The sequence below is a fragment of the Rattus norvegicus genome, chromosome 6 (assembly GCF_036323735.1).
Source record: "Rattus norvegicus strain BN/NHsdMcwi chromosome 6, GRCr8, whole genome shotgun sequence".
Classification (NCBI taxonomy): domain Eukaryota; kingdom Metazoa; phylum Chordata; class Mammalia; order Rodentia; family Muridae; genus Rattus; species Rattus norvegicus.
Genome location: NC_086024.1, coordinates 47590109 through 47661704, shown reverse-complemented (window position 1 = coordinate 47661704; position 71596 = coordinate 47590109). Strand labels below are relative to the sequence as shown.

At 47.0% G+C, this 71596-nt stretch overlaps 1 long non-coding RNA gene and 1 pseudogene across 3 annotated transcripts; both read right to left on the bottom strand.

Annotated features, from left to right (window-relative positions):
* Positions 1–1678: 1678 nt before the first annotated feature.
* On the bottom strand, positions 1679–2019 carry Ndufa5-ps2 (NADH:ubiquinone oxidoreductase subunit A5, pseudogene 2; annotated as a pseudogene).
* A 13510-nt stretch (positions 2020–15529) lies between these two features.
* On the bottom strand, positions 15530–27461 carry LOC103692605 (uncharacterized). Of its 3 annotated transcripts, none has more exons than XR_005505827.2 (3): positions 27246–27461; positions 20096–20163; positions 19445–19642 (listed from the first exon to the last, which is right to left on the bottom strand). It is a non-coding gene; the product is annotated as an uncharacterized LOC103692605 (long non-coding RNA). The 3 variants fall into 3 exon arrangements; XR_005505826.2 differs by having other exon boundaries at positions 27120–27250; XR_001838348.3 differs by lacking the exon at positions 27246–27461 and having other exon boundaries at positions 15530–19642; positions 20096–26320.
* Positions 27462–71596: the final 44135 nt, after the last annotated feature.

Below are 71596 nucleotides of genomic sequence, written 5' to 3'. Positions count from 1 at the left end.
CTCCTGGTTGCTGGGATTAAAGGCATGTGCCACCATGCCCAGCAAGTCAGAACTTCTGTCTGACCCCTTAAGCATTCCCTTTGTTGTCTCTCCATGTCCCTTTCCTCTGGGTTTCATTGCCCTGTCCAGCTTTACTACACCACTCTGTCAAAAGGCATTCTTGTTTTGTGAACTTAAGGTTGAAGCTGTGGTGTGGAGACCTCTCCCATCCTCCTCCTCTATTATCTCGTTGGCTTTGTACATAACACTTCAGGGTGGTTTAGGGATTCCATATTCAAAATAACTTGGGATTAAATTGCATTTGCTGTGGGGATTATCTGGAAAGAGCACCAACTTTACAAAGTCACTATTTCAATCCCCAAATGACATCTCTTCCTCCACTCCTGAAACCTTAACCTTCTTGCCCCATCATTTTTATGAAACTATGAGCCCACATTGCCTTTTAGGTCTTCTGCTGGTTTCTACCATTCGTGATGGTAGTTTCAGGATAAAGACGGATTTTTTTTAAAGCAAAGAAACTAGGGCTAGTGCCTGTGAAAGAAGGATAGGAAGGAGTGTAGATAGGCAGGTCTTCCTGGTGGAGATAACAGAAAGTCACATGCCAAACACTGAAGGGTTTCCTTTGGCCTGAGTGGCTCGGGTGTGGACATTTGATAGCAGATGATGCAATCAGATGCCTGGGAAGAGGTCACATTGGGACTCGAGAAATACACAGTCAAGATCATCATGATGGCCAAGGAGACTTCCTCTCCCCATACTTCTGTTTAACCACAGTGGCTTCCAGTAGAATTCCTCATAAAATTCTCTTGCTTCAAGTGGCTAGATATGGAGGCGGCAGCTATGTCTCCCAGCAGGACTGGTGCCTCAGGAAGGAAGAGAGAAAGAAAGGAGCAAGTGCTTTTGTTTTATCCATGAAAATACACTTTGGGATCTTATGGAACAGAGTGTGGTTTAAAAGCCAGGAATATAAACCACATTGGGATAGACAAAGATTTTCTAGACTCCATAAGACAGAAGAAAATGGTAAGAAAACAACAGAGTCAGGAGAGAATCAAGTGGAGAACATCAAGGACCTCCATGGAAAGGGTCCCAGCAACCAGAAGACTAGGCCTGTAGCTCCCAGGCAGATGAACCCTAAAACAGCCTAAAGAAACTGCCAACCTGAAGCTGTGAGGCTCCCAAAATGGGGCTAGCCTTTAATCATTCCAAATTCCCAAAGACCCAGAAATATTAAAGAAGACAGAACAGCATATAATCCATGGCCCAAAGATATGGAAGGAAGGTAAAAGAGAGATACCCAGAGACAGCCTGACCAAAGAACATCCATCCATCAACCACAGCAAGGCAGACAACCTTCCAAACACCACCTGGAAGAGCTGATGCCCATCAGAGCACAGAGCTACAGCAGTGGATACAGCCAGTGTTGCCCTTCCCGCAGATACTACAAGGAGGGTCCCCGCCCACATCCCTGCTTTAGTGTCCAATATCCACCAGAATTAAAGCATTAACTGTAATTAAGACCATAGCCATTTTCAGTAGGCATAGTAATTCTCCACCCCAAAATGCATCTATGTCCAGTTCCTAGCCCCCATGGGTGTCACCTTTATTTCTCAGCATCACAGAACATTTAATTACACATTTAATTCACATCAACCACCAGACATTGTGACCATCTTGTCTATTTCCTCTGGTCAGCAGGAGGCTCTTCCACCAATGACTCCCATGGTTTCCACTGCAACATTTTTGTTGCCAGACTTAGCTCGCGTTTAGCCTGAAGAATCCCCTCTTCTACATCACCACCCTGAAGCAAGTCTTCTAATTTTTTAACATTTGGTTCCACTTTGACCATATCCACCTCTCACTGGTGATCTGTTCCATGTGTTTTCTATAGGCTACACGTCTAGGGAAATGCTTCAGAAGATGAAGAATCTTTGTATACAATATTATTAGCCTCTCGTGTGGATTGTCACACACGGCCAGTCACACCAGGCTAGTCGCCTTCTTCAGCAAACTCACCATAATAGTACCCAGAGCCTCTAGTTCCAATGTCACCGTCTATGGAACTTGGCAGGTGTGACTAAGTATCTTGACACAAGGCAATTATTCTGGGTTATCAGTAGAGACCCTAAATGCTCTCTCAGGTGACCATTTGAAAGAAGGATGCAGGGCAGGGGGTGGGAGGAGATTTTGGTGGATGAGGCCAAAGGGAAATAATGTGGCTGTGGAGCTATCCAACCATAAGTCAAGGAATGACAGCTGCCACCAGAAGGTGGAGGAGTCTGGGAAGGAGTCTCGCCAAGAGCCTCCTGAAAACATGCAGCTCTTGATACCCTGACTTCAGGTAACTGGCATTTGCTACAACTTTTTGATGTTTAGAACTGAGGCAGAGTAACCAACCAATTGAGGATTTTAGCTACCAAGGTAGATGATTTAAGACAGCATTAGGAACTTCAATCTTCCTCTTCTCTCCTTTCTTCTTCTTCTTCTTCTTCTTCTTCTTCTTCTTCTTCTTCTTCTTCTTCTTCTTCTTCTTCCTCTTCCTCTTCCTCTTCCTCTTCCTCTTCCTCTTCCTCTTCCTCTTCTTCTTCTTCTTCTTCTTCTTCTTCTTCTTCTTCTTCTTCTTCTTCTTCTTCTTCTTCTTCTTCTTCTTCTTCTTCAAGACAGAGTCTCATATAGCCCAGGCTGGTCTCAAACTTTCTAGATAGAGGAAGATGATCACGAACTTCTCATCCTCCTGCCTCCACCGCCCAGTCACTGCAATTATGATCATGTACCATCATGCCCAGTTTTGTGGTGCTTAACATTGGCTCTAGGACAGTGGTTCTAAACCTGTGGGTTGTGACCCCCTTTGGAGTCAAATGACTTTTTCACAGGGGTCACCTAAGGCTGTCAGAAAACACTGATATTTACACTATGATTCACAACAGTAGCAAGATTACAGTTATGAAGTAGCAATGAAACTAATTTTATGGTTGGGGGAGGTCACCACAACATGAGGAAGTGTGTTAAAGGGTCACAGCATGAGGAAGGTTGATGCTCTAGGACTTCCTGTATGTTAGGGAAGTGTTCTACCAACCATGCCAGCCCTTAACAGTTTATCATTAAGTTTATTCTCATGACCAACAACATCCAGTCTCTTCCACCATTGGGCTGAAGTCACTGGCACTGAAACAGACTGCTTCCTTGGGAAGAAAAGGCTGTAATCCTTACAGGGAAGTTAATCAAGCTGGAGTAAAACTCCAGCCCACTGGATGAAAGTCAGGGAAAGATTCCCATCAGTCCTCGGTGCTAGGATACATACACCTCTTTTTACTCATTCTCGCTGTTAATTGTCTGTTCTTTTGGTTTGGGGAGGTCTTTTGTTTTTGTTTTTGTATATGAGTTTGAAACAGAGCCCTAAATGTACAACCCACATCAAGCATGTGAGGCTCCCATCTTGTCATGAGTCAAACACCCTAGGGAGGAACCTTAGTCCTGGCTTGGGTCATTACTTTCCCAAGGATGATAATCAAGCTTGTCTGCTTCCTAGAGTTGGGTAAACTTAATTAAAGGAATGTGCTCCAAAGTAAATCTTCAAGAGACAAAGGGGAGAGAAGCAAATGCCTTGGACATTGCTGGGTCATTTTGAACTATGTAGCCAGACAGCTACTCCCAGGGGACAGAGGCCCTTTGGGCAACACGTCTGTTGTCTGTCTTTGTCAGTCATTTTAAATCTGGCCCTAAAGGACTGTTTACAAGCATCAATACTGACCTTAGGGATCCTGAAGGGTTTGCCTACACTGTGATGTCAAGACCAAGGTTGAAGAGAAAGCGACGGATGGCATCAAGCCCCACAATGGTGAGGCCAGAATGAGTAGAAACAGGAATTCTGCTTCTAGCAAACACTTTTAAAAGAAGGGGGCAGCCAGACTGTCTCCCAAACTTGCATGTAGGCTGCCTAATTAACTGTGGCAGCGCCACTGTTCAGTGACAAAGGAACAGGAATGTGGATGTGGAAATTAAACATTGTGAGTGTGAAAGTTTCAGGCAAACAAAAGATTAATTACTATATGCATTGACTTTTGCATAGAAACAGCTCCCCTGCCTGCTTCTCTGTGATTTCCTACAGAAAGGATAAAGCTAAAAGTATGAGTTTTCCATAATGAAGCATCTTTTTAATGTGAAGAAACATATGCAGTTGGTAACATTTCATACCCACAATGCCCCAGCAGGCAACATGCTGGAAATCACTGAGATGTAGGAACACATATCCAAGTCTAAATTCACATTTGGTTCATTTACACTCTACTTGTTCAACAACATACTCTAAAATACTAACTAGTATTCTTAAAATCAATGTAAATATGCATGCTGTGCATAACATAAGGACATCTCAATGAACATTAGACCATCTGTGACCTCACTGGGCAGTGGCTCTCAACATTCCTAATGCTGTGACCTTTCATGTAGTTCTTCATGTTGTGGTGACCCCCCCCCATCATAAAATTATTTCCATTACTGCTACTTTGCTACTGTTATGAATCCTGATGTAATTGTCTGTCTTTTCTGATAGTCTTAGGCTACCCCTTTGAAGAGGTCAGTCTCTTGAAGCCTTTTGGTCTTTCATATGTACAGGGAAACCCTTAAAAAAGTCTGGAGGTCCAGAGAAGCATGTGACAGGACACAAATCTCAGCCTCCGACAGGCAATCCCATACTGAACAGACAAAATGGCCCCTAAACTAAAGCCTGCCATGGGGTGGGGAATCAACAAATCTGGAGAAAGGGGAAAAGTGAGTAAAGAAGGAAGATACTAAAGGAGAAGAAGTGTTGGGAAAGAAAAGAGGAGAAATAGAAGGGGTAAGGAAAGATAGAGGGAAGAAGAAGGGAGTTGAAGGGAGACAGAGGGAGAGGAAAGAAGAAAGGAAGGGGGAGGGGGAAGAAGGACAGGGAAGGAGGGGAGAAGAAGAAGAGCAGTGTGGAAAGGATGGCATGGAAAGAAACAAAATGGATGGGCTCTCCTTTAGAATTTGAAGATGTCTTACAACCAAGTGGTTAGAGGGTTCATTCACTTGATGAGAAAGAAAGATTGCGTGGTTTCTAAAATTACTTGAATAAATATCGATTTCTATGAGACAAGAAGGCTATATCAACTCAGTAGGTCTTCACCTTGTATCGTTATCTCCATTTAACTGCTTAGCTACTCCGGTCTTTTCAAACAGTGCATTTGAGTCTTAGGATCCTCTCTCCTGGTTAATGATCAAAGCCTCAGCTCTCTACAGCATGTGTGGGTTTCACAGCAGTGTTGGAGAACAGAATTCCCACGTGTCCTGCTCTCGTTACCAGAATAGGTCTGAGAAGAGGCCTGTTTTTCACAATTCTAAGGTAGCCATCCCTGCCCTTTTGGAAACAAGTAGAAATTGTCATTTCAATGGCATTGTACGTAGGGCAACACCAGCAAAGAACCCAGATCTAGTACAGATGCTATGCTGGACACCCTCATCCGACTGCAGAGGACTACTGTTAGCACTTCCCAGGGATAGAACAAGCAGAGCCCAGAGACAGAGGAGGAAACACACACACTGCAGAGAACAAGACCCTGGACACTGGCGAAGTGCTGGAAAGAGGACATTCTAAGGACAAGAGTGGGTCAACTACTAGAAACGATAAGAAAGACCAAGAGTTTCTATGTACAGAGAATCTCTTATAAGCAGTACCTGCCAATACAAAGCCAATGGCCAGTGAGCTGAGGCAGGAAATAGAAGGCAAGACAGAGCAGGAAGAGAGGATTCTGGGAAATAATGAGAGAGTTAAAGGAAACGCAGGGAGAGATGAAGACAGAGATTCACGGGAGACGCTGAGGGAGATCCTGAGGAAGATGCTGAGGGAAGAGTGGGCCAGGACTGAAGGAGAGATAACTCACCAAGTGGTAGACATAGAATAGTTTGAATGGGTTAAATAAAGTCTAGTTAGGGAATGAGCCAGAGCTTATGGTCTAGGCATTTAATAATAAATAGTCTTAGAGTTGTCATTCTAGGAGCTAGGGCTAGGAAAGGAAAGCTTAGAATTTATTTTATTTTACACTTCTAACCATCAAATTAAGGTGAACAAATGTTGATTTGGGGCTTCCTACAAGGAGACACACAGAGACACAGAAACAGAGAGAGAGAGAGAGAGAGAGAGAGAGAGAGAGAGAGAGAGAGAGAGAGAACACTTCAAGGCCTGGCTGAGAAAAAGAGCAGCATGCAGACTAGAAGGGCCTCTGAGGGCACTGGGTGGAGAGGGGAAGATCACAAGGCTGAAGCAGGGAGACTTTATCAGTGCCAGCCTCCTGCATGACACTGAGTGTTTGATTCTGAGAAAGAAATGAGGAAGAGCTAAGAGCAGTGATGTTCAGTGTGGAAGGCAGAAATCAGGAAGCCATCTAGACAATAGAAGAAGGAGGGGAAGAATGGAGAGAAGGAAGGGAAAGAGGGACAGGAGGAGGAAGGGGAGGAGGAGGAGGAGAAGGAAAGGACCTGGGTTCATAGCACTCCAGGGCAAACATTCATTGTAGGTGAAAATTGTAGGTCAGAAAACAAAGTGTGCTCTTTGTGTATGAGGACAGGGCATCTACATGTGTGGGAGTGTGCATGTGCACAAGTGTAGAAGCCAGAGGCTGACCTCAGGTGTCTTTCTCAATCGATTGCTCTCCACCTTATTTTTGAGTCAGAGTCTCTCACTGAACCTGGAGCTCACTGACTTGTTTAGACTGGCTAGCCATCAAGCCCCAGGGATTCCCCCTTGCCTTAGCTTACCAGTATGAGGAGCATAGTCACGTGCCATTTTACCCAGCAACGTCATGCTATGTATCAAATTCAGGTTCATTTTCCCAGACATCAAGGGTGTCTTGCAGTATTATTCCCTAAACCACTCCACTTAGGAACTTGGTGAAGAAGCCACTGCTGCTCAAAAAGACACCACCAGTGGTAGCTGTCTGGCATTGCAGAATAAGACTCCCTAATGGAAGCCAGTGTCACATTTACTTAGAACTAAGGTGGATTCCATTATAATGGGCACAGAGCCAAAAGCCCTCCAAGGAAGAACAATACATAAGCATACCCAGGACAATAATCTTGGCATCCAGCGAAGGCACTGTTCAAATCTACATACCCCAAAATACTTTGTCCAAGGGGAAAATGGTCAAGAGGCTAAAGAATTTGCCCAATAAAAAGTCAAACATCAGCTCTGGGCCTGGGAAGTTTTCAGACACAGAATCTGCTGAGAAGGGAATCCCCTAGACCACAGCAAGGGTATATAGTGATGGCTTTCATTGACCTTCCACAGTCATTTAGTCAGGCGCTGGCATCCAGAAAAAAAAAGGGTGATGTGGACAGTTTGAGGACTGCTGGCCACAGGATCTGAGAGGGCACCAGTGGCTGGAGACCTGAGACATTATGTGATACTACTGGGAGTCCTCAGATAAGTGGAAGTATGTGGGGAATGGTTTGAAGAAAGGTCTGGCTATGTCGGGCTCAGAGTGCCTCCTCTTGGTCCACAGACCCACAGTGGACGTTCCCTCAGCCCCAAATGTATGACTCAAAGAGATTTGGGGATTTGTCATAATGTATGCGCTAAGTCCTTGGGGCAGGTGGCAAGAATGGCCCAAGGGGAAAAGATAAGACCACTAAAATGCTCCCAACACACACACACACACACACACACACACACACACACACACACACAGTGGGATAGGCAACATTGATTGGCAACCTAATAGAATCTAGCATCACCTTGCCTATGAGGGAGTTTCAAGATTGGTTTAGTTGAAATAGACCCTAAATGCAGGCAGCACCTTTCATGGGCTAGGGTATCAGACCGAATATGAAGGAGGGAGTGAGCAGAACATCGGCGCTCATCTCCCTCTGCTTCCTGTCTGAGGACGTCAAGTGATCAGCTGCCTCCTGCTCTTGATGTCACGCCCTCCCCACCATGATGGGCCATATCTCAAAGCAAAACCTAGCCCAAGCTGTTTCTGATGGGTATTTTGTCCCAGAAATGGGACAAATAACTAAAGTATGAATTAAGATAGGGAATCAAAACAGTAGCATATCCCAGAAGAGAGTGTTTGATACCTAGAGGCTCGATGGGCAGCTAGCCTGTTGAAATCTGCCCGTCTCCGGGTTTAGTGAGAGACCTGTCTCACTGTGAGGTTGAACTCACAGTGAGCTGAGCAGGAAATTGATCGTAGAGAGTGGAGGCTGCCAGCTCTTTAGTGCACCTACACATCTGTGCAGAGTCCAGGGAAAGCTGAGGACCCTGAAGCATGTCTTCAACAAAGGCACATGCAATCCATGACTGAGAACCTGGGAAGTCTAAAAGATCCATTGTCTCCTCTACAAATGGTGCCTTGGTGTCTTAGTCAGGGTTTCCAGTGCTGTGATAAAACCCCTTAACTAAAAGCGTCTTGGGTAGGAGAATGTTTCATTGACTTTACAGCAGCTTTTAAATCAAGGAATCAAAAATTAATATTGCTTAAATCCATAAGGCTACTGACACATGTTTGAAAATATGTAATTAGCAATAATCGACACGTACAAAAGAGATGGAGAAGGCAGTTAGACTGTAAGTTCTTTCTTATTTTATTTGTTGGTTTGTTTGTTTTTGTTTTGGGAGACAGGGTTTCTCTGTGTAGCCCTAACTGTCCTGGAACTCTCTCCATAGACCAGGCTGGCTTGATATCCACTTGTTTCTGTTTCCCTAGTGCTAGGCATGTGCCCCCATGCTCAGCTTAGGAACTCAATGAAGAATTCAAGCACAACAAGACTAAAGCAAACACAATTCTAGATGAAGTGATGGCGGTATCTCCTAGAAGAATCTAGAACAAAAGTGCTTATCTTTGTGAACACTGAGGGGGGATATCCGACTGTTTTTATTTGGTACCCTTTCTTTGTTCCTCTTTTGTTTAATGCATATTCTTTTAAAGACATTTCTTAAATCAGCATTAATTTTTCTGTCAGCATAGAGACAGCTGGAGGATGGCATTTATGGGAAGAGTTCTAGAAACGTATTAATAGATGTCAATGACAAAGCGTGGCTCTGGAAATGATGAACATTTAAATCCCGAAATGCCTCGAAGTTTTTCTCAATTTGCAAATCTCTCTCGAAAGTGTTCCTCCAAGTCGGACTTCTCAGATGCACTAAGTTCAAATTATAAAAATCTTACCTGTAATTGGAGCCAGCTGCAACCTTTTTGACAAGGACTAATTGCCGATAATGATTTAAGTGCTGCGAATTCGCATGCCACAATTGTTTTAAATAGGGAACCCTCTTCACGGCTTTCTCCGAAAAGAACTGTTAATCTTTACTGCTGACTTATCAGATCCTTCAGTCAGCTGTTTGCCTTCATTTTTCACGAGCTGATAACGAGTTTATTAGAGTCATAATGTGCAGGTGGGAGAAGAAAGGTCTCATTTGATGGCACTGGAATTTCATCTAACATTTTTACATGGGAAAAGTTGGCACAATCCTTGGGCTGGGATTAGCACATGAAGACAACAGAGGCATGCTTTTTGTGGGTGGTTTTTCTTTTCCTCCCCCCCACCCAAGGGAAATGGAAAGGTAGCATTTGTTTAACACGACTAACTCTGAGTTCTATAGCACCACCAACCCAGAGCCTAGAAGGTCAGCATTTCTGCCTGGTATCTATCAGGACCCCCAGTCTCTGGGCTGACTGGGGCTTCAAAAATGGAGCAGCCCTTCATGGCTTGCCTCCTGGCACCCACCCCACCCCTTCTACCCCTCAATGTCTCCCAGAATATCTGCCTTTGATTCTCTTCCCCTGACTACCCTTACTTCCTTTTATCTACAACATCCAGGGAACACTACACTCCTGTCGCAGACTCTGGTTGCAAAAAATAGTTCGTTTGGCAGCATAGGTGACAAAGTTAGCTGAGTCCTCGACGTTGTGAACCCACCTCTAAGGATTTGATCCAGCAAAAATGAGAGCAGAGCATTATGAAATTTTAGCATAAATTTTAAACTGAGGACATTCTGGGCTGAGCTCAGCCACGGGTTGCCGTAGAATCCCTGGACATCTGGGTTCACCACAGGGACAACATTCAAGGTTGTGATCTGTAGTCATTTGCTTAAGCACTGTCAGCCTCTACATCTGAAAATTGGAATCACAGGACCTGCCTCATCTGTTCAGCAGGGATTTGAAGACCTCCGCTCTAAACCACCTGGCCCAGTGCCCAGCAATTCATAAATACTTGATAAATGCTACATACCAATAACAGTAATAACAATAATGACCATAGTCATTACTCTAAACCATCAAATTCAGGCTAAAGAGGAAGAACATTTTGGGAAAAGGCATAACCTGTGGGAATTAAATGAGAAACAAAACAGAAGCTACTCATGGTCTCTTAGGGGACTATATGCAAAGAGAAGTTTAATTACTGGAGTTCACCACTCGTGATGGTTATCCCAAATGGTAGAATAATGAAGAATGATTTCCTTTCTTTCTTTATAAGGATTTCTAAACAACAAAGGATATTTTGAAAACCAGATTGCTGTTTTAGATTACCCCAATTCATACCAACTCTCAAAACATAAAGTATCACCTACCCAACATTATTAGTCCACCAATAAAGAGCGAACACCAGGAGGGCTGACCCCCTAACACTAAACCCTTTTCTCTATGCTCTTACACTCCCCCATGTCTTTCAGAAAACAAGGGTCAGAATTCAGGACCCCTGAGGCTCACGGGGCAACTATACCTGGGAATCTCCTAGAATAAGACTTGCCTTGGCTCTCACATACATGGCACAGCACCCAGAACATAGGAGCTTGATACATGTTTGTTGAGTAAATGCATATAAGGATATTGGCCATCGATACACCAAAAGATTGTCATCTGCTCCCATGGGAGCTGAACAAGCCACAGCCAGCATCCAGGAAGGCTTCCTAGAGAGGTGACAAGTCAGTCAGGTCTTAAAGAATGAATTTGACACAGACTCTGTCTGAGCCAGACTCAGTATGATTTGGGGAAAGAGGCTGTGTCCTTTTGCGCAAAGTCAAGAGTCTAAATGAGACCCAAGGACTGACAAAGAAGTAAGGGGCACTGGTGTCCATGCTTCTGTTGACTTGTAGGTCAGTGCAAGGGGCCAGGAATGTGGGGTCCGTGGTTTAAGATAAAAGGCTGAAAGCTGTTGATGGCTTAATGGGTTTCCCTTCCCAGGTGACAGTTGCATTTCTGTCACAGGGGCCTCTGCCCCTCAGCTCTAGGGGAACAGGAGGCAATCTGGGCTGGTAAACAGGCAAGTTTCTCCTTCATGGAGCACCTCTAGGCCTCCATAAATCACCTTCCCTGACAGCACACTTCCTCACCCACCCACATCTCACATGTAGCCAGGGAGACTGTAAAAGCTAACCCCACACTTCTTCAACCAAACCCCAGCCTCACCCTACAACCCACACTGATGGGCTCTGGAGAACATTTTTATGATAGATTTTTTTCCTCATTCAATCACATCCTTTCCATCCTCTCTTCTCTACCTCTCTCAGCTTAAGAGAGGCTCAAAGGAAAAAAAAAATACTATCGTTGATTTCCCAAGTCTTGTTTCTTCAGCACCAGTCTTGATCACAGGCACTTAAGACGTGACACTTTGTACCGTGGGAGCCCATTATGTCCCTGGGAGATTCGATGTCTGTTTTGATAGGAGCAATTTATCACCCTGGTGAAATCACACTGCCGTTCTGAAGGCAGGGCTAGGATTTATGAATCCCTGTTCACAGAGAGTGAATTTAATTCCCAGGAGTGGAAATGGTATTAAAAGATTTGGCCTGCCACACCTGTGGCATCTGACAGGGTTTCGGAGTGAGAGGTGCACCCACCTCTGCTCTGCTGTGGTGTAGAATTCATTGCCCTCCTAAGCACAGAAGCAGCTCCAACAGGGCGTGAAATCCAGCCTAGGAGGGTACAAAACACTGGGTTTCCTTAGTAATGAACAACAATAAACTGGTCTTGAAGCACATTCTCCCCTCACTCCACCCTGCCCGTGTGTGTGTGTGTGTGTGTGTGTGTGTGTGTGTGTGTGTACACATGCATGTGTACAGAGGTCAGAGACCCACCTCAGATGTTTCTCAGACACATTCATCTCACTTTGTAACATAGTACCTCCTCCTCTGTATGTGTGCATATGCATGAGCACATGTGTGTGCTCGTGTGTGCTCGTGTGTGTTCGTGTGTGTGTGAATGTGTGTGTATGTTTGTGTGTGTGCGCGCATGCATGAGTGTGTGTGTGTGTGTGTGTGTGTGTGAGAGAGAGAGAGAGAGAGAGAGAGAGAGAGAGAGAGGAGAGGAGAGAGACTTATACATGGTAGCATATACACACAGCCATCATGACCTGCTTTATAATTTTTTAATGTGGGTGCTGGTGACCAAACCCAGACCCTCAGCCTTACACAGCAAACATTTTCCCATGTGACTCCCCCACCCCCAAACTCACATTTCCCACTCCCTTCTTAAATGTGCATGAGTTTTAAAATTATTATTGACTAAATTTTCAAAGAATATCATTTTTTAAAGTGCCGAGCCAAGTTCTGGCTACAAGGAGGTGGGGGGTCCAGTTCTTCCTTGCAGCTCAGGATCCAAGTCTCATGTTTTTAAGCAAGGCGAGACACCATGAACACCAGAGTCCCCTATGGACTCATCGGAACCACTGAGAGTTGGTCTCTCCCCTGAGGGAAATGATATTTGAGGCACAGTCTGAGCCTCAGGAAGCTTTTAAGTCTCCCAGATGATTCTATTGTCATGCTTGGGAATCACTGCTCTATAATATTAGACTCCTTTCTCCCAATCTGGCATTTAAATGAACCAACCCTGACTTCCCTAGTCACACCGCTGGCCTCATTATGTAGGTGGAAAAAGCCTTCCGTTTTCACAGACAAACGTGACCCCCATAACAAATCCCCTTTATTGCCTTAAACTCGTGTGCAAGTCAACCAGTCAAGACTCGCAGTCCTTTTCCATTTATAAAATTACTGTTGTATGAATTTGGGTGAGGGCGTGGGGTCATGTGCCAGGTTCACGACGTAGGAGTCAGAGGCCACCTTTATGGAATTGGGTCCTTCTACTTCCACATGAGTTCCAGGGACAGATCTCTGGTCACCAGCCCTGCATGGCAAGTACTTTACCTGATGGGCCATATTGCCTGTCCTTATGACCAATTCTTTTGCTCCATAATTTTTTTCCACCTCACTGACCATCTTCCTTGTATCACTGTCACCGTCTGTACTTACTTAGTTGAGGCGGACAGTGGGCACTCATTTTCTGCATCCGATTCCACTGCTGGGACATAGACACTGAAAACTAGGGCTGCTCTCCTAATAACCTAACCCCCAAGGAGGTTTCAGTAGGAACCCTTCTTTTCTCTCCAGCCAAACATATCATGTGGAGACAGAAGCCCTGGGCACCCTCAGATATCTCTGTCTCTGTCTCTCTCTGTCTCTCTTTCTTGTCTCTCTGTCTCTCTCTGTCTGTCTCTCTGTCTCTGTCTCTCTCTGTTTCTTTGTATCTCTGTGTCTCCTCTCTCTCTCTCTCTCTCTCTCTCTCTCTCTCTCTCTCTCTCTCTCTCTCCGATTCTCTGGGTTCTAGAACTTTGGTTTAATCTATTGGTATCAGAGAACACAGCCTACCTCAGGATTAGCTATTCTCCAGACCTGAAGCAAAGACTCTCTTACCTCTTCTGTCCACTCCACCTCTCCACACCATCCTCAACGCCGTGGCTGTACAATGCAATAGGTCAAATATCTCATTGAGCTTACCAAGGGCAAGAAGACCCCCTCAATGGGCTGGTTACACGTCTCCTCTATCATGGCATGTCCTGATGTCACCCTTCAGCCCCAGACTGACCCTGACACAAATACAAGTCTCACGGGGAAGGCATAGCAAGTAAGGGATACACAGCTATCCCCCATCACAAACAGATTACTGGCCACAAGTGTCTGGACATGGTAAGACAGGCCTGTAATCCCAGGACCTGGGGTGGGGTAGAGATCAACAGTTCCAGGTTATCTTTGGCTACTTATAAAGTACCAGCCTGCGGTTTATGTGAGATCCGGTTTCAAAAAACAGACGAGCAACAAGACCAAAACCATGGTGCCCATGAGTGGATTGTCAGTATTTGCTACCAGTATTGAGCTGTGGCAAAATGGACTTCTCCCCTCTCCGCTGTGTTCTTATCTACACAGGGCAAAGCAGCATTTGTTCTGCTATCTGGCAGATAGGAGGAGGAGGAAGCGCTTGCAAGGGATCGAGTCTAATTGTCATGGCATAAACAGCAACTTCCCATAAAATCTGTCTCCTTTTGTATCGCTGTCAGATATTCCTGAAGCATCATGAGACTGCCGACAGATCTTCTCGGGTGGTCACCTCTCACGTCCATACACTGTCAGCGAGGAGACTGAGATGGCCACACAGGTTCTGTGGAGAAGAAGGGGTTAAGAACGGTTGACATTTATAAAAAAAAACGTGTCTAGGAAATACAAATGGTTGCTAACAAAAGCCATCTGGTAAGAGTTTGGATGACTCAGCAGGTACCATTTCCATTTCTAGAAAAACAACCCAGGCCACTTCAGTCTCACCTGGGCCTAGCCTGTAACGCAATTGCAATGAGTTATAGCTCAAGACAGATGCTGCCCGGACCAGGGCTTTGCACAGCCCTCTCCAGTCACTGCCTGGAGTCAACGCATAGTCCCAAGCCCACTCCTTAGAGCTCTCGGTTCAGGAGAACCATCTCAGAAAGGACCTGACCTGAGATGCTTTCAACTACAGGAGGCGTTCCAAGGGCAGGCAGGTGCAGCCGTGTGAGGCTGCTCACACATTTCCTGCTGGCTGCTTCCCAGACGGACTTGCCAGCCAGCACCGACATTGGTTAGAGCATTCAGCAAACCTTTGTGCAGCCCTGGCTTCAGCTCTGTATTCCAGAGACTTCTCTTTCAGTCACGCCACTTTCGGATGCTCAGACTGAGCGGATGAACACACATAGCGTTCTTATTTTTCAGTATTCCTCGGTGCCCAGTGGTCGTTGGGTGGATAACCTAAAACTGCATTTTATGTAACGTTGAAGAAGAAGTACTGTAGACCGCAATCCGTGCCTTCAATAGAGCTTACGCCAGTGTAAGACTTGATGGCCGGCCAGTGCCAATCCGGACCTCAGTCTCACTATGTCACACTCTCTGAAAGCAGCTGGTCATTCCAGTGTGGATCCACCAAGGAGTTAGGAACGCTGGAGCCCATGTTAGCCGATGGCTTCCCCTTGATGTAGACTAATAATGTTCTGCTTCCCACTACCTCGGCTCACACTGTCTCTCCCCCTCTCTTTCACGATCTTCCTCTCTTTTCCCCTCTTCCCATCTCGTTAAAAGAAAAAAGAAAACTTTTAGTAACACACCAATTAAGATCAACATTGCTCAACCAAATGACCCAACCGCAAGATTAAATAGCCAGGAGCCCCCACTTTCATATTGACTGGCACCAGGCTCTATTCTAAAGAGATTTACAGATTCGTTTCTTCCTCATACTGAGTCTATACGGCTCTTTTCACACACACACCCCCACCAGACAAAGGAGGGAAAGTAAGGCACAAAAGGAATTAAATCGCATGGCACTGAAGTCCGTGAGGTTTGTGACTCAGGCTCTCCTCCATTCGATGTGGCACGGTGCCAGGCGCATGGAGTGAGTAACCCAGGGTGTTCGTTCTTACGATGCCCAAGGATTGTAATCTGTCATCATCCAGAGCTGCTGGGGCTGTGACAGAGGAAGCGGGGCACTTCCTTTATGGAAACCGCTGGAGTTAATGGCTTTTATGCACCCCCCCCCCCCAGTGAAGCGGCCCCTAGAGTCCAGCATCATCTTATAAAAGTATCAGGATGAAACCTGTTGAGCCCAATATCCTGTGAGTATCAGCTGTGGCATCTGTAGGCCAGTGCCTAAGAAGGAAAGGTTTACCGGCTAAATAAAGTCTGGGTGTGTCTTGCTGCAAACCATTACCAGTGAGAGGGAACCAACCCCAGTGCCTCATTCATAACAAAGCAGACTAACAGTGCATCCCCAGCCATGATCTCCTGTTTGAAATGCACAAGGACGGGTTACCAAGGCAGAAAGTAAGACAGTCCTCTCAAGATTTGTCCGTTTACAGCACTCAGGAAGAAGTCATGAGGTTGATGGGAAAATCTGTCCTACTCTTCAATCCCCAGCAAACAGTTTAACATTTTCACTTGTACTCAAATGCCCAATCGCCACTGCTCCTAACAGGGGCAGCGAGGGTGCACCGCTCAGTTCTAGAAGTCAAAGCAAGGAACAGCAAGCAGGCTGTGGTGCCTGTCTGCTGAGGACCTAGAATTTGGCTTCCTGGCTTCTGAACAAGACAGGCACTCTGACCCGTGAACATGGAGATGTCAGGGGGTGTTCTGGCCTTCACTCGCTCTATCCCACATCACTGGATCTCCCTGGAGGAGCGAACGATCTTTTGTGGTTTGAGACTGAGTGAGTAACGCAGGGGCGTCTAAGAGCAGGCCTTCTCGGAGCTAGGTGTCTGCACCTGCTGTCGGGACAAAGAACCGCGATTCAAAGATTTCTGAGCAGGAAATGTCGAAGAATGATGTATCTTGATGAAGACAACCAAGAGAATGAAAACCGAAGGGCGTGCTCGCAGGGGCTCAGGGCCTACGCATCTCCAACCCGCCCAGCCTGAAGCCCTTCAAAGGCTTTCAGAGGCCTGTGCAGGTGGCAGGCCCTCTTCACTCTGCCTTTCACAGGTAACCCACCACCCACGGGACGCCCAGAAAGAAGGGAGAATGCTGCTGCAGGAAGGCAGTTGTGAGGAGCGGGCACCTCAGATAGAGGCTCAGGTATCTAAACTTTAACCTGGAAGTTCAAACTCCGGCCCAATTCCCTTGCTGGCTCCAGAGACCTGGCTTAGAGATAAGGCATTACGAAAGTTGTCTGCCAGAACCAGAGAGGGCATGAAGGGACTTGAAAATCCTAGGGGCTTAGATGCATTGTGGACACTATCAGGCAGGACTGAAGATGGTTGTCCAGTCAAGGACACCTGTTACCAGACCAGAACGTGTCTGCCAGGCCCTGCAACAGTAGTGTGGCCCACTGTGTGGTTGTACAATTCAGCATGGAGGGCCTCCAATCAGTCCAGAGCGTAGAATGTGGGCTCGGAATTGACAGGACTCTTAGAGCAGGTCACCTGAGTCAACAGCTCTTGGCGCGGTGCTGGCGTCCTGGGTGAGTGGAAGGGTCCACCCAGACAGCCCTTGTCCAGGCTCAGCCCTGGCTCACCCTCCAGGCGTGGAAACTGCTCCTAGGCAGGTGGCTGGGGCTCAGAGAGGGAAGGGAGTAGGGACATGGGGTTAAGGGACCTTGGTGGAGCATGCAAGGCTGTCTTCTAGCTCACCCACGCCTCCGGTGACAGCAGCACCTGCCTTGCAGCTGGGCGACCTCTTCTCCCCCACTCTTCCCCCAAAGGCCCCTCGTCTGGCCAGCAGCGCCTGGCTCCGCCTCCCGCTACACCCATCCGTGTATGCGATGGGACCCAGGACAGGACTGCCTGCTGCCTGCCTGCCTGCCGGATGCGGAGGTGGGGACTGGTGGGGGTGGGGTGGGGCTGGAGGTGGGGTGGAGGTGGAGGTGGGGGTGGAAGCAGGGAGAGGCTAAGCCCAAGGCGGCGCAATCTTATGCAAGCAAACATTCTGAAGACAACTAAGAGCACACAGGAATATACCTGTGATATAGGTATACAAGGAAGTTTGCAGTTTTATTTTTAGAGTTTATTTATTTATTTATTTGTTTGTTTGTTTATTTATTTATCTGCCTAGCTTGCAAGTAATTGGTTCTCTGATAGTATTTGCAGACGTGGTTTTTTTTTTGTAATTGATTCTCATACCCCTCCCTCCCATTTCCCTGCCCCTTGCTCCAGTGCCACCCCCCTGCCCTTTTGCCTCCCTTACAGTTAATGTGTAATGTGTTCTATTGTCATTCCTACCCCCCCCCCGTTTTTCATCTCAAGGATCCCTTTTAGTTTCCTGCCCTTTATCCACACTTACTCCCACCTTAGACACACACACACACACACACACACACACACACACACACACATTTAACAATGGAAAGGGAGGATTCAGAATCGGCATAACAGAGAACACAAGGCATTTGTCAATCTGGGCTCCCGGCTTCAGTTCAGTCCTTTTAGAAAGCAAGAGAGTGCGTGGAGACATAAGCAGGGTTCTAGGAATGAATCTCCAAATAGCAAGTGACAGAGAAGCGCCCCATGTGCACGCATAGCTCAGGTGTGAGCAGCCTCTGTGTGTTGCCAGAAAGTAAAATAAAGGTTGTGAAGCTGGGTGGAGAGGCTCCACAGAAGGGAGTGCAGAGCTGGGGGTGTGGATAAACAGGAACCTGTGATTGCATTCTTCAGAGGTTACCTAAGAAAGGCAGGTGCAGCCTACCTGGTGCTTATCTTCTTGGCTCTTCCCGCTAGAAATAGTTATCCTTTATTCCCCGCCGTATTCTCTCTATGTAGGAGCCCACTGGGTTTCTTGCCCTTTCTCTTGGTTGTTTTTATTAAGTTAGTTTTTCTGTTTGTTTATTCTTCCTTATTACCTCCCTCTACCTCGTTGCCTCTAAGGCAGCAGCTTGAAAGCCATTTAAGACTTTGAGCTCTTCTGACACACCCCATCCCACTGTCTGGCCGTCTGAACAGGTCAAATCAACTTTCCAGGTGTTAAATAACATTGAATAGTAATTGTGTAATCAGCATAAAAGTTAAGCACTGTGGTCCAAGGCAGGGAAAGTACCTTGCGTTTGCTGGTTTGCTGCCGAGGTCTGTGATGCTTCCTTGAACTCTCCGGGGTCCTGCCCCTCCGTTACGGTATTTGTCACATTGATTTTTTGGGGATTCACTTGAAAATCTTAATTTCTAACTTGGGGGATGAATGCATTTTAAATGTGCTGTGCGAGCGGTTTGGAGACCCACAGGGCAAACATTCTCCATTCTCCGCCTTTGCCTTTGTTCCTCCAGGTGGGAAGGGCAGCTACTCTAATGGGGTCACATTGCAGGCTAACTAGCCATTTATTTGCCTGCCTGCATCTCAGGTCTCACAGGTTCTTTTCGCGTGCCTGCCGAATTTCATACTAAAATGAGGCTTATTACTCAAACCATTACAACAGGCTCTGTGGCGTGGGGACAGGACACAAGTCTCTGGGACTCCTGTGCTTACAGATGCCAAGGGCAGAGCCAGCCTCACACCCACACCAGCTCCTCAGCGTGGCCTCTGTATGCTGTCGTAACGGACCACTAACTGAAATAATGTCAGAATTCAAACCTACACCTCCAGGCATGAGATGTTTGTTATGAAATCCCACCCACCTCACCCCTGAGCCCCAGTTGCAAAACACACCGACAGAACCAGACAGCGCTTTGAGGCAAGGGCAATTGGCTAGACCATTCCTACAAATGGACTTCTCCTAAGCCACAGCGAGTCCCAGACTTTTGTCTGGCTCTCCACGTGGCCCATGTGCCTCTTCTCTGTCAGGATCTCCTCCTGGGTACAGATACCTGCAGGCTCACAGGCACCCAGCACACCAAATTTACCAGTGATCTCCTGCAGCACCTGAAAATAAGGGGCAATGTCTTAAAAAAAGTCTTAAAACTTGTATTGTCTTAGTTTGGGTTTCTATTGCAGCAATGAAACACCATAGCCAGAAAGCAAGTTGGGGAAAAGAGGGTTTATTTAGACCCCTTTACACTTCCAAGTTGCAGTTCATCACAGAAGGAAGTCAGGACAGGAACTCAAACAGGACAGGAAGGAACCTGGGAGTCAGGAGCTGACGCAGAAGCCACAGAGGGGTACTGCTTACTGGCCTGCTCCCCATGGCTTGCTCAGCCTGACTTCTTATAGAACCCAGGACCACCAGCCCAGGGATGGCAGGACCCACCATCCATCAGTAATTAAGAAAATGTCTTACACCTGGATCTTACAAAAGGATTTTTCTCAATTGAGGTTCCCTCCTTTCAGATGACTCTCACTAGTGTCAAATAGACATAAACCAACCAGTCCACCTACCTTTAATTTTGTCAGGGAAGTTGGACACCAGCAGCTGTCATTGTTACATCATCAAAGGATACAAGATGCTGCAGGAACAGGATACATTTGAGGGAGGGAAAAAAAACCCATTTGTGACTTTCCTTCCTTCAGTGGGACCACTGAGAACTCTTTCAAAAATTGACACTGGCTTGGGCTTTGCCCATGGGACATAGTACATTTGGTCATAGCAACTACTGTGACCTCATTTCCCACCCCACGCTGTTCCATGACCATTCCCTGGCTGTTGATTTCTGTAGCAACAAGAACCTCCCCTTGCCCCTCACCCTCTCTGACTCCTCTCCTTGAAGTTCAGTAAAAAAGCCCTGAGTCCAGCAACCTAGACTTGCTACCTGCAGAGGCTTCTTGCCATGCAGGCAGCATCCACCCCTCTCTTGAGAGGACTCCAAGCCTACCCATGATGGTTTCTCAACAGTGAGCTTTCATTCCTTCCCCTCCGTAGTCCTGTCCTCAGCTGGAGGCCAATGAGCCACTGAATTGTTGATGTGCAGAACCTCTTCCATTAAATACACTCTTCAAAAGTAGTCAAAGTGTTGGTGGGTGCTTGGTCCTAAATGGAACATCTTTGTCTGTCTGTCTGTCTGTCTGTCTGTCTCTCTCTCTCTCTCTCTCTCTCTGTCTCTCTCTCTGTCTCTCTGTCTCTCTCTCTCTCTCTCTCACACACACACACACACACATACACACACACCTGCACAAGCACACATATGCATGAAAAAAAGAAAAAGAAGAAAAGAACCAGACCTTCCAGACTAATTGCTATCCAAAGAAGATTTCTGGAAGCTGCTGTTACCAGTTTTGGAACCGCGGTAAATATTTAGTCCCTTTTGACAGCCAAGGAGTTTAACTGCCCTGACATCACAGACCCTAACACAAATAGCACCACAGTCATGCTCTTAGACAAGAGGAAGGCAATGAAGGACTGTTGTTGCCCTAGCCCAAAATGCCCCTACCGTGCTCCAACCTGCCAATCTTTCAAAACTTCATTGGGTCCCACCTTCTCCACAGAGCCTTTGTCGCCTCTACCAGCCTTCTCCCATTCCTTCTGCTTTGGATCCCAACATCACTTCTAGACCTTCAAATTAGCATTTAATTATAAGCCTGTCTTGTCTGTTCCCCACGGTTGCATGTGGGTTATTCTGGTCTCCCTAAGTGGATGGTAGTGGGCAGGGCCAATGTCTTTATGTCTTTCTCTTTACTGGGTACTGCCCAAGGGGACCAGGTGTAGTGCTAGGCACTTGGAGAAGCACTAAGCCCCCACCAGATGGTGGCTAAGCTCTTTCCAACCACTGTCAGTCTCTAACTGGCAGTTCCTTTGTAGGCAGAGAGAGGAAACTGCAGAAGTCAGCTGGTGAGAGCATTGTCCCTAGCTGGCAGGGATTTACCCTGCCTTCCTTACTGCAGTGTGGTGAGTGCTGCCTTCCCAAGGATGCTTGCTAAGAACTTTAAGGAGAGAAAGGGTAGGCAAAGCTGCAGTACAATATGTTATACCATCTACCTAAATACCCCGGAATTGGGTGTGGGCCCTGGAAAGAAACCTAAAGCCCAGGTAAGGGCACAGAGGAAAAAGTAATGCTTTCTTGGAGTAGCCCTAACTAACCACCATCCCCAGAGCTGGGCTGAAGAGTAAACTCAGTCAAGCTGGATGCACTCTAGTTGCATCACCAACATGCACCAACAGCAGGACAGAATGCTGGTCCCCTCCATAACTCAAGGTACCATCTGGGTCATGGGTATCACCAGGGACATTTATATCACCAGTTACTTAGAACACTGGATCCATGCATGGCACTAGCTCTTCTCAGGTTTCTTATGATGTGCAGAGCCTTTCATTTTCTATGGAGGAATGATCCTTGCCCTTGTCAGTCACCCACTAACTGGTCTATACTAGAAGTAAACTCATGGCTCATTCATCTCATCTCCTATACCAGAAGAGCTGGTCCATGGGAGGTCCTAGGACCAGGTCAGGTCAACTGGTATCAACTAGAAAAGGCCCCGGGCAGATTGGATCACCCTGGAAAGCTAATTGTGTCTTTTATTTGAGATGAATATGGAAGAAGATATTGGGGCATTGACTGCTGTGTGCCACCCTACAGAGAAAGCCAGGACCATGACTACTGTGTGACATCTTACAGAAGATGTTAGGGTTATCAGTGCTGTGCGTCCTACAGAAGATGTCAGAGTTGAAGTTACTACTTAACGGTAAGTTAAGCTCAGAGAATATTGATGTATGACCCATGGTGTATAATGTCATGGCTATTTGGCACCTGAAAGTAGATTGAATAAGAAACACTTCTTGCCATGACCTTCTTTAAGTCTAGACAGGAGAGTGAGTCTCAATAAACCACTCCGTCACAGGTTCGCCAAAGTCTCTTCAACTTCAGTCACCTTGCTTGGGTGACTTGCCAAGTACATGAACTTTCCTGTCTTTATGATCTACTCCATTGCTTTGGGCATGCTACCATGTTTCCTGTCCTGATGATATAGAAACTGAACCTCTAATGGTAAGCCAGCCTGAATACAATGTTTTCCTCTGTCAGAGTTCTTATGGTCATGGCTTCTTCACAGCAATGGAAGCCCTAAGACAACATCTATCTCCAAACCAAATCTTTTATCTTCCTAATCTGAAACTCTCTATCCACTAAACACTAGCTGTCCATTCCTCCCACACCCTGCCTGGTAAAAAGCCAGCTTTCTTTACCAAATATTGCATTTGAAAGATCTGTTCACATATGAGCAGACCGTGTCGTGTATAGGACATTTTTAACGGCTGCATAGAATTTTACTACTTAATGACCATTTGTTTATCCTTCATTCTAGCACTGGTGTTTAGGATGGTTTCAAATGTCCCTCATTGGGAACACCGATACAGCGACGCTTCGTGCATAATTCTACCCACAGGTGTGAGACATTCTCTAGAATTGTCCCTGCAAGGGGAGGCTGACACGGAGGTGTGCCTTTCTCCACGTCTTCCACATATTGCCTAATTGTCCTGCAAAAAGTCTGCATGGAGTTGCTTCTTCACATATCATGCATGGCATGTGCCATCTCTCATTCCTTCACACCCCATCTCCAGGCATCGGGAGACCTGGGCTTTTGTAATCTGAGAGGTGTAAGATACGATCTCCTTGTTGATTTGCTGTGCATCTGTCTCCCTAGGGTGAACATGTTCTCCTGTCTTGACTGGTCTTTCAGGTTTTCCTCTCCATGAACTGAACTAGAAGTAGATTCATGCAATATTTCTTCTTGTGACTGTGTGTCTTCATGGAGCAGTGTCTTCAAGGTTCACCCATGTTGAAGCATGGTTCAGAATACCCCTCTGCCAGAAGGCTGACTAATAGCCATTGTATGGTAATGCCCCATTTTGCCTACTCATTCTTCTGGGTTGTTCCCCATGCTAATGCTCCTATGAGTATTAAATATCTACCCAGGCCCTGTACTTTATGTGTGTTCCCAGGGAACTGTATCACGAACTGAATGTCTAGTGTTGGGCTTAACTGACATTCTTAGCACTTGTCCTTCCCTTTTTGTATTTGTTACAAATATCCCCCAGTATATAACTGTGTTTATGTTTATTACCCAGGTGTTGCCATTGAAGTACCAAGTTCAATAGCTTGATATATCATTCATTCACACACACACACACACACACACACACACACACACACACACACTCACTCACTTAGCTCATGTCACTTGTCCAACGTTGGAAGACATTCTCCTGTGTTTTTCCTTTCTCTATTTCTTTATCTAAATCAGCAGTTCTCAACCTGTGGATCTGAACCTTTAGAAAATACATATTGTTCTAAGGAACCAAGATACCACTCAGTAGCAAAATTGCAGGCAGTTTTGAAGCATCAATGAAAATAAATTTATGGCCAGGGATTCCTAAGACCATAGGAAATGTGTTTTCCAATGGTCACTACCCAGAGGTTGAAAACCACTGATCTAAATTGACCACGTGTAAGCTGTAAGGCAAGGATCTCATTTATATTTTTCTGATATGATAAACAGATCTCTGAAGAGCCTCCATCTCCCAGTGGTCCACAATTCTCCATCTTCCTAAGGCCAACTATCCACATGGGTCAGTTCCTAGGCACCCATCACTATGGTTAATCAATCTTTGGCCCGGTGTTGGCAAGTATTCACTCCAACAGCTTTCTCAAATGTTTTATTCTTTGCCAAATATATTCCATGTCACACCTTCCCCTTTCAAAGTATCATATTATGTTTGGCCCTTTACTCCTGGATATAAACAGTGAAGTAGAAGTCGATTCATTGTCAAGAGTTTACACTGACAGCTGAGCTATTGTATCTTCCCTTCCACGACATCCAGGTCTTCCCACTACCTCCATCATTTTATGATTACATGTGTCATTCCCATGACCATGCAGGAAATAAGTGGAAGAACCAGGCCTACAACCCCCAGCATTCTGACAAGACCCAAGCTTCACCCCAGTGACTTCTGTTGCCTTCTATAAAAGTCAAGGCATTGGTTTATTTGGTCTTCCAGAGAGCATGAACCAAAGATGCTAGGCCCTTTAGTTATATAGTTCTGGGTATCTTTTCTCCTCCTAGGAAGCTGTAGTATGGCAGAGCTTTGTGGCCTGAAGACATGGCTCAGTGGTTAAAAACACTGGACACTCTTGCAGACGACTGGAGTTCCATTCCTAGCACCCACATGGTTGGTTCAAAATCACCTGCAACTCTAGTTCCAGATGCTCCAATACCCTCTTCTGGCCAGAGAGCTTGTGAGGAAGAGCTTTCGAGTAAGGACCATGCTGACTCAAGTTAACCAACCCATAGAAGAGCAAAGCATAGAAGCCTGACCGTTTAACCAGTTACTGCTAAGACAAAACACAATGACCAAGTCCACTTCTGACAGCCAAACATCCGGTCTGTGAGGCAAACTGCAGACTAGCCAGGGGTTATCGTCAGTTTTGGATGGGTGACCTCAGACTGAGAGCAAAGAGGCTGTGTTTGAGTTAAGTGTGTTGTGACACCAGGTGGATTTGAGCGGCTAACAGAGGTTTCTGAACAGCTGGAGGGGACCTATCTCAGGCTCAGTAAACACCCTTTCAGTGGAAGGACCACACATCCACACCCTGACTGCCCTCCTGCTGCTTCCAAGACATTGCCCTCTCCTTCCTCATAGCTGCTCTCCCAAACAGCTGTAGTTGATTACGTGTTTAGAAGATGGTTTTGGTTCTCTAGTATAAATTATCATTTAACTCTTGATACAAGCAAATTCCAATTTGGGGGATGTGAAGAAGGCCTATCTGGAAGATCCAACAGATAGGTCTCTGGAAGGAGGCAGGGGCTAAAGGAGTCTGTTATCTGAGGCTGACTAGTTCATGATGGCCTGGACCCATTCATTGCAAGACCGGTCGTAGTCTAACTGAGAAGGGGGCGTGCCTGAGAAGAGCTTTCAAAAGCTAAGCGGCTAAGTTTGATGTCTAACCACATCGGTCTCTGAGGTAAAGAGCCCAGAAAGTGAGATGCTGACTCCTGCTCTTACAACTTCCATAGTACCTTGTCTGTCACAGCATGTCTGAGAAAGAAAGGGAGAGGGATAGAGAAAGAGAAAAATACCACAGAACATGAGACACCTACAAGTTGCCTTCAGCTCCACATGGCATCAGATGTTGGAGCTACTGTCTTCCTGGATCTGCTACCTGCATTTTAGCCCCACTTCCTTCTGAGTCTGTCCCCTGCCTACCCCATGAAGTGTCTTTGCATCCTAAGCATCTCCTCTAGTCCTTAGGATGCTGTCTCCATTTCTTTTCCTGCTGCTGTAATAAAAACAATAAATAAATAAATAAATAAAGGGTTGGGGATTTGGCTCAGTGGTAGAGCGCTTACCTAGGAAGCGCAAGGCCCTGGGTTCGGTCCCCAGCTCCGAAAAAAAGAACCAAAAAAAAATAATAATAATAATAATAAAAATAAATAAATAAATAAATAAACACCCAACAAATGCAAATGAAGACAGAAATGGCAGATTCTGGCTCACAGCTCAGAGGTACGGTCTCATGACAGAGAAGTCAAGGAGGCAGGAAGTTGAAGCAGCTGGTCACATGGCATCCACAGCCAGGAAGCAGTCAGAGATGAATACATGGTTACCCAGCCCCCTTTCTCCTTTCATAGAGTCAGTATCCCACAAGGAAAGGTGTGACCCATAGTGGATGGATCTTCTCACTCCTGCTAACTTAACCAAGATAACTCTTACAGTCACATCCAGAGGCTCATCTCCCAGGCAACTGTAGATTCTGTCAAGCTGACGTCAATTAACCCTCACAGTGGTTAATGACCCTTATACTGGTCCATCCCCAGAGGCAAAGATCCATCCTATCTATCCATCCTGAACCAGAGCCCTTTGCTCTCACCATAACCGTCTCTCCCTTCTTCATAAGATTAGTGCCTCTGTGCTATCAAAGCCTCCATGCCTCCCCACTAGATACTGCTGTCTTGCCTGCCAGGACCTGGGAGCACAGGGAAGACTATGTATCCTCTTAGCACATACTGAGTATCCATGGAGCAGATATGTCCCCATGAACTGAGTCCTGGGGGAACAAAAGAAGACATGAACTCTACCACCCACTGAAGAGAAAAGAAAGCCTCGAGTCTGTTGGGTAAACTCTGTTTCCCTATCTGTAAAGTAAAGGGGAATGTATGGCTTCTGAACTCCCCTTCATCAATGATAGCCTATGGTTTTCCATGAAGGAACATTTTTTTAAGTACTACCAGAGCAGAGGATAAAATCATTAATAAACTTAGTAGAAACATGGGGAAAACTTTATTCCAATGAGGTATACATTTCTTAAGGCTGTTGTGATACTGGACAGTGATTCTGAGTAACTTCCTGAAAGTCAGCCCTCTGTGACTTTTATGCTCCATTACAATCCTCAACTTGATTAGAGGCCACTAATGACCCATATTAGGAGTTACATTTCTCCTCAGGCATGGTCAGTGAAGGTACTCTGAGAGTTACCTGAGAATTTCCACAGGCAAATGTCCAGTCTCCAGGCTCCAATGCCTTCCTCAGGAATCTCTCACTAGAAGGAAAATGTCAGCCACACTCACCCCAGACCTTCGCCCAGCCGCTTGTTTTGCCTACCTTTGCCAACAAAGCCACTTCCTTGTCCTCGAGGCACCTCAGGGTCCCACTTCTTCTCCCTTCTTGACTTTCATTTCTCAGACCTCGTCTTGAGCCACATCCTTCATGCTAGAAACAGCTCCCACTTCCTGTGGGCCCTGCACCTTCAGAGCACTTCCCCTGTACATGGTGCTATCTGCAGTTTTGACACTTGAATCTTGGGGAGCCTTCCAACCCCTGCTGTCTACCCTGTAGAGGAAACTAGCAAAGTCAGTGAGTTCTCTGTAAAACATGAAGTGTGTTGGGGACAGGGGGCCTGTCCGGACCCCTGGGTCCAATGTGACATAATCCAGACCCTCTAGTTTCTACCTCCGAGGTAAAGAAAAGGGTTCTCAAGTTGGGAGAACTTGAAACTGACACCTGAAACCATTTTTCCCATTTTCCTAGGATAAATGGATGTAGGTCACTGTTTGAATCTCAGCTTACTGTTCTTAGCTCTTGACCTCTGCCAGCCTCAATTTAATAGTCAAATGATACCCCTTCTCTATTACCAGGTGGGCCATAGATTCTGTAGCCAGACAAACCAAGTGCTACAGAGACACAGAGAGAGGACTGCTTCCTGGGTGTGGAACAACACGTCCAAGCTGAGCCCATAGCTCCCAGGAGCTTAAGGGATCCTGGAGCAGTAGATGGCATGAGATGATGGCGGTATAGCAACAGTAGCAATGGCGGGGAGCCTCTGCTTGGTGGTGAGTCCTATTGGTCTTCACCCTGGGGACATGGACATTCTCACTGCCTTTTTTGCAGATAATGAGACTGAGCTCTCAGACCTCAGCAGAGATGTTTCTCTGTGCAGTAGATGGAAATTAATGCAGAAACTCAAAAGTAGTCAAAGTGTTAGTGAATGCTTGGTCCTAAATGGAACATCTTTGTGTGTGTATGTCTCTCTCTCTCTCTCTCTCTCTCTCTCTCTCTCTCTCTCTCTGTCTGTCTCTCTTTCTCTCTCTCTCTCTCTCTCTGTCTCTCTTTCTCTCTCTCTCTCTCTCTCTCTCTCTCTCTCTCTCTCACACACACACACACACATAAACACACATACAATGTGCAGTCACACATACATGCTAAGGCCCGGGGACCACTGTGGAAGAGGGAGCAGAAACACTCTAAAAGCCAAAGCCAGAGGTCAGGAAGGACCAGAATAAACCTCTGGCTTCTGGACATGACAAGAACAATGCACCCATGAACCCACAGCAGCTGTAGTTGCCTGCACAAGGCCTGCACAAGACCTGCTCAAGATCACTGCTTCACCAGGGATCACTGCTATGAGACGTTCTACCGGGCTCAGGAGCCCCTACCTGTAGCTGAGGAACTGTTGGCAGTCGGTGGCTGCTGGTGGAGGGAGTTGTGTTTTTGAGGGCGTGGCCCCTGGTAAATTGAACTCACTGCATAGAGTGAAGGAACAAAGGTGGGGGACATGAAGTTGGAACATGTAAAATTCTCTAAGAAATGATAAAAATAACCCACGTCTTTCTTCTCTTTCTTCCTTTTTTCTTTTCAAAAGAATGAGGCTGAGGTATAATTGCTTTCCTCCCTCCCCTCCCCCAACTCTGGGAGAGCCAGGGCTATCTGGCACCCTGCCACTCCACAGCCCTCTCCCAACACTGCCCTTTGTGGCTCTGGAAGAAAGAACACACTTTTCCAAGACTCCTTTGCCAAGGCCCATTGGTATTTCAGAGAGGGCTCCGGCTTTGCCTTCCTCTGTCCTGAGACAACTCTTAGAAGCCTGGCTGGCTCTAACCCTGTCATCGGACAGGACAAAGGAATCTAAATTCAACTAGCAGTGACCTTACCACAGGGCCATCATCCCTTCCCCAAGGCTGTGACTAACTGCTCTCAAGCTACAAGCTACTGCTTTAAATTACAATGCTTGCCTTTCCAGATCAAAACCTACAGCATCCAGAAAAACAGCCCAAGCACATGCCTTCTCAATTTGAAGACAATCTGCAGAGCCAGGGCCTCATGTTCCAGGCCAGCTCTTCCCCCAAACCCAGGCTCAGTTGGCTAATCGAATGCACTTGGCCCTTGGCAGTGCCCAGGTGGCCAACACCTGAACTTCCTGACCCCGTGTTACTAGGTGAAACGGGCCTGGCTGGTCCCTTTAAGGAAGTGGAAATGTAGCAAAAGACAAAAGCTACAGAGAATTGGGGACAAGGGGTGGACCAGGTCAGCCCCAAGGATCCATGGGAGCTGCTGCAGAAACAAAGCCCGAGCATGGAGGAAAGCGAGGGGCGGGGTCCCTCCAGCCTGCCTCTGAGCAGGTGCTATGGTGGAGAGGGCAAGATGGTTGCTGCTTTGACTGCTGGAAGGTCCATGACTTTGAAATGGTTCTTTCTGTCCTGTGGACTTGTGTTCTCACATCTGTAAAATGAGGTTAATAGTAACAGGCACCTCCTAAAGGCCCCGTAATTCAAGAGAGGATATCGGCAACGCTTTCTATGTGATGGTGGATACTTTTATCAGTGCTGTAACAAATTACCCGACACAGCAGCTTAAGGAAGAAGGAAAGATTTCTTCTGGGTCATGGTGTGAGGCACAGAAAATACCTGCAGCAGGGGCAGGAAGCAGATTACTCTATGGCGTCTGCAGTTGGGAAGCAAAGAGACACGTTACTGAGTCTCATCTCTCACCCATTTATATTCAGTCAGTCAAGGACCTTAGCCTATGTGATGGTGCTGCCCACATTTGGGGTGTGTCCTTTCACCTCAGTTCATCTAGAAACTCCCTCCTAACGGAGGGTTGCCTCCAAGGCAACTTAAGATCCTATCACGTTGATGGTCAATATTGACTGTCACAGCAATTAATCGTCATTGTGACGAGGTTCCCTAACTAGAGCAAGAGACTCGAAATTTTGAAGGCAGGATCCTCAGGGCAAGTTAGGAGTTGGGCCCCACAGACCAAATATGGAGAGAGGCACCTTCCCCTTCCTGGGCACCCACAGAATCACCCTTGGTTTCTGTGGGCCCCTGAAGAATTGCGAGAGAACCCAGAAGTATGAATTTGGCACATTTCTCAAGAGAAGTCACAATGCTTAGCTTCCCTTTTGTTTTCAGGATCCAGTGACCAAGTAGCCACCAACAAAGACCAGGGACAGCCCAGTTCCAGCCTATGTACATCGGGTGCCAAGAATCTGGTAAAAGACCGATGACTTACTCAGAGTTTCTCACCTCCCACCCCTCCCAGCAGGTTTCCTCGTATGATTGATAATCTCCATGGCAACCTGGAAGTCCTGCTCACCTGAATTCCCCACCACTGCCAGCTCTTAGAGTAATCCCCACTACACTCAGACACCAGAGATCCCTGAGCAAAGGTGATTTTGCAATGGCTTGCAGGGCTGCAAGGCGAGAACTTTGTTCCTGAAACCAGGTGCTGAGATGACAAACACTTCCCCTTAACGGTTGGGGTTTTATCAGGCAGAGCATCGGGTCTGATGAACACTAGAATCATCTACCAGACTGAAGGGAAAAGGACACCAACGGGCCAGAATGACAGACCCTGGCCTGTGGGTAGTTTCTGGAGCACTATGAGCCAAGATGGCCATTGCTTTCAGGGTTTCTACAATAGCTTGACCTGGGGATGCAGTCACTTTTTGTCATGGCTAAAGGGAAAAATGAAGGAAGAAAGAGAGAGAGAAAGACAGGAGAATTTCCCCAGACGTTCTCAGGCACTCACTTTGTACATATACACACCACACGACACACCACACACACACACACACACACACACCACCACCACCACCACCACCACCACCACCAGAGAGAGAGAGAGAGAGAGAGAGAGAGAGAGAGAGGAGGGAGGGAAGAAAGGAAGGAAGGAAGGGAGAAAGGAAGGGAGGGAGGGAGGAGAGTTGTTTGAGCCTAATCAGGGTCTGACTGTCACCTGCTAGCCACTGGTCTGTGTGCAGAGCCTTTTGTCATGTTCAAGGTGGTCATTTTAAGTGCATTTGGCAGCAAAACTGATAGGGCAAATAATCAACTGTATGTGGATCCTAGGAGTGGAGGTGCTGTGAGCACGAGGCTTTCCCAGCTCTACAAGACAAAGGACAATGGCAGGGATTGAAACTAAAGGACAAAGACACAAGCCCTTTTCATTCAACTTCAAGGACAAGTTCTTTTGCTTGGCCAGCAACGTTTGCCAACCCCTCACCTAGGCTTCTCCCTAGGGAAGACGTCTCTCAAAAGAACCCTCAAAACCGCTTTTGTCATAAGTCTAACCTTCCACAAGGTGAGACATCGGGCTTCACTATTCTCTTTAGGAGGACAGAAGGCAAAACTGGAAATAAACCACCAGGGCCAATGAGTGAAATGAGGAGCTTCCCTAAGGATTTGGTTCTCTCTGCATTCATCCACCCAGAATTCATTAACGTACTCCCTCCCTGACACTATGGGAACTACTGGGTATTAACACACGTGATGCTGTTCTGGACTCGTGGGGAGCAGTTCCAGGGAAAGATGGATACCAGCACATGAACAAGAGGGCGGAGAGCCCATGGCTACACTCAGAAGTTCAAGGCCAAGGGATTTCACCGTATGGGAAAGGGGAGAGACAGGATTAGGGAGGGTGCTACCCTAAGTGCCACAGTGAGAGTTCTAGCCTCTCCTGTCCCTGGGCCTCAATAGACTGTCCTCCATGGAAGCCAGGGCAATGGCTCAGTGGGTAAAGTGCTTACCTGTGCATGTGGGAGGGCCCAAGTTGGAGGCCCCAGAACCCACTTAGAGCTGGCATGGTGGCAAATGCCTGTAATCATGTTTCTAAGGTGGCATTGGAGAAGGAGACAGGAGAATTTCCCCAGACGTTCTCAGGCACTCACTTTGTACATATACACACCACACGACACACCACACACACACACACACACACACACCACCACCACCACCACCACCACCACCACCACCAGAGAGAGAGAGAGAGAGAGAGAGAGAGAGAGAGAGAGAGAGAGAGATTAAAATGCCCGCTGTCCAATAATATAAAACCAAAAATAAAGGTTAAGAGAAGGAACACTCATCCATTATGAGAATTTTTAAGAAAACTACCAAGGCCACTCATTGCTTTACAGGCTATTCCATTGTCTCTCTGCTTTTGGCTGAAGCAACACACCTCTCTCTACTACCATTTCTGCTGCTGATTGAAATCGATGACTACTTCGAAAAAAATAAATAACCTATTTATCTTCAAGTTCTTCAGATAGATATTCTTGTTGTAGTAATCAATTAAGGGTATTTACTGAGCTCCTCCCCAGTGGCACATCCCGTTTGACATCTGTAAACAAATCTGTAGAGATGTAGCTAAGGAAGAGGTGAAGGGCAGCAGCATCGTCTGCCTTTCCTTTCCATGTTCGCATTTCTGTCAATGTGAAGCCCAGGAAATAAACTCCTCAGGAAAAGATTTAGCCAGTCACACTTCCCTGGTGCTTTATCTTCTGTGCAAAGAGCCTGACTTGTAGAAGAAATCCAGGCAGCAGCATTTGGCAAGAGCAGGAATGATTTCAATGGGGACTGGATTTCCTCTGTCCCTGGCGAATGGGAGCGCACTTATGAGCTATGGCGGTGAATTCCGCTTATAAAGTGTCCTCATTCGCCACAGATTTGGGATGACCAGTTGATGGGTGGAACCAATATGAACTGGACAGTCTGCCCAAAACCATTCAGGCTCCACCACCCAAACAGACATGTCCAGAGACTGTACTCCTGAACCAGTGAGCCTCCCAGGATCTCCCGAGAGGGAAGACCAGCTTCCCAGGGAGCTCAGTGACAACTTGGAACTCTGTTCTCTCTCCCAGTTTACCTTAGCTATGTATGCCCTCTTCCTTTAAGGGGATGATGGAGTACACATGCCAAGACTACTAGTCCACTGGATGGTTGAGAAATGTTTGTCATTGAAAGCTGTTTCACTTCCTGCCCTATGCCTCAAAGCAGCTCTCTAATGAAGTTAGCCTTTTCTGTCGCTAACACCGCTGTGTGGATGCCCCATGCCTCCTGATTTTCATTTTCAGAACTGGGTTACGATAATGGAACACTTGGTTTCTATTGCTTACAATTAAACTTCAAGGCAGTCCAACTAAGGAGAGGAGGATGGGATATCAGGATGAGAGTAAGTGGTACAGAATGAGAGGGCCAGCCACTGGGGACAGAGCCAGCAGGCGGCAAGGACAATCGTTCATCCTGCTCTACAACATTGACCTCTGGGAAACTGAGTCCTTAGACTTTCCGTAGACTGAACAGCTAGCACCAACCCCCAAGAACAAGGGTCACCTCAACTGAAATGCATCTCTGCTCACTAAGGTCAGCCTATGACTTCCCCCAGTGACAGACACCAAAAGTAATACCCAGGATCGCTTTATATTCTCCAAACACTGCCATAGTCCTGTCGCTAAAGCCTGCTGGTGGCTGGGAGATCCTGTTGCTGCTAAAATCTGAGTCCTTTCATTGCTCACAAGTGTCTAGCTAAAATACAGACAGCTGCTATGTCTTGCATGCTAGCTCCATGCCAGGTACATGATATACAATGTACACCTGCTCATTTAATCTTCCCATGGCTCACTGCTGTCTCTCCTTACAGATGAGGAAATGTAGGCACCAAGTGGCTAAGGGACTTGACCTGGGCCAGCTGCTAACACAACTCTACCCCAGGGGTATGTGAATCCAACCCTGGGCTCCCTGTTCCCAGCATGCCATTCCGGGGCTTTCTGGTCTACCATTCTGTTTAAGAAGACTCCCTTGCCAGTGGTAGAGGTTCATTCATTCTTTCAGCAAACAGTTCGTGAAAGGGGCTCCCACATTGTAGGCCTTGGAGGTGAAGAGTCGAAGTACTAGAGTCTCCTCTGCCAGATGAGATCAGGCCCGTTCAGGGTAGCAGGATCTAGCTTTATTTGTATCAGAAAGGATTCCAGGTCCCTAACCTCTCGTCTTGATCTTTCAGTGGTGATTCAAAACCCTACCTATGAATCTGTTATAAACACCTCCCTCACCCCAAGCTATTTGTAAACTGTGGTGTGAGACATTTGTTTACCTGATAACCTCTGTTCCCTTGTTCCTTGCTAGAAGAATCCTCTCCAGGTCAGAGAGGCCATAGACCAAGCCCGGAGTGCTAGGCGCCATTGGTCAAGGCATTATTAGCATTCTGACTGCTCTCTCCCAGCCTCCCTAGTAGCTAGCAGCAGAATAGTACCCAGCATTGGCCAAGAGACCAAAGATATGGGGTGACTGTATACACAACTTTGTTTTCTGTATACAAAACTTCGTTTTCAGGATAAAGTGGGTCTCCCATAGCCTTCATCCTGCTTTTGACAACTAGGTCTGTAATAACCATGTACCAAACAGTCCATTAGACAGTTACAGGTCAACACTGAAGTGGAGCCGCAGAGAGAAAGGTCTCTAATAGATGACATCATGCCCTGCTTTTCTCACCCCCACAGTAGCCACGCCCCCACACCACCTGTCTTCCTGCAGCATCCTGCTTCCTTCACGGCTCCCTCAGGTCAGGAGCCACATCACAGGCCTGAGCACACGTGGGCACTTTGAATAACTACAGGTCTCCTAGAACCAAAGCGATTCCAAAGTGTTCAGAATGACAATTTCACAAGGGAAGGGGAGCCCGCAGATTGCAGGTTTGATGTGGCTTTGACAAAAAAGCAACTCGAACCAGTTGAGCAAATCAGGCTCGATTTGTGGCCTGCTTTCCTTGACGGCATCTCCTAAAAGCACAGCTTAATGACTCCATGAACAGTTGTGCTTTTATTGGATAAGCATAGTAAAAGTGTACAGAATAACTCTCTGCTGAAATGGAGAACTCTTTGGCTGCACCTGAACCAAGCTCATTTGTGCATTTTAAAACAATTTGCACTTGGCCTTGTGCTGTGCTGTTCTTGCCCGCACTGCCTCGATGGTGCCAGTGCAGGATTACTCTGCAGTGGCGCATACACTCCTTGCCAGGGCAGCCCCATCACCCATATGCCCTCCTTCCTGGACAAGTCACCTAACAACAATGACACTGGTCTCTCGAAAGGAGCACTGGGGGGCGAGCACTTGACAGCTTCTGAGTAGTTGAAGCGCAGAGGCAAGGACGGTAGTGAAGGGTCCAAATGGAAGTTTCCAGTGAAGCCTTCCACTGGCTGTCATCTGGTCATCATATCTTGATGGCAATGATAATGCTGATGATGGTGATGGTGTTAGCCTTCCTAAGGCCCTCCCCTTCTCAATAGGGGCAGGGAGAATGTCTTTGCAACTGTTCATTGTCCTCTCCACTGATCAAAGGCACTGAGGCTGAGGTGCATGAAATCTCCTGAGTAGACTCAGGGTTGGAAAGATGGCTCAGTGAATAATGTGTTCACTATACAAATATGAGGACCTATGTTTGAATCCCCAGAACCCACATAAAGCCAGAAATGGTAGCATTAATCTATAACCCCATCACTTCTACAGTGAGATGGGAGGTATACGCAGGAAGATGTTTGGGGCCCATCTTTGCCTAAGGCCATACTTACTTGGGAGCCTGGAAGCCTGGCACACACAGGAACAGGCAATAAGAGATCGTTTCACATGAAGTAGAAGGTGAGGACCAATTCGCACCGGAGGTAGTCCTCTGACCTCCACATGTGCTGTGTGGCACACATGCGCACATCACAGACAGTCAAGAACGTTGAGGACTGTCCAATGGCCACTTCCATATTTGCTTTGAAGAGAAGAAAGCAGACATGGTCCAGTCTATACAAAACCAAGAGACTCCCATAACCCTTTCTTGGTACAGGGCCAGCAAGTTGTAAAATAGAATTCATAAATTTATCCAAAGCTTTCAGAAGTGCATGCCAAACGCCATCTAGGACCCTTTATCTGATGAGAGACCACACATACCACATGGTCACATTCAGGAATGCATGTACACACACGGGCCAGTTGCTGTGTAGGGATAGAACTAAACTCTTACTCTCTCATTTAGATTCTATGTGTGGAATTATTCACAAACTCATAGATGAAGCAAGGCCTTAGGAGATAAAGAGACTGTTTATTGATGGGCCTGGGATGCCAGCTCAGACTTGGCCAGAGCCACAGTGTACTCCTCTCTGTTTCTAACTGCCCTCTGGATCCATAAGTGGTCTAGAGAATGAGGCAGAAGCTGAGAGGCCACATTCTCACTCTGGTCCCAGATATCTGGGACCAGTAGCTTTGGGGGCCCACCTTTGCCTAAGTCCGCAGCACCAGGGTGAGGGACGGACCTCCAGAGGTTTCCACGAAGGAGATCCGGAACGACACATGCTGCATTCTCACTGGCTGAGTCATTTCTGTTAGTTGAATCAATTTGAAATATTTTCTAGGTCAGACATCATTATAGGAAATTCAGGGAAAGCAGAGCATTCTGGGAAAGGAAAAGGAAATTGGTTACAAATGTCTCTTGGCCAGATAGAGCCATTCTTCAGACTTAGTATATTCTTCCCTACACACACACACACACACACACACACACACACACACACACACACACACAGAGGCAGGCACACTTACAGACAAATGCATGCACATGCACACACATACACACACACACACACACACACATACAATCACATAGATAAACAAATACATACAGCTGTGCATGTATTAATGGTGGAGATCAATCCTGAGAAATGGACTTTACACAATTGTGTCTTTGTGTAAACTCCCCAGAGCATACTTACACCAACCCAGCTGGAACAGTGCTGCAGGCCTCCGCTGCACGGCACAGTCCTTTTCTCTTAGGCTGTGCACCCATACAGCATGGTGCCACCCTGGATGCTGTAGGCAGCTGTAGTGCAATGTTAAGCATTCATGTATGCAGCCAAGTTTCTGATGACAAATGCATAAGCAATTTAAGCAGTGGGTTGAACTACAGAGAACGTGACCGTGCTGCTGCTGGCTGCTACTGGAATTTTCCAGCTCTGTATTAACCTTATGGGCCCAACATCCCACATGTGGTCACTAGCCAGAAAGTTCATGTAAGAGTCAGTCTCTCTCTCTCTCTCTTCCTCTCTCTCTCTCTCTCTCTCTCTCTCTCTCTCTCTCTCTCTCTCTCTCTCTCTTCCCATCCCTTATCTTCATGAATTCATATAAATGCCATGTCTACATATATATTTGTTTTTACACATTTTATTAGATGTTATAGTTTAAATCTAATATTACGTTAACATCTTTCCCTATCATTAGCCACTCTTTAAACTGATTTAATTTTTATTTGTGTGTTTCTGTGCATATGCATACATGTGCATACATGTGCATGCAGATGCACTTGGAAACCAGAACTCAATGTCACATGATTTCCTCTATCATTGTCCACCTTATTTTTCTTTGTGTGTGTGTGTGACAACATCGCTCACTGAACTTATGCTCACTGATTGGCTAGACTGGCTGTCCATCAAGCTCTAGTGATTTGTCTGTTTCTGCACCACCCCCAAACATCCCTGCCCCCAGCACTGGAGTTACCGATGTACACCACCATAACCAGCCTTTACATTGATGCTGGGGAATCTGAACTCAGGTCTTCATGCTTGCAGACCAAGTCTAGACTCACCAACTGGGATCTGTCCCAAGCCCCTAAATCAATTTTAATAGCTTTAAAATATTTTATGTATGCAAATAACAGAATTTATTGTTGGTGCCTCTATCTTAGACATTAAAATTGTTTATTTCCCATACATTTAAAAATGGAACTCAGTGCTCACAGACCTGCCCGCTCCTGAAATGAACTCCTGGGAGTTAAAGTGCCGAGCTGGGATAGAAACATCTCAAGTCACTGATCAACATTGCCGACTTGCTGTCTGGGAAGGCATTCTGTGTCATGCTGTCTTTGTCCCTTCTTGGGTGGGACAGAGAGTGCTGTAGAGTTCACATAAGAAAGAAGGGATTTCAGCTGGTAGATCTGAGGTCCACATGGCCACATCCTCTCTGAGGGAGTCAGTACTTGAAGATATGCTGAGTGGTATATTTAGTGCATGGGGACAGGAGGACAGATAGGTGACCAGAGGTGTCTTTATCAGCTAGCCTTGGGGAAGAACAGACACAGACTTGCTCAGTAGACATAGAGAGGCTCTGGGGAGCAGACCTGCTTCAGCCATAGAATACTCTGATAGGGGCCATCCTCCTGCCTCTGCAGGAAGCCAAGGCCTTCTATCTTATAAAGGTAGGAAGTATGGGTAACCCACAGGGTGACATCCTCCCCAGCAATAATGGCCTTAAAGAGGACAAGGACAGCTTGTTCATTTGTGGTCAGCAGCCTTTAACAAGGAGGAAAATGCAAATGTCTTGTTTCAGCAGGTACCCCAGGCTGGAGACAGGTGGGAGCCCCAGGGTGGGGACGATACTACCCCTTATGTGACAGTTCAGACCCAACAGTTTTGAGCTACAGACAACAGTTTTCCTAGGTTTCTTCAAAGTTTTTAAGCGTTTCACTATGCTTTCTAAGACTGACGGACCTGACATGCATTCAACGTGAGGTGAATGGCAGCCATGTGGGGGATGCTTTTCTTGATTCATGGGCTTTGGTGTGGGACAAGGGATGGGGATACCAAGGTGGCAGTTGTCAGATCTCAAGTTCGCTTCTCACTCACAGCCTCAGAACCCAAACTCTCCTGAACACAACATCATTTAGCAACTATAAGATCTGTGAGCCACTGATTGACTGCATCATAAACTGGGAGCAGGATGGGTAACTCAGTGAGGTTGAGAAATCCCAGTTTAGGCTTCCTAAACATATTATTGCTTATTTAAGATTGGCCTTGTTGCCAGAAATTAACAAATAAAAATGTATTTTGACTCTTTAAAAGTGTACTGGGAATACATAAATCTACTTTTGCATAAAAGTAGAGCTTAGTTATCGATATGATGGTGAGAAATGAAATATAAGACATTTCCACAATGTTTAAGGCCTAAAGAGTGAGTTAGAGGCTGGGAAGATGGCTTGCTGGGTGAATCACTTTCTACACAAGCGTGAAGATCTGAGTTCGAGTCCCTAGAACCCTCATAAAAGATGGATGCCATAGCATATCTGTAACCGCAAACCCCTACAAGAAAGACAAGAGGCAGAGGCAGGAGCTCATAAGCCAACCAGCATGGGTAGCCAAAAACAAAAAAGAGACCTGTCTAAAAAGGTTACCCTCTGTCCTTGACATGCATCACATGACATGGTGGAGCTGGGAGAGTAAATTAGAAGTCTAAATAACCCAACTCGTGTAACATTACCTGCCTGAATCTTCCTCTTTAAGCGCCTATCCAGCCATCCACTTGAAAGCATAGTTACCAACTACCAAATGCATATACTGTTAGCACGCAATCTTAAACTGTGCAAGCTCTGTGATGTGGGTGATATTGTTTTTCCCATGCAGACGACTTTTTTATTGTGGTAAGAACTCTCAATATGAGATTGCCCGTGTTAACAGACATGTAAGTATTCCAGAAATTACTGCTCACGAGCGGTCCAATGTCTATAGTTTATCCACTCAGCTACAGGGAAACCTCCTGCCAGTCCCTTGTCTCTTCATCTTCTGGTATTCCATTCATCGAGTCTGTGAATGTGGTTACTTCCAAATGCCGTGGTACATGAAACCATATAGTGTTCGTTTTCTGTGGCTGGCATATTTTACTTAGCAAATGTCCTCAAGACTCACGCGTGCTATTATCTATTATAGAATTCCCTTCTTCTTGAGGGATACATAATATTCCAAAGAATAAAAAATAGATAAAAAATATTTTAGGTGTCATATTTTCTTTACACGTCTTTCTGTCGATGAACATTTATTCTGGCTGTTTCTACATCTTTCCTATGTGGGCATTGTGATTAAATCCATTTAACAGATGAGTCAACTGAGGGTCAGAGAAGTCAGGAAACCCTAAAATTCAAGTAACCTTGTCAGACCGGGCCTTAACTAGCTCTCTACCTCCTCCCTGCCTCTAACTTGTGTACCTCAAGCATTAGCAGCCATGCAGAGGTCCTGTCGGGCTTGTCACTGCGAAGAGAGGCAGGCCAGGCTAAGTCATACTATTCTAAAGGCCCATTCCTACCATTCCACACGGTCTTCCTCCATCCTGCAATGAAAACACACAGGGGAGAGGTGTAAAATTCTTATCATTTGTGGCCAGGCATGTTTTGTACCAGTATGGTCTGTTTCCTTGAACTGACAGGTGCTAAGTAGGCCGCTGGCTTCCAAGGATGTCCCAGCCAGAGAGAGTGGAGTGGTGAGAGAGAAACAGCAGCCAATTAGTGTGGTTTTACTGCCTAGAGTCCTGGGAGGGAAATCTGGGCCATCCCTGTGGGGCAGGGATTGATTGGGAAAGATTCACACAGGAAGTGCTCATGTGGTGTTAAGATCAGACTGGAGAAAGAAGAGACCAGTGGCCATGTCAGGCATCTCTACATCTCTGTAGGGATGGATGGGCTGAGGCAGTGTGAGTCACCTGGATGACCCACCTGAGGTTCCTCCTGCCCTGAGATGGGAGCATTTATACCACCTCTGGTGAGGCAACCAACTGCCAGGTTTCTAAGGACCACCCAGTCAATGCAAGGCCGAGAGTAGTTTCCACCTCTGCTTTAAAACACAAAATGAGGACTTGGGTGAGGAGCCCCTTTGGGATTTGTCCCTTCTGACTGGGACATGAACCCAGGAAGGTTAGTTAGGAGGGCTCGAATGAAGCATCTCTTAGGTGAGCATAACTAAACAGACTTTGCTGTCCCCCTTCCTTGGGAACTTACAGGACTTAGCAGGAAGTCCCCTTTACCCAGACCACTTCCCAGCATCAGAAAGAACAGGACATCCTGTCCCCAGAGCTCTGCAAGATCAAATCAACCAGCACCATCTCTGTCCCCTTTCTCACCAGAGGCCAGCAAGGCCTGCTCATCAGCATTCTGCCCGCTGGGCGTTGAAGCTGCGGGAATTCAGAAGTAGGTCACCCCACAGGCTAGGAAGGCTGCCGTGTGGTTTCAGCTAACTAGGTTGCTGGAAAGCCCCCCTGCCCACAGTTATCCCCTGAGTCACCGCCTCACCTCACTGTGAGGCAGCAGACTGACTCTGTCTGCAGCTTGCAAGGCTGTCCTGCGTGGGGCATGGAGAAGAAGTGAAGCCTGCCTCTGAAACCAAATCCAACAAGTGTCACCCTCGTTCATTCTCTGGAGACCCTCAAGAGCCTTCCAGAAACTAGCCTTGGTGGAGGAGCACTTGGGAGCACTGCTGAGGAGGACTCAGCCTCTGTCCTAGACTCCCCGTGCTCTGATAGATCCAATCATCTGGCGGGAGCAGGCAGCAGAGCTGTCCCAAAGGCCTGGGAGGCTTCAGGTGGCACAGGGTATACAGAGAGGGAAGCCTGGGACCAGAGGACATCAGGGTAAGAGTCACTGATGGCTAAGTGGCAGTTGTTTAGATCCCCAAGCAGAGTCAGAAAAAGGAAGGAGGACAGTCTAGTGTTCATCCTCTTTGGCCCCGTGTAGTTTTGGTTGATTTGGGAGGTTTTGGTGGGGTTTTTGTTTCTTTGTTTGCCTTTTTTCGTTTTTGTTTTTCATTTTTGTCTTCATTATTTATCTACTTTACGTCCCAATCGAGGCTTCCCCATCTTCCTCTCCTCCTACTCTCTCCCTCTTCCCTTCCATCCCCTCAGAGAAGGGGAGTCTTTCCTTGGATATTGTCCCACCCTGGCATATCGAATTTCCGTAGGACTCTGTGTGTGTGTTCTTCTAGTGTGGTTAGGCAAGGCAGCACAGTTAGGGGAAAGGGATCCAAAGCCAGGCAACAGAGTCAGAGACATCCCCTGCTCCTGCTCTTAGGAGTCCCACATGGAGAGCAAGTTACTGTTACGTATGTAAAGGGGCCTAGGTCTGTCCTGTGCATGATCTCAGTTGGTGGTTCAGTCTCGGTGAGCCCCGATAAGGTCCATACATTTTGCTAAGGAGGTGCCATTTTACCTGAAGGTGCTGGAGATGCTCTGGGTATTTTCTGGTGGGAAAATATGACCAGATATCTAATTTAGAAAGATGTCTCTAGGGCTGGGCAGTCCATTCCATCAGTGACGCACTTGCAAGATCTGAATTAAATCTTCAGAGCCCATGTAAAAGAAAAGACATGTGTTATTGCTTCCACTCATAATCCCCATACTGGGTAGACAGAGACAGGAAGATCTCTGGGACTTCCTATCAGTCAACCTAGCCTACTTGGAGAACTCTGAGCTATTGAGAGATATTCTTTCAAGAAAAGAAGTAGACAAAACCTAAGGAATGACACTCAAATTTGTCCACCACTGGGAACAAGCATCTACAAGTATCAACACAGACACACAGACACAGACACAGACACAGACACACACACACACACACACACACACACACACACACACACACACACACACACGGTTCCTCTGACCACAAGGATATGGGGATAGCTTAGGGACAAGGAACAAGGAGAAATTGCAGACTCACACAGGGAACCCATTAGGCCTGGGGCAGAGTGACTCAGGACAGAGATTACTTGGAGGGACACAAACTCACCCAGCAGATGACAGTGTGAAGGAAATGGGAGAGGCAGAGTGTCTGAGGAGCTGAGTGATTCAGTCTGCACACATGCAATACCTGCTGTGTGTCCTTGGGTTCCTGACCTGCCTTCATCATCCTGCCTAATCTCTGCACTTCCCTGATATGGGTTCCTGGGCTGGCCCATCAGAAGGGGGAGGGGATGAGACACAAAAGGCATCAGATTCCAGAGCTTGGAAATGCTGTTTGAGGGTAACTGCTCCCTGCATCCCTTGTTAACCCCAGCCTGGCACACCCAGCTTCAAGTATCAGCGAGAAGATCTGGATGAGTGGCTGGACACAGGCAAGGGGCATGTCAGAAAGTCTCAGGCATACATACCCAGAGGAACATTCAGGGCATCGTTACTCTGTAAATTTTCTGTAGCACATTCTAGAATGTTCTATATTTCTATCGCTGTCCAAGAGAATGCCCAAATGTACTCACTATTGTTGTGGGTGCTTGAAATATGGTTACCAGGAATTTTAACTTTTATTTCATTCTCATCAACTTAAACTTGAGCCACTACACTTGGTGACTTGGTGCCTAGCCAAGGCAGGCCAGGTTTGAAACCAAGACAAACTGGGCTTAAAGCACAGAGAGCCCAACCTGCACTAGAACTACATGATCAATGACTTCTGCTTAATGGGTTCAGGTGCCTGCTACTAGCTCTCCTCCCCATTCCTTGGGATAACAAAGACTCACAAAGGCAAAGGAAGGGCCCATCTTTACACACAGAGAACCTGGGTATCAGACTGGGGGATGGCTCAGCGGATAAGGTGCTTGCCTTGTGAGCACGAGACTCTGAGTCGGATCCTGGAAACTCTCGTAAAATTCTTGATGGCTCACATTTGTATTCACAGCACTGGAGAGAAACAAGGATGAGAAGGGCTGTGGAGCCAGCCAGTGTAGCCGAGTCAGAAACTGTAGGTTCAGTGAGAGGCCTTCTCTAGAGAAATCAGGTGGGCAGCTCCTGAGGAATAGCCCATGTGGTGTCCCCTGACCACACACACACACACACACACACACACACACACACACACCCCGAAGGAAAACCAGAACATAGCACTCATATGAAACACCGGTGTTTACAGCCCCCATCTCTCTCCCAAGTACCACCCCACCACCCACCCAGAATAGGATGAGAACACCAGCCTCAGGGTTGGGGGCCACAGGTTAAATGAATTCACAGCCTATATGAAATTTCCCCTGGGGTGAATTCGAGTTGCAGGAAAGGGGACCAAGAGCAATTCCTAAAGGTGGGTAGGTTCTTAGGGGACAGATAGGGGATAAGGGGACTCTAAAGGAATATGAAGGAAATAACCAGAAAACTAGGAGGAAATTCTTTATTTTTTCCAACCACAATTTTTTTTTCAGATACTCATTTAAAACCAAAGGAGAAGAAATTCCCTGGTCATCAGGAAGTCCATTTACGCTGAGAATCACCATGCATGGCAATGATTGCCTGAGAGAGTGGCCCATCAAGCCCAGAGCGGGGCCAAAAAGTCAACATGTCCCTGGGAAACTGACCTGCTGGCAGGGTCACTTCAAAGAAGAGGGCAGCAGCTACCCAGCACTGGAGAGAATTTCCCTGGAGTGGTGTCATCCTCTGAGTGACTTCAGTGAGCTCAGAGTGGAGAATGGGAATCATGTTGCCTGGATAAGCTTGGGGAGGTAGCCTTAAAAGTGCCAAGGCCTTGCTAGGAATGAGGTGAAAAGTGCCCACCACAGGCCTGAGGGGACAGCTCATCAGGAGAACCCGAGTTCAATCCCCCAAACCCACCTAAGGTTCACTGTTCAACCTGGGAATACCAAACTGACAAGCTGAGTGAGAGATCTGTCTCTGGGGAACAAGAACAGAAAAGTGGGTACACTTGGAAAGACACTTAAGGTTGGCCTTCACACAAAACCTGCACTCGTGTACATGTGTGGGTGTACATGTGTGTATTCATGGGTGTGTGCACACACTCACACACACAGACGTACAAAGAAAGGTAACCCCTAAATGGTAACCATGAGTTTTTATGGAATCCTAAAAGAGTGAGCTGTCCCATCGTTATTTCTGGCAGGGAATAACTCAAGATGCAAACTAGAAGCATCCAGAGATGTTTTTTGCTGGTTTCCTTAAACTGTCACCCGCCGGGGGGCGGTGAGCACATCTGTAATCCTTCCCCATTCGTGGCATGCCACAGGACATCCACCCAGCCCAGCCCCTTCTAGTCCATTCTGTTTCTCAGCTGCAAATTGAGCTTTTACAGGAAAGAAAGCCAAAGGAAGTCAAAAGAAAGTTTCAAGAAACAGAGACTGGGGCTCAGAGATAAATAGTATCATTGCCCTGAATTCATTGTTTCAAACATAAGATTTTATTTGGAGAGGGGGAAAAAAAAGTGTAATTATGTCATGGTAGATTGCTAAATTCTTTGACTTCCAGCTCAATACTTTCTGCAAGATTTCACAGGTGAAATCCGCAGCCTTTAATTACTGCCTTGCGTTAAGAAAAAGAGACGCTTTCTTTCTGAGTGGCTAATAACTTTATTGGAAGAGGTAATTATAGATCTGATGGTAGTGGTCAAAAACATAGAGGCCTGTGGACGGCCGCCTTCTGAGGTTTGCCCCTTAACAGTGGTGCAGTAGGAGTCGCTTCCTCGGCCAGGCCAGCGCTCTGTTTGTTTGGATTTGCCACGGTTTCTTATCCCCCCCGCCCCCCCCCCCCGCAACTCTCTTCTTCTTAAGGGGTGGGGAGAGAAAACATTTAGAAATCGGTTCATTCCCTGGATGAATTTCTTCCCCTCCCAGAAAGTGAAAAAGAAAATGTCTCCTGTAATTGGACAGTTTGATTGGAGGCAGGTGGTGCTGAGCGGAGGCAAACAGAGCCACAAAGCCAGTTTTGGCTTCAAGCACACTTCCCCAGCTCCTAGTTCCAGCAGTACAACATGGAAATTGGCTCCCCAAATGCCAACAATAAATTTAATCCCCGTTTTTTTCTAACAAGTACCTTATCAGCAACAAAGATGTTGAGCGCACAGACCCTACACGATGGCAAAGCTAGCCCTGGATACCACCCTCACCCCCACCCTGCCCCACCCCCCACCCCACCCTCAGCCCCCAGCCCCTCACCAGGCCTTGATTTCCCAAGGCATGTTCTTACTGCCACAAAACTGGGTGTAAGCTTGAGTCTGGAAGCAATCGCTGTCATTTGAAAACATAGTGAGATTTTGTTTTTCTGGGTAAACTGGCCTCTGTGTTGCTCATGTTGCATTATCTTGAGCTAATATTTGCTTGCAATATTTTTGGGTAACAAGCCGAGCCAAGCCGGCTTCCCATCGCAGATTACAAACGTCAGTCCTGAGAAGGGTCTAGAATGAGTGGCAGGGAAGTCAGCCGAAAGTGACTCCTACTCTTCTACTGTTTTCAGGCTAAGTCCGTGAGGCCTGTATTTCTTTCTTTTCTCAAGGGCTACCTCGTTCATTTTATCCATCGCCTACAATCAGCTGATATGGCAGTGTTTGGAGAGCCCCAGAGAGGTTAATGGCCTTGACCAACCTCACTCAGTAAGCTGATAGAGAAGCCACAGACCCAGACACGAACTCCCCAGACTGACTCCACCTGTGTGCCTGTAACTTCTTCTGTGTAGTGAACCCGTAATTTGAAACTGCCATTTATACGGACGGATCTTAGCCATACAGAGAGGAGGTTCAGGCTGTGGAATGCTTGCCAATATACGTGGAGCCTTGGGCTCGAGCCCCAGCACCACAGCATCCAGGTCTGTGGTCCCAGGACTCACGTGGAGGCAGGGGGTCACCATTTAAGGTAATCCTCAGCCTCTGCTACATATGACAAGTCAGTTACTTCATATTTCTTCCCAAAGACATTTACAACTTCTCAGACCCCTTACAGGAAGCAACCAAAGAGCCCTGACAGGGTGGGGTCAATGGCAGTGGATCTGGAAGATGGACTTGGGGAGGCAGCAGCCTCTGGATCACTTTGTCCTTCTCAATTTGGACACCTTGAGTAAATCTTTTTCTGTATTATTATTATTATACAATAATTAACAATTATTATATATTAATAAGTAAATAAATCTGTTACATTCACTTGGCATTTTTTCTTATTCACTTCCGCTCATGCTCAGATTTGTCTAAATGTATTCTAGATTGCTTCTGAGCTTCTTATCCGTTTGCAGAACTTGGAAAAACAACCTTCTCTGATCTCAAATAGATGCAGGCAGAAACAATCATCTCCCCCCATCTGTGTCTTCTAACAGTTGGATAGCTGTATTCTATGAAAACTGGTGGGAGAGTTTGCTCAGAGCCTCTGGACTGAAACACACTTCCTTGCCGTTCCAAGCCTTCCAAGCTCACAACCTTGACTTTGCTCACAGGACTCTCAGAGCCTTAGGCTCTTCAGAAGACAGAGTCCCCTTGAATGACCAGGACACTTTTACAAGTCTCGTTGACAGACAATATTTCCTGAAGGCCAGCTAACTAGCAGGCAGCAGCAAGAATGAGTTTCTCCCAGCTTCTTAGACAAGGAACTCTTTTGTCCCAAATGAACAGCTTCGTGTGGCTGCTACTTGGTGTCTGATGGTGCCGGGCAAGCACAGAGAGAAGAGGTGTCCAGCAGCACCAGGATCATTTTCTCAGAAGGACTGCTCACTGATCAAACCTGTCTGAAGGAAGACTGCATTTGTACAAGGAGTGCTGGCTGGGAGATAACTCAGAAATCTTGGCGCTACTACAGAACCAATATTTTTACAGAGGTGACACCATCTTAAACAATGTCCCCAGTGTGCAGGCTACAAGTGGCCCTCTATCCACAGCCAGGAAGGGTGACTGTCTTGCCACCTCTTCTGAGGAAAGAGACTCAGAGGGGGGCAGGAAGTAAGAGTAGAGAGTGAGCACCTTGGGGGCACAGACAGGAAAGCCACTTCAGGGCTCTCATTCTGTAAGGAAGCCATCCCTGTCACCCTGCCCAAAGCTGGCTTCCCGTGGCAGAAACAGGTTGCAGTGTCACCATCTCAAAGGCAGATATCCTGCTCTATTTGTTTTTCCAAGCCTGTTTGGAAACAGCCAGGCACAAAGGCAACAGCACCCTGTAGTTTTTCCTCCTGTGTGTCCTGAACGTCCAGCACCTCGCAGACAGGTGCAAGGGCGCCAGGTGCCGTGTCCTCCTCCCTCCTTGGCCTGAGCTCTTTCCCTGGAGAAGTGCCACGTGTCCCTCATTCCGTCAACAGACAACCTCCTCCTTCCTAGAATCTCATTTCTTCCCAAACCCTTTATCATTTCCCAGCAAAAGCAAAAACAAACCAAAAAAAGAAAAGAAAAAAGAAAAAAAGCACCGCCCCAGTCCACAGCATCATCTAGGCTGGGTGGTCCAGCTGCGTCAGATAGAGGCATCCCATAGTCTCCTTTTGTACAAAAGGGGTAGGGAGCTGGCAAGTGGCCCAGGCCATATCATAGGGTTCTTGGCTAAGGCCAAAGGACAGGGGACAGGGACAGGGACAGGGGATATCTATGCATCCACTCTGTGTTCTGAGCTGACATAACTAAGACCCATGAATGGGATGACTTGCACAAGAGACATGGACTCTGGTGGCTCTGGAGGCTCCCCTTGTTTCACCTCACCACTAGGCCAACCTGACTTTTTTTGTTTTTTTTTTTATTAACTTGAGTATTTCTTATATACATTTCGAGTGTTATTCCCTTTCCCGGTTTCCGGGCAAACATCCCCCTCCCCCCTCCCCTTCTTTATGGGTGTTCCCCTCCCCACCCTCCCCCACTTGCCACCCTCACCCCAACAATCTAGTTCACTGGGGGTTCAGTCTTAGCAGGACCCAGGGCTTCCCCTTCCACTGGTGCTCTTACTAGGATATTCATTGCTACCTATGAGGTCAGAGTCCAGGGTCAGTCCATGTATAGTCTTTAGGTAGTGGCTTAGTCCCTGGAAGCTCTGGTTGCTTGGCATTGTTGTACATATGGGGTCTCGAGCCCCTTCACGCTCTTCCAGTTCTTTCTCTGATTCCTTCAACGGGGGTCCTATTCTCAGTTCAGTGGTTTGCTGCTGGCATTCGCCTCTGTATTTGCTGTATTCTGGCTGTGTCTCTCAGGAGCGATCTACATCCGGCTCCTGTCGGTCTGCACTTCTTTGCTTCATCCATCTTGTCTAATTGGATGGCTGTATATGTATGGGCCACATGTGGGGCAGGCTCTGAATGGGTGTTTCTTCAGTCTCTGTTTTAATCTTTGCCCCTCTATTCCCTGCCAAGGGTATTCTTGTTCCCCCCCTTTTTTTTTATTAACTTGAGTATTTCTTATATACATTTCGAGTGTTATTCCCTTTCCCGGTTTCCGGGCAAACATCCCCCTCCCCCCTCCCCTTCCTTATGGGTGTTCCCCTCCCAACCCTTCCCCCATTGCCGCCCTCCCCCCAACAATCTAGTTCACTGGGGGTTCAGTCTTAGCAGGACCCAGGGCTTCCCCTTCTACTGGTGCTCTTACTAGGATATTCATTGCTACCTATGAGGTCAGAGTCCAGGGTCAGTCCATGTAGAGTCTTTAGGTAGTGGCGTAGTCCCTGGAAGCTCTGGTTGCTTGGCATTGTTGTTCATAAGGGGTCTCGAGCCCCTTCAAGCTCTTCCAGTTCTTTCTCTGATTCCTTCAACGGGGGTTCTATTCTCAGTTCAGTGGTTTGCTGCTGGTATTCGCCTCTGTATTTGCTGTATTCTGGCTGTGTCTCTCAGGAGCGATCTACATCCAGCTCCTGTCGGTCTGCACTTCTTTGCTTCATCCATCTTGTCTAATTGGGTGGCTGTATATGTATGGGCCACATGTAGGGCAGGCTCTGAATGGGTGTTCCTTCAGTCTCTGTTTTAATCTTTGCCTCTCTCTTCCCTGCCAAGGGTATTCTTGTTCCCCTTTTAAAGAAGGAGTGAAGCATTCACGTTTTGATCATCCGTCTTGAGTTTCATTTGTTCTAGGCATCTAGGGTAATTCAAGCATTTGGGCTAATAGCCACTTATCAATGAGTGCATACCATGTATGTCTTTCTGTGATTGGGTTAGCTCACTCAGGATGATGTTTTCCAGTTCCAACCATTTGCCTACGAATTTCATAAACTCGTTTTTGATAGCTGAGTAATATTCCATTGTGTAGATGTACCACATTTTCTGTATCCATTCCTCTGTTGAAGGGCATCTGGGTTCTTTCCAGCTTCTGGCTATTATAAATAAGGCTGCGATGAACATAGTGGAGCATGTGTCTTTTTTATATGTTGGGGCATCTTTTGGGTATATGCCCAATAGAGGTATAGCTGGATCCTCAGGCAGTTCAATGTCTAATTTTCTGAGGAACCTCCAGACTGATTTCCAGAATGGTTGTACCAGTCTGCAATCCCACCAACAATGGAGGAGTGTTCCTCTTTCTCCGCATCCTCCCCAGCATCTGCTGTCACCTGAGTTTTTGATCTTAGCCATTCTCACTGGTGTGAGGTGAAATCTCAGGGTTGTTTTGATTTGCATTTCCCTTATGACTAAAGATGTTGAACATTTCTTTAGGTGTTTCTCAGCCATTCGGCATTCCTCAGCTGTGAATTCTTTGTTTAGCTCTGAACCCCATTTTTAATAGGGTTATTTGTCTCCCTGCGGTCTAACTTCTTGAGTTCTTTGTATATTTTGGATATGAGGCCTCTATCTGTTGTAGGATTGGTAAAGATCTTTTCCCAATCTGTTGGTTGCCGTTTTGTCCTAACCACAGTGTCCTTTGCCTTACAGAAGCTTTGCAGTGTTATGAGATCCCATTTGTCGATTCTTGATCTTAGAGCATAAGCCATTGGTGTTTTGTTCAGGAAATTTTTTCCAGTGCCCATGTGTTCCAGATGCTTCCCAAGTTTTTCTTCTATTAGTTTGAGTGTGTCTGGTTTGATGTGGAGGTCCTTGATCCACTTGGACTTAAGCTTTGTACAGGGTGATAAGCATGGATCGATCTGCATTCTTCTCCATGTTGACTTCCAGTTGAACCGGACTATTTGCTGAAAATGCTATCTTTTTTCCATTGGATGGTTTTGGCTCCTTTGTCAAAAATCAAGTGCCCATAGGTGTGTGGGTTCATTTCTGGGTCTTCAATTCTGTTTCATTGGTCTATCTGTCTGTCTCTGTACCAATACCATGCAGTTTTTATCACTATTGCTCTGTAATACTGCTTGAGTTCAGGGATAGTGATTCCCCCTGAAGTCCTTTTATTGTTGGGGATAGTTTTAGCTATCCTGGGTTTTTTGTTATTCCAGATGAATTTGCAAATTGTTCTGTCTAACTCTTTGAAGAATTGGATTGGTATTTTGATGGGGATTGCATTGAATCTGTAGATCGCTTTTGGTAAAATGGCCATTTTTACTATATTAATCCTGCCAATCCATGAGCATGGGAGATCTTTCCATCTTCTGAGGACTTCTTCAATTTCTTTCTTCAGAGTCTTGAAGTTCTTATTGTACAAATCTTTTACTTGCTTGGTTAAAGTCACACCGAGGTACTTTATATTATTTGGGTCTATTATGAAGGGTGTCGTTTCCCTAATTTCTTTCTCGGCTTGTTTCTCTTTTGTGTAGAGGAAGGCTACTGATTTATTTGAGTTAATTTTATACCCAGCCACTTTGCTGAAGTTGTCTATCAGCTTTAGTAGTTCTCTGGTGGAACTTTTGGGATCACTTAAATATACTATCATATCATCTGCAAATAGTGATATTTTGACCTCTTCTTTTCCGATCTGTATCCCCTTGACCTCCTTTTGTTGTCTTATTGCTCTGGCTAGAACTTCAAGAATTATATTGAATAAGTAGGGAGAGAGTGGGCAGCCTTGTCTAGTCCCTGATTTTAGTGGGATTGCTTCAAGTTTCTCTCCATTTAATGTTAGCAACTGGTTTGCTGTATATGGCTTTTACTATGTTTAGGTATGGGCCTTGAATTCCTATTCTTTCCATGACTTTTATCATGAAGGGGTGTTGAATTTTGTCAAATGCTTTCTCAGCATCTAATGAAATGATCATGTGGTTTTGTTCTTTCAGTTTGTTTATATAATGGATCACGTTGATGGTTTTCCGTATATTAAACCATCCCTGCATGCCTGGGATGAAGCCTACTTGATCATGGTGGATGATTGTTTTGATGTGCTCTTGGATTTGGTTTGCCAGAATTTTATTGAGTATTTTTGCATCGATATTCATAAGGGAAATTGGTCTGAAGTTCTCTTTCTTTGTTGGGTCTTTGCGTGGTTTAGGTATAAGAGTAATTGTGGCTTCATAGAAGGAATTCGGTAGTGATCCATCTGTTTCAATTTTGTGGAATAGTTTGGATAATATTGGTACGAGGTCTTCTATGAAGGTCTGATAGAATTCTGCACTAAACCCGTCTGGACCTGGGCTCTTTTTGGTTGGGAGACCTTTAATGACTGCTTCTATTTCCTTAGGAGTTATGGGGTTGTTTAACTGGTTTATCTGTTCCTGATTTAACTTCGGTACCTAGTGTCTGTCTAGGAAATTGTCCATTTCCTGCAGATTTTCAAGTTTTGTTGAATATAGGCTTTTATAGTAAGATCTGATGATTTTTTGAATTTCCTCTGAATCTGTAGTTATGCCTCCCTTTTCATTTCTGATTTTGTTAATTTGGATACACTCTCTGTGTCCTCTCGTTAGTCTGGCTAAGGGTTTATCTATCTTGTTGATTTTCTCAAAGAACCAACTTTTGGTTCTGTTGTTTCTTTCTATGGTCCTTTTTGTTTCTACTTGGTTGATTTCAGCTCTGAGTTTGATTATTTCCTGCCTTCTACTCCTCCTGGGTGTATTTGCTTCTTTTTGTTCTAGAGCTTTTAGGTGTGCTGTCAAGCTGCTGACATATGCTCTTTCCTGTTTCTTTCTGCAGGCACTCAGCGCTATGAGTTTTCCTCTTAGCACAGCTTTCAGTGTGTCCCATAAGTTTGGGAATGTTGTACCTTCATTTTCATTAAATTCTAAAAAGTCTTTAATTTCTTTCTTTATTTCTTCCTTGACCAGGTTATCATTGAGTAGTGCATTGTTCAATTTCCACGTATATGTGGGCCTTCTTCCCTTATTGTTATTGAAGACCAGTTTTAGGCTGTGGTGGTCCAATAGCACACATGGGATTATTTCTATCTTTTTGTACCTGTTGAGGCCCGTTTTTTGACCAATTATATGGTCAATTTTGGAGAAAGTACCATGAGGAGCTGAGAAGAAGGTATATCCTTTTGCTTTAGGGTAGAATGTTCTATAAATATCTGTTAAGTCCATTTGGCTCATGACTTCTCTTAGTCTGTCTACGTCTCTGTTTAATTTCTGTTTCCATGATCTGTCCATTGATGAGAGTGGGGTGTTGAAGTCTCCTACTATTATTGTGTGAGGTGCAATGTGTGTTTTGAGCTTTAGTAATGTTTCTTTTATGTATGTAGGTGCCCTTGTATTTGGGGCATAGATATTTAGGATTGAGAGTTCATCTTGGTGGATTTTTCCTTTGATGAATATGAAGTGTCCTTCCTTATCTTTTTTGATGAATTTTAGTTGAAACTTGATTTTATTTTATATTAGAATGGCTACTCCAGCTTGCTTCTTCTGACCATTTGCTTGGAAAGTTGTTTTCCAGCCTTTCACTCTGAGGTAGTGTCTGTCTTTGTCTCTGAGGTGTATTTCCTGTAGGCAGCAGAATGCAGGGTCCTCGTTGCGTATCCAGTTTGTTAATCTATGTCTTTTTATTGGGGAGTTGAGGCCATTGATGTTGAGAGATATTAAGGAATAGTGATTATTGCTTCCTGTTATATTCATATTTGGATGTGAGGTTATGTTTGTGTGCTTTTCTTCTCTTTGTTTTGTTGCCAAGACGATTAGTTTCTTGTTTCTTCTAGGGTATAGCTTGCCTCCTTATGTTGGGCTTTACCCTTTATTATCCTTTGTAGTGCTGAATTTGTAGAAAGATATTGTGTAAATTTGGTTTTGTCATGGAATATCTTGGTTTCTCCATCTATGTTAATTGAGAGTTTTGCAGGATAACCTGGGCTGGCATTTGTGTTCTCTTAGGGTCTGTATGACATCTGTCCAGGATCTTCTGGCTTTCATAGTTTCTGGCGAAAAGTCTGGTGTAATTCTGATAGGTCTGCCTTTATATGTTACTTGACCTTTTTCCCTTACTGCTTTTAATATTCTTTCTTTATTTTGTGCATTTGGTGTTTTGACTACTGTGTCGGGAGGTGTTTCTCTTCTGGTCCAATCTATTTGGAGTTCTGTAGGCTTATTGTATGCCTATGGGTATCTCTTTTTTTAGGTTAGGGAAGTTTTCTTCTATGATTTTGTTGAAGATATTTACTGGTCCTTTGAGCTGGGAGTCTTCACTCTCTTCTATACCTATTATCCTTAGGTTTGATCTTCTCATTGAGTCCTGGATTTCCTGTATGTTTTGGACCAGTAGCTTTTTCTGCTTTACATTATCTTTGACAGTTGAGTCAATGATTTCTATGGAATCTTCTGCTCCTGAGATTCTCTCTTCCATCTCTTGTATTCTGTTGGTGAAGCTCATATCTACAGCTCCTTGTCTCTTCTTTTGGTTTTCTATATCCAGGGTTGTTTCCATGTGTTCTTTCTTGATTGCTTCCATTTCCATTTTTAATTCCTTCAACTGTTTGATTGTGTTTTCCTGGAATTCTTTCAGGGATTTTTGTGACTCCTCTCTATGGGCTTCTACTTGTTTATTTATGTTTTCCTGGAATTCTTTCAGGGATTTTTTCGATTCCTCTCTGTAGGCTTCTACTTGTTTATTAATGTTTTCCTGTGTTTCTCTAAGGGAGTTCTTCACGTCTTTCTTGAAGTCCTCCAGCATCATGATCAAATATGATTTTGAAACTAGATCTTGCTTTTCTGGTGTGTTTGGATATTCCGTGTTTGCTTTGGTGGGAGAATTGGGCTCCGATGATGCCATGTAGTCTTGGTTTCTGTTGCTTGGGTTCCTGAGCTTGCCTCTTGCCATCAGATTATCTCTAGTGTTACTTTGTTCTGCTATTTCTGACAGTGGCTAGACTGTCCTATAAGCCTGTGTGTCAGGAGTGTTGTAGACCTGTTTTCCTGTTTTCTTTCAGCCAGTTATGGGGACAGAGTGTTCTGCTTTTGGGCGTGTAGTTTTTCCTCTCTACAGGTCTTCAGCTGTTCCTGTGGGCCTGTGTCTGGTGTTCACCAGGGAGGTCACTTGCAGCAGAAAAGTTGGTCTTACCTGTGGTCCCGAGGCTCAAGTTTGCTCATGGGGTGCTGCTTACGAGCTCTCAGCGGCGGCAGCAACCAGGAAGATCTGCGCCGCTCTTTCCGGGAGCTTCAGTGCACCAGGGTTCCAGATGGCGTTTGGTGTTTTCCTCTGGCTTCAGAGATGTGTGCAGAGTGCAGTCTCTTCTGGTTTCTCAGGCGTGTCTGCCTCTCTGAAGGTTTAGCTCTCCCTCCCACGGGATTTGGGTGCAGAGAACTGTTTATCCGGTCTGTCCCTTCAGGTTCCGGAGGTGTCTCAGGCGCAGGGGTCCTGCCGCTCCTGGGCCCTCCCCCACGGGAACCCAGAGGCCGTATACAGTTTCCTCTTGGGCCAGGGATGTGGGCAGGGGTGGGCAGTGTTGGTGGTCTCTTCCGCTCTGCAGCCTCAGGAGTGCCCACCTGACCAGGCGGTGAGGTCTCTCTCCCACGGGGTCTGGGAGCAGAGAGCTGCTGCGGGCCGGGATCCGTGGGTTTGGGACTCCCCAACCTGACTTTTCCTTTACTTCTTCAACAAGGTACTATGATGAGCCACATTTCGACAAATTATATGATGTGCCTTCTCTTCCCATGAGTCGTTAACATGCACCCTAGAATCGCATCACTCTCAGCAGACTCCAACTCTTCCTTTACTGGAAGTGTGCCAACTGGGTCAGTGCCCCGAAGCTGATGATCTTGTTAGTAAAATAGTGAGATACAGAAGCCAGTTCTCCTAGAGACTAATGGTCATTCACACCAGGGCCTGTTACATGGTTAGCTCTTAGTGTACCACAGGTATTGATAGTCTCTGTGCCTGGACATTTTTGCAAAGCATCAGATGTAGGTCTAAAAGCACAGGGGAAAGTAAAACCTACTGGGTCCCCATGGCAGGCAGTGCAGACCCCAGCCAGCCTCTCCCTCTCATTACTCCCGATAGAAGAGTCACATACTAACTTGGGAGAAAAAAAGTTCCCGTCACGTGTGTCAAATGAGGCAGGGGTGGGGGTGGGGGTGGAGGAGATGCATTTGAGTATCAAGGCAGCTTCCTTCTGAAAACCAAAACATGCCAAATGTCTCGGCACAACCACAAGAAGCTTTGATGTTCCTGAAGTCTGTGAGCTAGGGCAGAGGTCACCCTGAGCCTCAGGGATAGTGACCTGGCTTCAGCCTCAAGGAGGGCAACCTGGGGCTGCAAGACTACCCTCAGGCCAGACAGCATCCTGTCTCCCTGAGGCATCCTCTCCTCCTCTTCTCTCAGAACATGCCTGCCTCCAAGTGTAGCCTCAGGAGCCACATCCTACCTCCTCGACGCTCAGTTGGGTGCAAAGGCTCTACCCCGAGAGGACATCCACTCTCTTGCCTTCGAAAGGCAGGTTCCTGTAGGAAATCTGTATGCTTTCTATAATTCTTCAACTTACATCCATCCTTCACCCAACTGCATTATCAGGGCTCTATCTTTAATGCACTCCTACCCTAAGAACACACAGAATATGTATTCTTAACCAAAGCCAGAAGTTAGATAAATGAAGCAAAGAGTCGAGGCAGAGAAGACAAGGGAGAGAAGGTGAGTAAGGATGAGAGAAAGCTTCTGGTATATCTGCCCTAACGCATCAGCCTCACCACTCACACACCCACCCAGAACTCATGACTCCTGCTTCTCCTCTGCGATGATTGGTCAGGATGGTTTGGACGTGAGCATGTCTAAGCAGAGATATATTACTGTGTATCCCAAGTGGGCCTCAACCTCCCCAGTGCCAACCTCCTCCATGCCCACCTCCTAAGTTCTCCTTGGCTCTCTCACTTGACAATATGCGGAAAGCCATGAGCACTGAAGCAATAAAGCCTGGTGGTCAGACCACAGTACAGACTGGGAATGGAGTCAATGGAGCCACAGCTCCAGTGAGGCTGCGGCTGCAGTTTTAACTGGAGGCCAGCTTGTGTGGGATGGTTGGGACTTGAATCTCAACAACTCAACTCAAACAGGGGTCTACTACCTGTGGCAGTGGGTGCTGTGTACCTGTGTTCCTCCTGAGTGTCACACACCTATCCCAGATGCCTCACACCTGTGTCCCTGCACCATACATACCACTGGTCCCAAATCCCACACACCTGTCCCAAATACTGCACACCTGTCTCCCTAGGTGCTGCACATCTGTATTCCTGAGTCCTGCACACCTGTCCCACATATTGTGCATGTGGGTCATAGGGTCTTGCAGTACTGCAGGCTTGACCTCTGCCTGACAGCCAGCCCTTTAATCACAGGATGCATATGCCTTCTCCATGAAGCCCCATCACAATCCCCACTCACTCCCCACAATTCTGTGAGCAACTGCTATCATACGGGAAGAAAATGAAGTCCATGGAAATTAAGTCACCTGCCCAAGGTCACCTGGGAGGAGATGGCAAAGCCAGGCCTTAGGCCAGACCTTGGTTCCAGACCTCACATTCTGCCTGCTCGAGCCACTTAACCTCCTGGTGGAAGAAGTCTCCACATGCCTGGGAGAGGTGTGTGTAACCATACTGCACCGGAGCATTGGCAGTGACTATATCCTACCCTCTGACCCCTTTAAGTACCTTCCAGGAAGCCACCCAAGTGAAACATCTCAGAATCTGAGAGAAACCATTATATGCAAAGCTGTCCGTCGCTTTATTATTTATTGAGCACACGCTACATCCTGAAATCCTGGGAGACACGTAAATCGCCACCCACAGGAGACAGCACGGCACACAAGAGTATTACGTTATGTGTTCACTTAAAGGGTGCCGGGCAAAGAGAGTGAGGATGTGTGTTACAACTCTAAGTGAGGACAGGAGCACACCACGCTGGGTGTTTTGTTTTCTCCTACTAGTCCCCGCTTGAGCACAGCTGCGTGGGAACTGTACGGACATCAGGGAGAAAACGGAAAATGAGAACAACCAAGGTTTTGTCTGCTGAACCTACAATCAATGGATAATTACAAGTCTTCAAGAAAACTGACGGGTAGGGGAAACAGAACAAAACTTCCCTTGGCAAGTACCAGGAGCTGACTTCTGGAGGAAAAGTTAGAGGTAACTGCTTTTCTTACGACCTCTAACCTTGAGTGTCTTGAGCTTTTCAGTAGTGAACATTGCAGGATTGGTTTGGTTTGGTTTGGTTTGTTTAAATAAAGCATACACTTCTATTTTTCTAAGACATAGTTACCTCCTTGACTTCCCTCCAGTTCCATACATCTATGGTTCTGGGGGACATTCGGTGCCAGACTGTGGGAGCTTCTTGACGTCCCTATCACATAGCCCAGGACCTATAGGCCATAAAACCAAGTATCTCTACAACAGAAACAGTGTGGCCACATATGAGGACTCATCCTAGCTCCAAGACAGACATGATTGTGGTCCCCAGCTCAGCTCCTTTCTGGCTATGTGACCCTGGAGCATACCAGTCCCTAAGTCTCATGCACATGTCACGTACAGTAGGTATTAAATCATGGAAAGATGTTATGTGCTGCTAGGTATTGAACCCATGTCACTTGGAGCCATTGTGAAGTTCTGTCACCTCATAGGCTTCCACTCGACAAATGTCACCAGGTCCCTGTAGGGCTGACTCTGCATGTTCAATTGATGCTAAAATGATGCCCAAGAGGTTATCAAGAGAGACAGCACATGACCTGTGTAGAGCTGTGTCTCTTCCAGAGAAAGACCCAGAACATTCCTTCATTGACAGGATCTATAAAGAAGCTGCTATAATGCTGGCTGAGGCACTCAGCTCTGGAAGCAAGTGCCAAGCCTGACAAAGCTGCACTTCCACAGGAAGAGAGCCCTGCCCTAACTTGCTTACCTCACTTGATGACCAAAAGGAAAGCCAGGAGTAAACTGTGCAAGTGACAAGGGTATTATGGAATGGCTGAGATAAGTGTGATGAGGTTCCCCCTGACCCTCACGGTGGCTATCACATGAGAGGTGGTGACAGCCATTAGCTGAATAGTACCTCAGACAGTGAGGGAAGAGCAAACTCACAGCTGCCATAGTCACAAAGACATTTTTGCCTTATATTAGAAACATCAGAGTCTGAAGATGTGTATGTCTTGTATGTCTCCTGAATGAGACCAATCTGACAAATATCAGAAGGTGGGGGTCTAGCCACAGCTCCACCTGGGACAGGGGTCTTGTTATTGTCTATCCTCACATCCACCTGGCCTAGAAAACTGTCATACTCCTGCCATCCTGTGACAGGATGGAGGTGGTGCCCATCCCCACTCCATCTCACCAGCTTCTCTCCTCATCTTTCTGTACAACTTTATAACCTACTATACCTTCCCTTCTGCCGAGCTTGCCTGCTCATCAGACAGAACCTTCCAGAATAAGAGGGACATGGATGGAGAAGTCACCACCCGCCTCAGAAGGCATTTGAGAGGCGAGTGGTTCTGAGGACGAAAGGGACCAGGATGTATCTCCCAAGTGAACAAAGGTCAATTCCAAGATCTAATGTCATCTGGTCAGCTTGCGGCCAACTGTGAGCTATGGAGACAAGACCACAGTGGCCAACAGTGGAATCTGTGCTCACCATGTTTAGAATCAGTGGAATCCCTGTGACGAAATAATCTCGTCTCTATTCGTCTGCTTCGACCTTCATAAAAAAGACCTACATCATATGGTTGTGCACTGAAAGTCCAGAAGCAAGCTTCCTCCTGGATCCTCTCTCCCTGGCTCTCCCCTTGTCCTCATGGGCTTATACCTTCCAGTGAGTCTAAATCCTAATCTCTTCATAGTAGGACCAAAGTCAGCCTCGATATGGGCCATGCCGATGATCTCACTTTGACAGAATCTCTTTAAGACTCTAGGTCTTGTACCTCCAAACACCGTCACACTCTGTGGTTAGAACTCCAGTTTGTGGTTTGAAGTGTGTGTAGAGGGGTGGGGACATGACTCAGGTCCCTTAGATGATCAAGAGAGGCCGAAAGTCAGGGACCTTTCCTGGGTTTTAGAACAACTTGGTATCAGAAGCAATGGTAGGCTGCTGAGCTGCTGACCTACAGCCTGCCTCTCCCGTGACCCTGGAAACCACACATAGCTCTCGGCAACATAGTCTACCCTGGGGAAAGCTCGACTGGCTGCTGTGCAGGAAAACATTGCATTTCAAGATAAGAAGTTCATAGGTGTAGAATGTTGGCCATCTCTGCAGCTTCTGGTAGCCCCTTTAAGCCTTTAAAGTTTGACCCTTCTCATCTGTAAAGTAGGAAAGTTAACCCCAAGCTCATCAAGCTCCATCTTGGATGTGGTATGCACCATGAGGGTAAAGTTGGGACGGTAGGTCCAGCCAGCCACATAAAAGTGGTAACAGGAATTCAACTAACACGGACACCAGGGAAAACACAATTCCTGTGTGCTTTGGGAGCTTGTTATAATGCAATTGTATCACAGATAGTCTTGACATAGCAAAGCAAGTCCTCTGACTCAAGGCCACCTCAGACTGAACTGAGCCTCCCAGGAGAAAGCAGTCTTCAGTTCTAGGGAGTCCAAGACCACAGAATACCCAACACCTTAGGGACAGTGTTTAATTTTTGTTTATGTGTGCCACTTACCAAGGAAGGGACATGTGGGAATTCTAGAAGACAGAGGCACCAGAAGTTTTAGTTGGTGTTATTTTCTGTGACCTGGCAACTTCCCCTTGTGTCCCCTCATTGCTCTCTTGGAAATCAGAGAGGTGATGGGTCACCCCTCTGAGCAGTGTGGTGAAGAAGGAGGAAGGCAGAGGATGTGGAAACATAAGTTGGACCTCTGAGTATTAACCTGTGGCTGGGGACCAAGCATTAGCTCTTCGGTTGACAATGGGAGATCATAAGGTAAAAGACACAACAGCAAGATTATTGAGTTCAGTATGAGAGGGACATCTGGCTGGCTGGAGTGAAAGCCTACAAGTGTTCATGTGAAGCTTGGAGGAGAAGGTCTGTCTAAGAATGAGCCTTTAGCGTGTGTCTCAGTGTCCTCGGTCTATTCTGTCAGGCGAAATACCCAGGCGAGGCCTATGAGGCCTTTAGCAGATTTTCCTCATTGCCTTCAACGTACACTTAGAATATGCACCATGGCCATAGCATCCTGAACACACCCCAGTCTGCTCTGAGAGAACATGGCGGCACTCAGCATTCCACAGGTGATGACCAGCTGTGCCTGAGTAGTCGCTGGTCTCAGCTAGCACCTCCTCTCTTCAGTACTGACTCAACTGTTTTGATGTCCTCACTGTGCATCTTCTGAGTCCAGATCTGGGCCACTTTCCAGAAACACTTGCTTTTCTCTGGCATGAAATATGGTGGCCTTTGCTAATGTAGCGATCTTATCGTTGGCATTAACCTTCGGATGACTGGGTAACCGCTCGCCTGGATAGTCTGCCCCATTGGCTTAGTTACTAACATTTGACCACATTGCTCGTCCCCTGACCTTACACTATGAAAAGGAAGGAGAGAAGGAATAGATGCAGTTGCTGTGTTTTTAAATGTACATAGAAGTATATAAGATATATCATAGTATGATTTATATGATAAATATGGAAATAAAAATAACATTAAATAAGTTTACCTCGGTATCTTTTTTTTTAAATTATTATAGGCTGGGTTTGAGGGCCCACACCTTTGATCTCAACACTCAGGAGGCAGAGACAGATGGATTTATGTGAGTTCAAAGCTAGTCTGGTCTGTGTAGTGAGCCAGGAGAGAAAGCCCGTTTCAAAAAACAACAGCAACAACAACAAGAAAAGACAAACAACAAAGTTATTATGTTGACTTGTACACATGTGTTGAAGAGGAAGCTTGTGCACATATCACAGAGTGTGTGAAGACCAGAGGAAGACCTGTGGAGTCTGTCCTTCCACCATAGAGATAGAGTGACTGAACTCAGACCATCAGGCTTAGAGTTCTCCTTCTGTTACTTGTTTTATCCATGAGTAGCCGGTAGAAAATCTAGCTGCCTCCAAAGTTTCCATCACCCTACCCCCACTGAGGATGAGGAGGTACCATGGGTAGGGTCTGTGCTCCAGGGGGCTCGGGGACTGTCCGAAAGCCTTCCTGACTGTCATTCTACTATGTGATCCGGGCTAGCACAGCTGAAGTTCTCTCCTGGCCCATTAACGTACCAGGTTGACCATATGGCCTTCTCCTCGTTTTGAAAAGTCTCTGATCTCGTGGATTCTAACACAAGCAGATGCTATCCCTCCATTGTTCACTCCCTCTATGGATGCTGGGTTCCCAGGGCCTCCTACACTAACTATGCCAGCCCTGCCCCAGCCTTCCAAAATTGAGCAACTTGGCTCTGCCGGGGTGTGCTCCAAAGTTCAGCATTTGCATCTCAAGGACTAAATTCAGTAATCACACCACAATTTCACCAAAAAGCATTATAGTGATTATTGAGTTATATCAGGATCTTGTTTAAGATAACATCTTATTTGTACAATGCAGCTCAAATAGCTAGTTAGTACAGCCCGTGCAATTGTTAGACTCCTTCTGTGCATTAGCATAACCGCCCTGGAAGCATCTTGATGATGCTTTTAAACATAAGAACAGCTAAAACCGAAAGCATAAATATATGTCTCTTAAGGTGGTGGTGTAGAGAGAATAAGAGGGTTTAGGTTGGTGTGTAAACAGGAATTTAGTTGTCTCTAGTGTGGTGTCGAGGGCTGTGGAAATCCCTCCCGAGTTGGTTCCCTTGAGGAAGCTAGAGTTGCTACCTGCGCCTCTGCACTTCATCAGCACCATTTCTCCCAGAGCCGTGCTTCATCGTGCTACGCACCTGACATGAGTACCTCGGAGGTCCTGCTCCTCCCTGTGCTCCCGAGGGTCTAATGGCGGCAGGAGTTATCTGGGGTCACATGGCTAGTAATAGACTTCAGGTCTATCTAACTCCAAGGTTTGACATTATCACTAATGTGGAGGAGGAGATTCCACTGGACTCTAAACAAGCTTCAAATGAGGGCAATCAGGGTCAGTGCTCCAAGAAATGCACTCCCTACAGAACTGGCTGGAGGAGGTTCCTACCAGGGGAATGTACTATCCCTTCCTAGGCTTTGCTTCCACACCACCCCGTCTCCCTCTCCTGGTGACTCCACAGGCATGGAGCAGGGTACAACTTCCAACATCTCCAGTCCTCAGCCCACCATCACCCACAAGCCTGCTCCCCTGCAAGCGGAAGCCGCCATTCACTGCTAAAGGCCACCGTCGCCTCCTGCCCCTCATCTCTGCCCCTCTTCTCTGCCCTGGCAGCTGGCTTTCTGTATTGGAGTTTCCATCCTTGCCAAACAAAGTGGCTCTCCTCATGAGACAAAATGTCCAACCCAAGAGACCTCTTCCTGGAGGAGCCGCCATCATGGCCCATGAGCTTCCCGAGCCTAGCATCCCATCTGGATCTCAGACTGGAACATCTAGACCTTCTAGGCCATGTAACTGGCCACACCAGAATGAACTATCCCAGTGTCGAGGCTTAACTGGACGTCCTCCAAATAACAGCTGCTATCTTCTCCCTCTGGACTTAAGAGATAACGCTAACCAGTGACCAGTTTGATGTGGACCCTGACCACCAGGCAAGAATATCATGCATAGCTCTAGGAAATAAGAGGCATCAACAGTCCACATTCTGTTTCATCCACATAATGAGTTCATATGACGAAGCACTTTGAAATTATACCAACATAGGCCCAATTTCTTAAAGGATTTTCTTTTGGCACACTCAACATTCAGTGGCTAAGTCACCCTGACCTCCTCAGAGACACTGCCAAGGGGGTCTCCAGTTGACCCCTAGAGTGGCAGCCATCTCCCCTGTACCCTGAGGACATAATCCCTGTGGACACATTTAGGATTAGAGGGCACCAAGTCAGCCAACACTGCAACAACTTTAACCTTAGCTGGACGACATGGATGTAGGCCACGCTATTCCCTGATGCCCCGGGAAAGGGGAAGATTTAGTTCCCCGAGCTAGGGAATATGTCCTTTGTTATCTTCCTTTTGGTCCTTTAGGAGGTGAACGTGCCCTTCCCAAAGCTGGGACACTAACATTCTACTTCCACTAGTTCAGAGTACGACCTTACTTGGGAGTGAGGTAAGTAGTTTATAACTGATGTTCTTTCAAAGGGGGAAGTGTGGGGCTGGGTGGATAACTCAGTTAGTAAAGCACTCGCAGACATGAGGACACAAGTTTAACCCTCCAGAAATACGTTTTAAATGTTGGGTGTGGTGACACATGCTTACCCTGCCAGCACTGGGGAAGTGTAACAGTCACTAGCCAGCCCACCTACCCTACTTGGACCCATCTAGACCAACGAGAGATTCTATCTTAAGAAAACAAGGTGATAGTTCCTGAGGAACAGCCAAGACAGCTGGCCTCTATATATATATGCATATGTGTGCAACACATATGAACACACACAGACACACACAAGCACAGAAAGAATAGAGGGAGAGAGCCATTTAGACTCAGAAATGGACAGACACCTAGCTGGAAGACAGTATGAAGAGACCCCATGAGAAGAATAAACCGGAAGGGCACAGTTGCAAGCCAAGAACACTCATAGCTGCTCAAATGGAGCACTGGAGCATACCCGTCCTGAAAGAGCAGCCTACCCAAATTGGATTTCAGACTTCTACAGTCTAGTAGCACTTGGTTTACAACCAAACAGACCCAGGTACCCTCACTTCTGAGCATGTCTGGCTGGCATTACCTCCCCAGTGCACCGCACAGAAATCTTTGTCTCAGTGTCTACTTCTGGGGGTGGGGAGACTTAAAGACTTGAGGAAACTCCGCGATTGTCTCTTTGTGAGATTGGTGTCACACTTAGTCCTGGAAGGTATCTGTGTGGCTGTCCTTGTCAGTCCTGGTGAGCAGGCAGACCCGCCAGGGACATGGCAGGGTGACAAAGGGTGGGAAATGAGAGGCTGAGTCTGGGAGGAGAGCCACAGTCTTCAAGGACAAGAAAGTGACATTCAGCTGGGGACCCTCCCACATCACTCCCAGTTGTCCTCAGCCACAGAAGGACTGAATGCAGTCTTCAGGAAACTGCCCAGTCTCGTGAGTCCCAGCACCCTTACCCTGCCCTGCAGGCTCCTTTCTCCAGTGATCTTCCCAGTGTCTCCATCTCTGAGAAAATTAATTCCTGGAACGTTTACTCACTTTAGCTGGTCTCACATCAAAGGGAAAAGAGGTGACATTGGATGTGCCAGAAAAGAAAAAGTTCCCAGCAAAGCTGGGTCTCCTTCCTGCCCCGCCAGCATCCCTGACATCAGGCCAACTTCCCCTTCAGCCAGATGCTGGAAAACCAGAAAACCCCAAACCCCCCAACAATTTATTCAGGGAATGACCACAACCCTAATAACACCCACAGATGGAGAAACCCTCCACAAAGCAGTTTCTCTAATTCAGAGCACACGCCTCCTCTTACAGGGATATGATTTGTACATCAGTGAGGAAAAAGCCCAAATTGTCACAGCCTAAATAAATGGCATTCAGCAAGGGAAGATTGACCACCCAACCTCTCCCTTCTGCTCCTTACCCCCTTCCTCTTTCCCACAAGTCTCCAAGGCTGAACTCAAAGACTGGGCGGGCTGTGAACTTCCAGCTGTGCCCTCCACCTGCTTATCTGGCCTTTTCCTTTGTAGTGAGAAAAAAATCCAGACCCTAAGACTTCACCAAGCATGGGACACTAGCCCTTCTGACTCTTAGTTTCTGGGCCGCTGGGGACCTCCACAAGTTCAGGAAACACCGTGGCCTCTGAGGTTTGCCACCATGCAGCTGCTCTTGTGAAGGTCGAAGGCCCAGTTGCCTCTCATTCCTGTCAGAAATGGAGCTGATCAGCCAAGGCAACAGGAAAGCCCTGCTTTCTCCCCAGGCAGGTTCAGCCAGAGAGTCCTCCAGAAGGGAAAAAAAATGTCAACAAGTTGGGTCACATGTCTGCCAGTGGTTTTGTCCCACAGAGGGACTGTTTTTAGATGTCTATCTTGGTATAGCCACTGGGAACCAATTGCAGATGTTGGAGGTGAAGTCATCTCTCTCCATTCCGGCAGGTTCTAGTAAGAAGGACTCATGCAGGTAGGACCCAGGTAACTCAGAGTGACAGGTGGCCTTTAGCTATGTGCACCCAACCTTTGGGTTTCCTGGAAAGAAAACCAAAGGAGACCTGGAACCAAGTGCCCCCTCATCTGCCACTGAGGGAAGCTGCCTAGTGCGGTACTGCAGACTGCAGTGTCTAGTGACACCCATTACTGCTTGGACCTTGGAGGCTGGCATCAAAGACCAAGGTTCTGACTGATCAGCATGTGGTGAGGACACTCTCCCTGGCTTGCAGATGCCCACTTCTGATTAAGTCCACAGTGCCCATAGGTGGAGAGGGGACAGAGATAAGGTGGGAGGAGAGGAGCTGTCCACACTCTTCTTTTAGAGCCACGATTCCCACCTGACCCTGGGAACCCCTTTCCAATCCCATTGAATTTTAATCGCTTCCTTGGGGACTCAGTCCCCAAATAACAGTCATGCTGGGTGTCAGAATTTCAACATGGGAATCTGGGTAGGGGAATTCTGCACACCTCACGTGTGGGCTGAATCATGCCGACCTAAAGCAAGCACAAAACAGCACAGACCTGAAGCCAGAGCTTGGGTTTGAGCCTGATACTTACAAAGGCTTAAGTGTCATGTCCTCTGTCCCTATACCCTGTTTTCATGCCCCTAGGACTCAACACCAGCTCCAGGTCAGGCTGCAAATGGCCCTCTGGTGCAAGCGCTTAGTTGATCACAGCAACTGCAGGGGGGCGGGTGGATGATCTCCACTTTCAACAGTGAAAAACTGAAGCAGGAAAGGGTGGCAGCCATGCCTGGCTGCTAAGTGGCAGGATCGGAATTTGATCTTAATCAATGTCGCTTTCTCATTCCAACAACACACTCCCAGTGTGAATCGTGTGATAGACAGAAACGAAAAAAGACAGACAGAGCTAAGCTGGCAAGGAAATCTCAGCTCAGTGAGAGGCTCAAAGCAAGAAAGGAAGCGAGGTGGGAGATGCATAGAGAGTGCTGTTAGGGTTTGGGAAGAAAGCATCTTGGGGAAGGTCCCAGAGCCCAGGATAAGAGCAAGAGTTGGCTTGGCAAAACAGTGGGAGATGGGGCAGGGTGTATGCGGATTACAGAGTAGTAAGAACTAGCCCTGGTTTGAGCAGTGACCCATGGACAGCCCTGCAATAGTGGAGCCTGAGACAAAAGTCCAGGGTCTTGCCAGAGGAGGCCAGAGAGGCTGGCAGGGCCTTCTGTGTGCCGTCATGGTAAGAGATGTGTCCTGAGAACACCATGGTCAGAACAGCCAGAACGCTTCTGAGAAGATCAGGAGGGGAAGGGCAAGGCCTAGACCAATAAGGAGTCGTGGGCAGATCAGGAAGGGGCCTGGTAGAGGAGAGATAGCCAAGACTGAGCTTTGCAGGGATGTGGTCACAGAGAGACCAAAGAACTGAGGGTGTTCCCTTGCCACTGGTGTGAGCCATAGGGGTTTCCCCAGAGCAGGAACAGCCGATGCCAGCAAGGCAGGGCCAACTTCAGGCCATGCAGATGTCTGCTCCCACCCCCAACCCCAGGCTTAACTGCAAAGCTTTGGGCAAGCAACATCTCATCCCCAATCCTATGCCAGAGACAAAGCTGTAAGGAAGCCCCAAAGAGAGATCACACAGAGCAGTGTGCACAATGTCTGGCACTCAGGTGACAGACACAGCTATTTCTATCAGACACATAGATGTGTTTCCTCCTTGGGATGTTAACACATTCTTCAGGGCCTATTCTGAGAGAATGCCCCCACCCAGAGCCTGCCTGTAAACACTCCGGATCCCTCTAACTCCATCAAGCATTCATTTGTTCAGTAACAGACTTGGCTCACAGAGCATTTCCAAGCTTCCCTGACTGAGTCAGGAGCCCCATCCCTGTTCCCAGCTCTGGTTCACTGGGGCCCACTGGGGACACCTTCTCTCTAGGGCAGAGGCCCTCCAGCCAGAGCAGCGTGGCTACTCCCTCGCTAGTTGCCGAAACAGGGCTAGCATGGGGAGCTTGGCAAGTGTGTACTCACTGGGCACAAGTTGCCAAGTTTGCCTGGGGCTGATGACTTAAGTACGAGTTTCAGTTTATTCCTCCAGTAGCTGACCAAAGGTGGATTTTTAAACTGATAAACACACCTGTGTTTAGCACAGAAGGGGAATTCGCCCAGCTCCCTAGTACTGGTTCTGGAACAGTAAGCTGTACGGTCAAAAGAGCATACGGCGGGGTGGTGGGGGTGGTGGAGGGAGTAGCTTCTGCTCATGCACTGTCTCCTCAAGCCCTTTGCTCCAGGAGGTAGGTAACATCATCCCCATTTTATAGACAAACAAACGCTCTAAGTCCAATCTGTGTGCTGCCTTTGAGCCCAGGAAAATGACGGATGTTTATCCTAGGAACTAGGAAGCTTGGTGCAATGAATGCTTAAAATAGGCATTTCCTATTACATTTTCCACTCTTAGAGCAGGTATCATGAAGCAGGTACACAACTGAAAAAAAAAAAAAAAAGTCCAGCACGGTGACTCAGTTCCTAACAAAATGACCCTGTCTTCCCTTCACTCTGACATCAGCAAAGCCCGCAGAAGACAGAGACAGAATGACCGAAACAGAGAGAAACAAAGGGAGAGAGGAGAGGCGAAGGGCCAGGCAAGACCCAGGCCACACTGATTTCCCACACAGGCCGCAGCCCCAGGGGGCCTTGGGGGTGCTGAACTGCCTGCTGTAAAAGGCAGTTTGGAGAGGGCACGTTGGAGAGCCGCTTCTTCTCTTCTAAATAAGCCCTTCTACTGTTAGCGTCTCATCCCCTGTGTCATGCTACAGAAAGGGTCAGCCATCCAAGGAAATTGGACTTCTGATGCCTCCATGAGCAGGGTGCTTAGGCCCACCCAGGTCCCAGTAAGACGAGTGCCACCTCTGCCACCGCCTCCCCCACTCTTCCCCCTCTCCTCCTCCTCCTCCCCCTCCTCCTCCTTTCCTTCCCCCTCTCTCTCTCTGGTTCCCTTGCTCTATGTCTCCCTCCTCCCCTACCCCCTGCTCTCTTCTTCCTTCCCTTCCTCCAGGGCACCCCCAGGCCCCAGGAGGCCTGAGCATCCAGCAAAGCCGATCTCTGTGAAATGTCATCAGAGGAAACACTTGAGAACAAGTAGCTACACCTGCTGTCGCCGGCTTCCTGGGCCCCCAACCTCCATGCAGGTGTCTCCATGGGAAGAAAGGACTCATTCAGGACCGTGGCTGGTAGATTTTCAGCCAAGTTCCTCAGGTACAGCAGAAAGGAAGGACAGGAGGAGGGAGCGGAGCCCTCCCAGGTGCCTCCGGCTCAGAGCAGGCCACCTAATGTCATTCATGGTGGCCCTCGGAAAGCTGGACGGATGCTCTGCAGCTTAGGTGATCACCTGTGCCCTTGGTCACTACAACTAGAGCCACCTTCCAGGGCACCATGAAGACAATGTGAGCTGTTGCCTTGAGCCACAAACATATGGCTCTGTAGAGGGAGAAGGCTCATGAGCCCACTAGAGCTGGTGAGCTAGCTTACCCCAGCGACATTCTACTGCTGTGGCACCTTCCCCCTCATCGCCCCGACCCACACACAGCATTCCAGAAGCCCCTGATCCAGCAGGCTTCATCATGTCTCTTTCCCTGGGACATCAGCCGAACACCTGTCCGCCCACACGCAGGCGCTGCACCTGGCCACCTGGCCTGCAGAAAGCCTCTGGGGCCTTTTCCCACGGATTCTGACCAACTTCTGCCCCCACATCGCTCTGCCTCGTCACGCTTGGGCATCAACCTTTAATGGTCATCCCCCCGCCCCTGCACCCAACACCCCCCCACCCCGCCCCGTCCACAGCCTGGTTATTCACGCATGTTAATATCAGCTAATTCTCGATAAATGCTCGATAAATGCTCGCTGAGTAAACACCCTTAGATGCAGTTCATCCCACTGCTACAGGTAGGAGCCAAACCTGTCTTCAAGATGTCCAGAGCTTGTAAAGCGGCAGGCCTGGAATTTCAAGTTCACGTGGGTTCTGACCCCCGACACACAATCTTCTTCTGGGTAGTGGACACCCCTTGAGACCAATCAGGACAATGGTTGTTCAAGTGTGCACTGGACCATGAAGCTCACAGATGGGAATCTGAACTGTCTACAGTAAAAGGGACACACTGGGTGCTGGGATGTGCTTACCCCTGTGTCCTTTCATCTGCATAGGATGCATGCTGGTCACGTGACTAGAAGGCAGGATAGTTAGCGCAAATGAGACTACTGTCAAAGACTTGAAGGGAGCTGGGTGTTCAGAGCCCACCAAGGAGTACATGTGTTCACTGATGGTAAGCATGCCAGTGTCTGCTCCCAGCACAAGGAGCTAAAAGTGTCCTGCCCTGCAACAGACCTTTACAGATAGGACTTTCCTCTGAGGAAAGAAGAGGTCATAAGGGGACACAAGAACCAGGAGTTGGGGATGGAGTTAGTTGCCAGTTGTGTGACCCTAGACAAGACCCTGAAGTCCCTGGGGCTGGGTGGCAAGGTCTTAGTGACACCCTGCTAAAATACACATGAAGCCATTTGAGCATAGTCAGCCCATAACATCCTCCTACCTGGGGGGGCAATGACCCTGTCTCCACAGTGCAGCCCCTTGCCCTGTGGCCAGTCAGACCGCATCAACGGCCTCCCGGAGCCTGCCCTGCTTTGTACTGCTAATGCCCAGTGTGAACAGACCTGCCTGCCACACAAGGCCCCCATGAAGAGCTTCAATCAGCATGGGAGCGTTCACAGGCCAGAAAGGGGAAATGCTGACAGGCACAGCTTTTTGTTTCGGGGGCAGCCGTGGTAGCTGTAGTTAACCATTCACCACATTCCGCTGCAGCCATGGGTAACCAGGCAGAACCATCCCATCCTCCGCCTGCCCTGCCCCACCCTTGCCTTCTCAGTACCAGGAAGTCCTGCGAGGGACCTGGAGAGCCCCGGGTTGATATGTCCTAGTGATGACTGCAGCAGGGCCACAGCACTGCATTCTGTTTGTATTTGGGGGTCTCTAAGCCGCAGGCCTAACCTTATCACACTCACTGGTTCCCTGCCTCCCCTTTTCGTGTGTGTATGTGTGTGTCTGTGACTGTGTGTGTATGTGTGTGTGGTGTGTGTGTGTATGTGTGTATATGTGTCTGTGTGGTATATGTCTGTGTGTGTGATATATGCGTATGTGTGGTACATGTGTCTTTGTGTTTGTCTGTGTCTGTGTGTGTCTCTGTGTGTGTGTGTGTATATATATACATACATATATATGTGATATGTGTGAAGTATGTCTAGTGTGTGTGGTGTCTATGTGTGGTGTGTATGTATGTCTTTGTGTATGGTATGTGTGGTCTCTGTATGTCTGTGTATATGTACTTCTATGTAAGCCTGTATGTGTGTGTGTGTGTGTGTGTTTGTATGCATACCTCTAAGTGTGTGTATGTGTGTGGATGCACATGTGTCTGTGTATGTGTGTGTGAATAGCTCTGTGTGTGTAGGCTAGAGGTTGATATCCGATGTCTTCCTCTATTG